This window comes from Staurois parvus, unplaced genomic scaffold (genome assembly GCF_062004578.1).
Source record: "Staurois parvus isolate SC_StPar_1 unplaced genomic scaffold, SC_StPar_1.0 ptg000439l, whole genome shotgun sequence".
Classification (NCBI taxonomy): Eukaryota; Metazoa; Chordata; class Amphibia; order Anura; family Ranidae; genus Staurois; species Staurois parvus.
In genome coordinates this window covers 5559247-5631335 of record NW_028318235.1, presented here as the reverse complement: position 1 = coordinate 5631335, position 72089 = coordinate 5559247, and the positions used below count along the sequence as shown (strand labels likewise).

Genomic DNA, 72089 nt, shown 5'->3' with positions numbered 1-72089 from the left:
AAAATCAAGGGGAGTAGTTAAATTTGCTGTTTCCACCTGAATTCTGGGTTGCACAGTGAATGGGGGAAGTACGGGTGTTGCCGAATTTGTGGGCTGCCAATCGGGATTTGTAAGCACATCCGGAAGAATACTAGAGGCTCTATGGGCCTGTGAGCGAATTCTTGGTGGCTGCAGGACATTACTTGTGCTCGCCACATCACCAGCTTGTACTGCACTTATGGGACTCGCCACATCACAAGTGATATTGCAGTGCTGGTATGTTAAAAACCCGGATGTACTAGGTCGTTGGTGCTCGCCAGTTCACCAAAAGGTACAGCTGCACTAGTACTAGCACTCTGCTGCATATGAGAGTCATCATGCGTTTGGAACATCTCAGCAGCATGGGAATGGGGTCGGGTATGCCTGATCTTAGCAGGGACCTCTTCTCCATCGTCTGAGCTATCTGTCAGGGTGCCGCTGCTGTTTACAGGTTTGTATTCTGAGGCTGAGGTTAACTGGGGGGGGGGCGATCAAGGGGTTAAATGTGTCTTAAAGTGTTCTAAACTGTAAATGTGTGCTACTTTTACTCACTGTGTGTTGATTCTTCTTGCTCTTGGACGGAATATGCCCAGAGAGAGAAGATATAATTTGCTGTACCTGTGTAACTATAAACACAGGCACCGGAAGATCCCTGATAGGACAGGGAATAATCATCTAACTTAGGTCGACCATCACTGGCCTAAATCAGATGATTGATCCCTCGGGAATCAAATCACGGCACCCGCAGGGCAGCGAGGGTGCGCACGCACCCCCCCCAGCCCGCGAAAACTGCGGGAGCGCAAAACACACACACATATAGATTTTTCGCACCCGTGCCACCCTGTAGCAGTATTTCTGCTATAGGGTGGCACGGAAGCTGTTAAAGGATAAGGCCACAAGGGATGAATACAGCTGTCTGTTAAATATAAGGATTATCATACGCAGTACCCAGGTGAAGGGACACCCACAAGAGGGGAAACGGAGATACTATCATCCTTTAATGCATGATCATAAATGCATGTGGGCTATTACATTTGTGAGGAGTCTGAAATTGTGCATGCTCTGATTAGGGATAACCACTATGTGTGTATGTCTGTAAATCCTGTATAGATATATTGTATAAAAATTGATCCATGAGGTTCCATTCACATCTGTAGACTTCCATTTTGTTAATTGTGTTGTCTATTGTGCTTCTGCCCGGTTTTGAGAACAATGGCCAGCTGTGTACATAGAATCTTATGCCCTGTATACACGATCGTACGAAAAATGCAGATTTAAAATAGATTGTACGATAATCATCATTAGTACACAGCAATCGTCCAAAAAAAAACAGAAGGGACAAGCATGAAAATTTTTTATCATATGATACCAGATCGTACCATTTTTGTTGAACCAGTACAGTGGTCGTTCGAATATACGATGCAAATACATTACATTCTTCAAAAATTTTATTCGGTCATTAAGGAATTTTCGTAACCTCTTCACTTTTGATATAGGACTAGCATGCAGAAAAAAAAGGGATGATCATTTATTCGAGATTCTGATCATGTGTATGGGGCTTTAGTGAGTAGAACCGTTATACTGTACCTTTACTCTTAAGTTTGTTTTTTCTCACTGCCCAAAACAATGCAATCACCACTGTACCAAGGTTTTGTGTACCCCTTGTAATAACTGATGGTTTCCTTGTTTGGAAAGTAATTGTCTCCATTGTTGATTGCATGTGAAACCTGTTCTTGCATAGATTTGCTTTGTACACACTTTGCAGAACAAACTGATTCAGGTTCTGTCTTTTAGTTCAAAATGAGAGAAATTATTAAATCATAATTTTAATTCATAGAGGCTCTGACAATGTTCAGATCTGGAAATTGCTCAAGAAGATTCTGCAATTTCTTCAAGGTTGATGGCCAACAGCTCACACCATGATACCAAGATTCTGGTGCTTTTGCTTCTGTCATACATACATTCTGGGATGCATGACATCATTTGGCTAGGCATGAAAACCAGGAAGTAACTGAAGAAATGTAAAAAAAAGTTGAAAACAAAAATATAGAAGAGTGACCACAGGAGTGTTAGTAAGCTGGAGAGTGATACTACTTACTGACTAAGGTTATTCGGCAAAGCCTGTCATTACTTCCTAAGGGTAATTATTCATTGTTGATTGCATGTGAAACCTGTTCTTGCATAGATTTGCTTTGTACACACTTTGCAGAACAAACTGATTCAGGTTCTGTCTTTTAGTTCAAAATGAGAGAAATTATTAAATCATAATTTTAATTCATAGAGGCTCTGACAATGTTCAGATCTGGAAATTGCTCAAGAAGATTCTGCAATTTCTTCAAGGTTGATGGCCAACAGCTCACACCATGATACCAAGATTCTGGTGCTTTTGCTTCTGTCATACATACATTCTGGGATGCATGACATCATTTGGCTAGGCATGAAAACCAGGAAGTAACTGAAGAAATGTAAAAAAAAGTTGAAAACAAAAATATAGAAGAGTGACCACAGGAGTGTTAGTAAGCTGGAGAGTGATACTACTTACTGACTAAGGTTATTCGGCAAAGCCTGTCATTACTTCCTAAGGGTAATTATTCATTTTCACTAGTTGGAGGTGATCACGATTTTTTTCACAATTTTTTCACCATTTTGAGTTGAAGTGTTCACAATTACCGATTGGTTATATTTACGTGTATTTATTCATTGTGATATATATAAATTTGTTTTCTATTATTTATTTTCACGTGTGATTAGAGTGCACACGATATGCAGTTTACATGATACACCGTTTGTTCACACTTGTGTTTATGTATTTTGGTGTATTATAAGTTAGAAGTGCGACGATCGCGGCGTCAGACCCCAGCTCTTCTCACCAAACACAACACATGACCGAAGGACTAGCCAGTCTAAAACCGTGCAGTCACGTGCGTAACAATGCCAAGCCCAGCTGCACTCTGTACAAAGATTTTCCAGCTAATGGACCACAATCTGTGTACCTGCAGCCCGATAGCAATTGTTACTGGGTCAGGTTAATTACGCAATTAACCCTTCACACTGCCTCCACCTCCTTTTTGTACAGAGAAAGAGGAAATTCGGCAATATTAGCAATACACTATGATTAGAGATGAGCGAAGTATTCAAAAATTAGATTCGACTGATTCGGCGAATTCGTGGACAATATTCGATTCGAGTCGAATATATTCGCTGTGAATTTAACTTAAAAAAGGGTGTTTCTAGGCTTCAGAGAGACTTAATATTAGTGCAGAACACTGTACCTTTAATTTAAATGCCCTTGGAGTCTGCTGGGGAAGAGAAATAATACTGTCAGTCAGTATGACATGCAGATGAGTGCCGTCGATCTTAGAATCACCGCACACTTCACTCATTTGGCCAGTCACGGGGCCAAAACCAGTGTTTGGAGCCACAGTGTGGCGGTGGAGGCAGCAGCAATGGGAGGCCATACAGCAACCTATGACAAAATGAAAACCAGCAGGAGTGTGAGGAGACCTCAAAGTGGCACATGGCAGAGTGGGAGCAATGGGAGGCGGTACAGGGACCCATGTCACACTGTGGACCCAGCAGCAGCGTGACGAGGCGGTACGGGGGCCCATGGCAGATTTGGGGCCTGGCAGCACCTATGGGAGGCCTGTAATCTGCCAGCAACCTATGACAAAATGGAAAACAGCAGGAGTGTGAGGAGACCTCAAAGTGGCACATGGCAGAGTGGGAGCAATGGGAGGCCGTACAGGGACCCATGACAGACTCTGGACTTGGCAGCAGCATGAGGAGGCGGTATAGGGGCCCATGGCAGATTAGGGGCCTGGCAGCAGCTATGGGAGGCCCGTAATCTGCCAGCACCCTATGTCAAAAAATTCAACACACCAGCAGTGTGAGGAGACCTGAATGTGGCACATGGCAGAGTGTGGCGATGGAGACAGCAGCAATGGGAGGCCGTACAGGGACCCATGAGAGACTCTGGACTTGGCAGCAGCATGAGGAGGCGGTATAGGGGCCCATGGCAGATTAGGGGCCTGGCAGCAGCTATGGGAGGCCCGTAATCTGCCAGCACCCTATGACAAAAAATGGAACACACCAGCAGTGTGAGGAGACCTGAAAGTGGCACATGTTTGGGGCATGATTCATGGCGGATTTAGTCAGTTGTGTCAGGAACTGGTGGTTTGAAATCCAGACTAATCCACGCCTGTGAGGAGACCTCAAAGTGGCACATGGCAGAGTGGGAGCAATGGGAGGCCGTACAGGGACCCATGACAGACTCTGGACTTGGCAGCAGCATGAGGAGGCGGTATAGGGGCCCATGGCAGATTAGGGGCCTGGCAGCAGCTATGGGAGGCCCGTAATCTGCCAGCACCCTATGTCAAAAAATTCAACACACCAGCAGTGTGAGGAGACCTGAATGTGGCACATGGCAGAGTGTGGCGATGGAGACAGCAGCAATGGGAGGCCGTACAGGGACCCATGAGAGACTCTGGACTTGGCAGCAGCATGAGGAGGCGGTATAGGGGCCCATGGCAGATTAGGGGCCTGGCAGCAGCTATGGGAGGCCCGTAATCTGCCAGCACCCTATGACAAAAAATGGAACACACCAGCAGTGTGAGGAGACCTGAAAGTGGCACATGTTTGGGGCATGATTCATGGCGGATTTAGTCAGTTGTGTCAGGAACTGGTGGTTTGAAATCCAGACTAATCCACGCCTGATTCATTTTCACAAACGTGAGTCTCTCCACACTTTGGGTGGACAGTCGTGTCCTCCGCGGAGTTGCAATACCTCCTGCCGCACTAAACACGCGCTCCGATACCACGCTACTGGCCGGGCATGACAGCCTTTCAAGGGCAAATTCAGCTAGTTGGGGCCAAAGGTCAAGTTTCGTTGCCCAGTAGTCAAGGGGATTGTCTACCTCGGTTGGCAGGGTGCTGTTCAAGTAGGCCTAAGCCTGTTGTTTGAGGTCCTGCTCCAGGTCCACCTGATGCTGCTGCTGCTGCTGCTGCTGCTGCTGCGGCTGGTTAGTAGTTTCCTCACTGCGCTGGTGAAGAAAGCTACTCATCATCGACTGCAGACTGAGGCAGCCGCTGCTGGTGGAGCTGCCACTGCTCCTACCACCCCACCCCTCCCCTGCTGCCATGGCAGCGGAACGCGAGCGCACAGGGCCCACAGTGTCTGAGGATGGACGTTGGCGCAGACAGGCAGAGACCAGCTGACTACATAGGTGGTTTTTATAGTACGTTATTTTGGCCTCCCTCTCAGCAGGTGTGAAAAAGGCCACCATTTTGGAACAGTAGCGAGGGTCCAACAAGGTGGACAGCCAAAAGTCATCCCTCTGTCTGATGGTTATTATTCAGCTGTCGGTACGCAAGCAAGCAAGCATGCTATGGGCCATTTGTGCCAAGGAATGCGAGGGACTCCCTGCCTCCATCTCCACAGCATACTGCCACGGTGCGTCTGGGTCCTCTGTCTCCTCTTCCTCCTCCTCTACCAGATGCTCCTGCTCCTCCACTCCTGTCCGCTGAGTGGAAAAAAAACCCATTTCACTCAATAATTCCTGAGCACCAATGTCCTCCTCTACCTCCTCCTCTTCTTCCTGTCCTGCCCCCACAGGGGTCATGTGGCGTTGAGATCTGTGCGCCACGTCTACCGCACCCTGACAAGCCATTGTTAACAGCATTTGTTCCAGGACGTGCAACAGAGGAATGACGTCGTTCATCCCATAGTCCTGCCGACTCACGAATAGCGTGGCCTCCTCAAAGGGCCTGAGCAAGCGCAGGTGTCACGCATGAGCTGCCAATGGCTGACATCTAAGTTACACAGGGAGTACCTTTATCCGCTTTTAACATCAGGAAATCTGTGATGGCCTTTTGCTGTTCGTAAAGGCGGTCTAACATATGTAGGGTTGAATTCCACCTTGTTGCAACGTCACAGCATGAGGAGTCGGTACGGGGGCCCATGGCAGATTACGGGCCTGGCAGCAGCATGAGGAGGCGGTATATAGGGGCCTATGGCAGATTAGGGGCCTGGCAGCAGCTATAGGAGGCCCGTAATCTGCCAGCACCCTATGTCAAAAAATTCAACACACCAGCAGTGTGTGAGGAGACCTGAAAGTGGCACATGGCAGAGTGTGGCGATGGAGACAGCAGCAATGGGAGGCCGTACAGGGACCCATGAGAGACTCTGGACCTGGCAGCAGCATGAGGAGGCGGTATATAGGGGCCCATGGCAGATTAGGGGCCTGGCAGCAGCTATGGGAGGCCCGTAATCTGCCAGCACCCTATGTCAAAAAATTGAACACACCAGCAGTGTGAGGAGACCTGAAAGTGGCACATGGCATAAGAGACTGTGGACCTGGCAGCAGCATGAGGAGGCGGTATAGGGGCCCATGGCAGATTAGGGGCCTGGCAGCAGCTATGGGAGGCCCGTAATCTGCCAGCACCCTATGTCAAAAAATTCAACACACCAGCAGTGTGAAGAGACCTGAATGTGGCACATGGCAGAGTGTGGCGATGGAGACAGCAGCAATGGGAGGCCGTACAGGGACCCATGAGAGACTCTGGACCTGGCAGCAGCATGAGGAGGCGGTATATAGGGGCCCATGGCAGATTAGGGGCCTGGCAGCAGCTATAGGAGGCCCGTAATCTGCCAGCACCCTATGTCAAAAAATTCAACACACCAGCAGTGTGTGAGGAGACCTGAAAGTGGCACATGGCAGAGTGTGGCGATGGAGACAGCAGCAATGGGAGGCCGTACAGGGACCCATGAGAGACTCTGGACCTGGCAGCAGCATGAGGAGGCGGTATATAGGGGCCCATGGCAGATTAGGGGCCTGGCAGCAGCTATGGGAGGCCCGTAATCTGCCAGCACCCTATGTCAAAAAATTGAACATACCAGCAGTGTGAGGAGACCTGAAAGTGGCACATGGCATAAGAGACTGTGGACCTGGCCGCAGCATGAGGAGGCGGTATAGGGGCCCATGGCAGATTAGGGGCCTGGCAGCAGCTATGGGAGGCCCGTAATCTGCCAGCACCCTATGTCAAAAAATTCAACACACCAGCAGTGTGAAGAGACCTGAATGTGGCACATGGCAGAGTGTGGCGATGGAGACAGCAGCAATGGGAGGCCGTACAGGGACCCATGAGAGACTCTGGACCTGGCAGCAGCATGAGGAGGCGGTATATAGGGGCCCATGGCAGATTAGGGGCCTGGCAGCAGCTATAGGAGGCCCGTAATCTGCCAGCACCCTATGTCAAAAAATTCAACACACCAGCAGTGTGTGAGGAGACCTGAAAGTGGCACATGGCAGAGTGTGGCGATGGAGACAGCAGCAATGGGAGGCCGTACAGGGACCCATGAGAGACTCTGGACCTGGCAGCAGCATGAGGAGGCGGTATATAGGGGCCTATGGCAGATTAGGGGCCTGGCAGCAGCTATAGGAGGCCCGTAATCTGCCAGCACCCTATGTCAAAAAATTCAACACACCAGCAGTGTGTGAGGAGACCTGAAAGTGGCACATGGCAGAGTGTGGCGATGGAGACAGGAGCAATGGGAGGCCGTACAGGGACCCATGAGAGACTCTGGACCTGGCAGCAGCATGAGGAGGCGGTATATAGGGGCCCATGGCAGATTAGGGGCCTGGCAGCAGCTATGGGTGGCCCGTAATCTGCCAGCACCCTATGTCAAAAAATTGAACACACCAGCAGTGTGAGGAGACCTGAAAGTGGCACATGGCATAAGAGACTGTGGACCTGGCAGCAGCATGAGGAGGCGGTATAGGGGCCCATGGCAGATTAGGGGCCTGGCAGCAGCTATGGGAGGCCCGTAATCTGCCAGCACCCTATGTCAAAAAATTCAACACACCAGCAGTGTGAAGAGACCTGAATGTGGCACATGGCAGAGTGTGGCGATGGAGACAGCAGCAATGGGAGGCCGTACAGGGACCCATGAGAGACTCTGGACCTGGCAGCAGCATGAGGAGGCGGTATATAGGGGCCCATGGCAGATTAGGGGCCTGGCAGCAGCTATAGGAGGCCCGTAATCTGCCAGCACCCTATGTCAAAAAATTCAACACACCAGCAGTGTGTGAGGAGACCTGAAAGTGGCACATGGCAGAGTGTGGCGATGGAGACAGCAGCAATGGGAGGCCGTACAGGGACCCATGAGAGACTCTGGACCTGGCAGCAGCATGAGGAGGCGGTATATAGGGGCCTATGGCAGATTAGGGGCCTGGCAGCAGCTATAGGAGGCCCGTAATCTGCCAGCACCCTATGTCAAAAAATTCAACACACCAGCAGTGTGAGGAGACCTGAAAGTGGCACATGGCATGAGACACTGTGGACCTGGCAGCAGCATGAGGAGGCGGTACAGGGGCCCATGGCAGATTAGGGGCCTGGCAGCAGCTATGGGAGGCCCGTAATCTGCCAGCACCCTATGTCAAAAAATTGAACACACCAGCGCAGTGTGAGGAGACCTGAAAGTGGCACATGGCATAAGAGACTGTGGACCTGGCAGCAGCATGAGGAGGCGGTATAGGGGCCCATGGCAGATTAGGTGCCTGGCAGCAGCTATGGGAGGCCCGTAATCTGCCAGCACCCTATGACAAAAAATGGAACACACCAGCAGTTTGTGAGGAGACCTGAAAGTGGCACATGTTTGAGGCATGATTCATGGCGGAATTAGTCAGTTGTGTCAGGAACTGGTGGTTTGAAATCCAGACTAATCCACGCCTGATTCATTTTCACAAACGTGAGTCTCTCCACACTTTGGGTGGACAGTCGTGTCCTCCGCGGAGTTACAATACCTCCTGCCGCACTAAACACGCGCTCCGATGCCACGCTACTGGCCGGGCATGACAGCCTTTCAAGGGCAAATTCAGCTAGTTGGGGCCAAAGGTCAAGTTTCGTTGCCCAGTAGTCAAGGGGATTGTCTACCTCGGTTGGCAGGGTGCTGTCCAAGTAGGCCCAAGCCTGTTGTTTGAGGTCCTGCTCCAGGTCCACCTGATGCTGCTGCTGCTGCTGCTGCTGCGGCTGGTTAGTAGTTTCCTCACTGCGCTGGTGAAGAAAGCTACTCATCATCGACTGCAGACTGAGGCAGCCGCTGCTGGTGGAGCTGCCACTGCTCCTACCACCCCACCCCTCCCCTGCTGCCATGGCAGCGGAATGCGAGCGCACAGGGCCCACAGTGTCTGAGGATGGACGTTGGCGCACAAAGGCAGAGACCAACTGACTACATAGGTGGTTTTTATAGTACGTTATTTTGGCCTCCCTCTCAGCAGGTGTGAAAAAGGCCACCATTTTTGAACGGTAGCGAGGGTCCAACAAGGTGGACAGCCAAAAGTCATCCCTCTGTCTGATGGTTATTATTCGGCTGTCGCTACGCAAGCAAGCGAGCATGCTATGGGCCATTTGTGCCAAGGAATGCGAGGGACTCCCTGCCTCCATCTCCACAGCATACTGCCACGGTGCGTCTGGGTCCTCTGTCTCCTCTTCCTCCTCCTCTACCAGATGCTCCTGCTCCTCCACTCCTGTCCGCTGAGTGGAAAAACCACCCATTTCACTCAATATATCCTGAGCACAAATGTCCTCCTCTACCTCCTCCTCTTCTTCCTGTCCTGCCCCCACAGGGGTCATGTGGCGTTGAGATCTGTGCGCCATGTCTACCGCACCCTGACCAGCCATTGTTAACAGCATTTGTTCCAGGACGTGCAACAGAGGAATGACGTCGTTCATCCCATAGTCCTGCCGACTCACGAATAGCGTGGCCTCCTCAAAGGGCCTGAGCAAGCGGCAGGTGTCACGCATGAGCTGCCAATGGCTGACATCGAAGTTACACAGGGGAGTACCTTTATCCGCTTGTAACATCAGGAAATCGGTGATGGCCTTTCGCTGTTCGTAAAGGCGGTCTAACATGTGTAGGGTTGAATTCCACCTTGTTGCAACGTCGCAGATCAGGCGATGCTGTGCAATTCCGTTCTGCCGCTGCAACTCAAGGAGGGTGTGCTTTGCGGTGTAGGAATGGCTGAAATGCATGCAAAGTTTACGTGACATTTTAAGGATGTCTTGCAGTGGGATGGTGGATTTTAGGAACCGCTTGACAACCAGATTGAACACGTGAGCCTTGCATGGCGCATGGCACAACCTTCCTTGACGCAGAGCAGACACCATGTTCTTTCCGTTGTCGGTCAACATGGTTCTGATTTTCAGTTTGCGCGGAGACAGCCATCTGTCGATTTCTCTGTTCATTACACTGAGAAGTTCCTCCCCTGTGTGACTACGTTCGCCAAGGCATACCAGGTGCAGCACAGCGTGACACCGTTGCGCCCTGCACATGTGATATGCCGGTCGGGTAGTGGGACTTGGCACGGGGGTGGCGGCTGAGGACACGGCGGAAGAAGAGGTGGTAGAGGCGGACATCTTTGCCGGACCAAGGACGTGCAAACGTGGAGGCAAAAGCGGCATGACCTGTCCAAGTTGCTGGTGCGGCTGTGACGGCACCACGTTCACCCAGTGGGCCGTAAATGACATGTACTGTCCCTGACCGTAGTTACAGCTCCACACGTCGGCGCTGCCGTGCACTTTGGCAGAGACCGACATGCTCAAAGACTGGCCCACCATCTCTTCTACATGTGAATGCAGGGCTGGCACTGCCTTTTTGGCGAAGAAATGACGGCTTGGCACTCTCCACCGCGGCGCGGCACAAGCCATCATTTCTCGGAAAGGTGCTGAGTCCACCACTTGGAAAGGGAGGGACTGCAGCACCAGCAACTTGGACAGGAGGACGTTCAGCTTTTGCACCGTCGGGTGCGTGCTCGCAAACTGTTGTCTCTTGGAAACGGATTCCAAGAAAGACTGCTGACGGAATCCGTGAAGAGGAGTAGCAGGAGAAGGAGCATCTGAACGAGCGGAAGATGCCAACGAGCGACAACTCCCCTCAGCAGAGGTGTTGGAGCCTTGACTGGCTGATGGAGGGCGATTGACGTCGGGTGACGGAGCAAGTAACGGAGCAGGTGATGGAGCGGGGGCTGGGGCGGGCAGAACCGCCGTATCTTTATCACGGTTTTCCCAGGCCACCAAATGGCGACGCTGCATATGCTGCCGCAACGCTGTAGTCCCAACATGGGCCCCCTGGCCACGCTTGACTTTCTGGCCACATAGTCGACATACGGCTACGTTTACTTCCTCGGGCGGCTTGACGAAAAATTGCCACACCGCCGAGTAGGAAACTTTGCCCCCGATACTCCTCACTGGCTGACTGCTGCTTCCTCCGTGCACACCGGCACCACTACTGGCCGTGGTGGTAGGCTGCAGTGGAGCTGGTGCTCTACTCCGTGGCCGTTTGGCTCCACTGACACTGCTGCGACCCTGCTGCCTCCTGGGCAACCCACCGACTGTTTCGCTCGCTGCCAAGCTGCCACCCTCTTCTCCTGATGATGCGGAAGAAATTGCCTGATGACGACGAGGCTGCCAAGTGCGATCAACCTCCTCATCATCAAGCAGGGTCTCCGCCTCACTACTAGCCCCCTCGGCTGCGTCTGGGTCAGGAGACAGACCTGTCTCTAGACCAGCTACCAAGCCACTCTCCTCGCCACTACTTCTTCGCCTGGCTGCTGAAAAGGCGGATGTCTCCCCCCGTTCCTGACCGCCCTCTGTTAGCTCTTCCTCACTGTACAGTGGGGCTGAGCCCACAGCATGCGATACTTCGCTTGGTGAGGGAACACCAAAGGACAGGGGCAGGTAGAGGACACGTGATTTCAGTGGGCTTGGTCCCGGGCCATGCCAACTAACGGTTGTGTCTGACGTACCCACAGACCGTTGGCTGTAGGTGTCAGAGGTGACCTGGGAAGAGGAAGACGACCGAGCCAACCAATCGATGACGGCAGGGTTGTCGGTGGAGACACGACCGCTGGATGACAGCGGGAGCACTGGCCTCTGGCTGCGAATAGTGCTGCCTCGACCCCTTCCTCTGCTGCCACGTCTGCTCGCTCCTAAAACATTGCCTCCTCTGCCACTCCTCTGCGTGTTGTCTGACATACTCTTTAATTCAAAGATTCTGTGTCCCTGAGTAACAATTCTGTGTCTGTCCCTGAGTAACAATTCTGTGGCCCTAAGTAACGTTTCTGTGTCCCTCAGTAACAATTCTGTGTCTGTCACTGAGTAACAATTCTGTGGCCCTAAGGAACGGTTCTGTGGCCCTCAGTAACAATTCTGTGTCCCTGATTAACGTTTATGTGGCCCTAAGTAACGGTTCTGTGGCCCTCAGTGACAATTCTGTGTCCCTGAGTAACAATTCTGTGTCTGTCCGAGTAACAATTCTGTGGCCCTAAGTAACAGTTCTGTGGCCCTAAGTAACAGTTCTGTGGCCCTCAGTAACAATTCTGTGGCCCTGAGTAACAACTCTGTGGCCCTAAGTAACGGTTCTGTGGCCCTCAGTAACAATTCTGTGTCCCTCAGTAACAATTCTGTGTCTGTCCCTGAGTAACAATTCTGTGGCCCTAAGTAACGGTTCTGTGGCCCTCAGTAACAATTCTGTGTCCCTCAGTAACAATTCTGTGTCTGTCCCTGATTAACGTTTACGTGGCCCTAAGTAACGGTTCTGTGGCCCTCAGTAACAATTCTGTGTCCCTGATTAACGTTTCTGTGGCCCTAAGTAACGGTTCTGTGGCCCTCAGTAACAATTCTGTGTCCCTCAAGAAACAATTCTGTGTCTGTCCCTGAGTAACAATTCTGTGGCCCTAAGTAACGGTTCTGTGGCCCTCAGTAACAATTCTGTGTCCCTGATTAACGTTTCTGTGGCCCTAAGTAACGGTTCTGTGGCCCTCAGTAACAATTCTGTGTCCCTGAGTAACAATTCTGTGGCCCTAAGTAACGGTTCTGTGGCCCTCAGTAACAATTCTGTGTCCCTGAGTAACAATTCTGTGGCCCTAAGTAACGGTTCTGTGGCCCTCAGTAACAATTCTGTGTCCCTGAGTAACAATTCTGTGTCCCTGAGTAACAATTCTGTGGCCCTAAGTAACGGTTCTGTGGCCCTCAGTAACAATTCTGTGTCCCTGAGTAACAATTCTGTGGCCCTAAGTAACGGTTGTGGCCCTCAGTAACAATTCTGTGTCCCTCAGTAACAATTCTGTGTCTGTCCCTGAGTAACAATTATGTGGCCCTAAGTAACGGTTATGTGGCCCTCAGTAACAATTCTGTGTCCCTGAGTAACGTTTCTGTGGCCCTAAGTAACGGTTCTGTGGCCCTCAGTAACAATTCTGTGTCCCTGAGTAACAATTCTGTGTCCCTGAGTAACAATTCTGTGTCTGTCCCTGAGTAACAATTCTGTGGCCCTAAGTAATGGTTCTGTGGCCCTCAGTAACAATTCTGTGTCCCTGAGTAACGTTTCTGTGGCCCTAAGTAACAATTCTGTGGCCCTCAGTAACAATTCTGTGTCTGTCCCTGAGTAACAATTCTGTGGCTCTAACTAACGTTTCTGTGGCCCTAAGTAACAGTTCTGTGGCCCTCAGTAACAATTCTGTGTCCCTGAGTAACGTTTCTGTGGCCCTAAGTAACAATTCTGTGGCCCTCAGTAACAATTCTGTGTCTGTCCCTGAGTAACAATTCTGTGGCCCTAACTAACGTTTCTGTGGCCCTAAGTAACAATTCTCTGGCACTCAGTAACAATTCTGTCTGTCCCTGAGTAACAATTCTGTGGCCCTAACTAGCGTTTCTTTGGCCCTAAGTAACGATTCTGTGGCCCTCATTAACAATTCTGTGTCCCTGAGTAATGCTTCTCTGTCCCCAAGTAACGTTTCTGTGGCCCTAACTCTGTCCCTAATACAGAGCGGTCTGCCTCTCTTGAATGACTGGAGGCAAATGAAGAATTCTAAAATGGCCGCTATTTATAGCTCGACCATTACACAGTGCTGGCTGGCTGGCTGCTGATTGGCTAATGCGATCACATGTCATTAAGGAATGCATTATGGGTCAGCGCGCCTTGTCTGCGCGCCTTCCCAGACATCCCCGCTCCGTCGCCGCACATGTCCGCCGCCATTTTAGGAAAAATTTCAATTCGCGCGTCCGAATTAGGCTATTTTTCGGATTCGGCGCGAATCGAAATTTTTCCAATATTCGACTCGAATTCCACTTCGCCTACTTCGATTCGCTCATCTCTAACTATGATGTTGAATAATCGTCTCTATACCACGGTCACCACAGGCAGGGATATATAGAGGTTTAAAAACACACAGTAGTGCTCTTCAGAGACAGGGGTTCTTAGTTTGCATTAAAGTGCTTTAGAACCAGTTCAACACTTTCAGAAAGTAAGATTTATTACTAAAAGGTCAAAAGGGTGCAATAAAAATATTTACAGAAAAAGATGTAGCCAATATATATATATATAAATATACAGAGAGCAATAACATAGCAAAGAGATAACAGAAAGAAGTTCAGAGAGATAAAGTACTTGCCAAAAGTCCTGGTTTAAGCAGATCAAGTTTTTTGAGCAAAAGGGCTTTATCTCCCAACGTTAGTTCCGATGTTAAAAGGGAGTTTCTTCAACTTCAGCTCAACTCAGCTTTCTGCTCCAAGCATAACAGCTTTTCTAGGAACTCAGCAGGGTGTCTCCTTGAAGCAGAGAACCAATCGCCTCATTTGGGGAGGGAGTTGTAGGCGGAGACCCCAGCTAGAACCAAAATCCCTCCCAGCTTATATCATGACCCATAACTTACCCTCGGTGCATTTAACAGCCTAGCCACTAGTAGATTAATATGCAGAAGCATCTGCTGAACGTCTAGATATGAAATATGACATACCTGCTTGGGGCGGTTAAGGAGATATTTTCTGCTCTCCTGTAGATTACAGCTAGGGGGTGTTGTAATATATCAGACGACTTGTATTAAAGTGACCGATCTGAATATATGGCTCGTCTCCTTGTAAGTCTTCTATATTCCAAGATATGAAATCTTAGGGGAAAATGGATTTTGAATGTGATGTCCGTTTTAGTTTATCTGGAATGTCTTTGAAGCTCGGTGAAGGACTTGGTTTATGGCTTTATGATCCTTTTCCAAGCAAGAGTCTCGCAGACATACGGGGGCCAGGCTAATTGGGGTTTATAACCATGACATCTCCCGCTGGGCCTTGATGCCTTTTGAACTCAGCATCCAGCGACCACATGTCACTCAACAGAGAGGGAGGGGGGAATTGGAAAGAAGCTGATTTGGGAGTAGAAATGATACAAGATGGAGGATCCTTAGCAAGATGGGTGACTGTGTCCACCTCTGTATGCACAATTGCTACATGAAGGTAATACATCATAAGTTTATCTTTTTGATTTTCTCAGAGAATGTAAAGACTTTTGGAATTACTACACTGGATCATGAAAGAGTGACAATTTTTGTGATTGAAGTTTGGAAAGACACTTTTTACTAGAGATATATTTTGGACATTAATTTTGGGACACTCATTTTTGGGACATTTATTGGATGTTTTTATTGGGTTTATTGATTTTTATATTATTTAGTATTTTGTCAATTTTTGATTATATTGGGATAGGTTTGATTTTCTGTATGGAAAGAGGAGGTTGGTTACATTTTTGCTTCCGACAGTCTGCAGAATTACTGCAGTATTGCCCACCATGGGATGTGTGGACTTCTAGGTAGAAGGGTTTAGCAGTATCCAGCAAATGTAAAGCTGGTCCAGTTATAAAGTCATATTTCAGGGCATTAAAAGCTTTCACAGCTTTATTGGTCAAGCTACAGATACGAGTAGCCATGGACGAGTAACCCCTAAAAAATTGATAATAGTTTGTGAACTCCAGGTATCCTTGAGCTACCTTCAGACTAGTGAGGCAAAACTAAGCTGGGACAACTGACAACTTGTAGAGGTCCATTTGTAGGCTATCTTTGGAGACAGATTGATGGTGCAGTCAAAGAAGGGGTGAGGTAGCTGGGTATGAGCAGCACACTCTGACATCAGAGAACTTAGCATAGGCAACAAGAACCTGAGGGCTGCTTTGGCGATGGCCAGTGGAACTAATTTTGTAAAAGGAATAATCCTTAACACAATCAGATAATCCTTGGAACCCTGAGTAATTGTAAACCAGGGGATTGTTCCTTTGGCAAAAGGGGAGAATTCCTGGTCAGGTCATCACCAGCTAAGAGGGAGGTTGTGTAGGCCACTTTGGAACAATGAGTGGAGAATTTCTGGGGCTGCAATTGAAGTGGATTCTGCACAGGTTAAGGAAGCCCCAGCAGCCCTTAGGATCCTTGTAGTAGTGATAAGGAAGCAGAGTTGAGGAGTGGAGATTCAGATGCGGGTGGAGATGCAAAGGGGTTGAAGGCATTGTTGAGGTGGTCAGGGTCCCCAAAGAACCTTTCAGTCAGTTTACTTGGGAATCTAGATCATACAAAGATTGTATGACAGTCTTACACAGCCCACTGTGCTTTCAGTTTTCTGGACAGGACTTTCAGCAGGTCAGCGAAAGGCAGAGGCACCAGGCTATGCTTGGCTTAACCATTCTGTCACCATACTGGGGCCTTTAAGCTGGCATACAGTAAGGACTGTGGACAAACCTTGGTAACTCAAGGAGACTCAATGTTCAAGTGGTGACAGCCATCCCCCTTGTAACTAGGTTTTGTGGATATGATAAATTAGACAATCACACAATATTCATAAAGGAAACCATGTAACATATACAAGTACAGGAATGAAATCAGTGTTTGGACAAATGAAGTGAATCTAGATCATTTTCTGTTTTATTACTTATGCAAGGTAAATTTTATTTTTGGAGCTAGAACATGCATCCCACATTGCAGTGGCACCACAGAGCACATCTCTGTGTTCGCACCAGCTGGGCAGAGAGGTGCTATGAACGGTTTGTACTCCTGCAGGGTATGGATGAGCCAAACATACCTGGGCTCGGTTTGAGCAGGGTTCAGTAAACTGACTTGGGGATGGGTGCCAATTCCAAACCCATCTGAAGTCAATGAGAGGCATTCTGGCAATTTTGTAAAATTCTATACAAGAGTCTTCCCTGACCTGGTGATTGTGGGGGTCTGCCAGCGAGAGTCTTATCAGAATCTGTAAGCCCCCAGACACCGCTCCCTCCCTGTAAATGGGTACCGATGTTCATTCACAAAAAAACAGTAACAAAAATAAATTACAGAAACTGTTTTGGACAAGTCCTTTAATTAAAAAATAAATAAAATAAAAAAATGTCCTAGAATATAAAGTACATCCACTGTCGAATTACAATGCCCAATGGCTCCCGCGCTGTAGCCACATGGCTGGTCCCATCATTTCACTCCTGCTGAATGGCAGCTGATATACTGTATAAAGAGGGGTGGGGGTTTCCTGGGTGACATTATTGACCATATATGGTTTACAATTCTGTACTAGTATGGTTTAAATTTTTCAAACAAGTAGGGGTTTTCTTTTTGGTGTGTGTGTATTAAACCCTACTTGTGGGTTTAGCAGTTGATATTGATATGGTTCGAGGAGGAAAGCATTGCCACTCCTTATCTTCTCTCTATGGGCAAAAACAAACGGTTGGCAAAGAACATTTTTGAATACCATGCAGGTTATCAACAACCATCTCAGATACAAGCTGAGCAGCAGTAGAACCTCATGGATGAAAAAGATCATTCCTATCACTGCATGCAGTCACTCAGTTCCCCGGGATGGCGAGGCCGGTAGCAGCCCTTTATATGTTGCATTGTGGCTCCTTCCATACTACCTCTGGAATAGTATGGAGATTAGCAATTGCGTCCAGAGGGACAGCCAAATTGATTTTTGCAAATGATATGGCCCGAAGGTCATGGGTTCCATTGACTGCACCCATGGCTTTGAGGGCACCAAGGGAGAGGAAAGTTCACATCAGAACTAGTAAGCAGTAATATTCCAATAACAAACAATATCCCACTAGTCAGTCACATTAGACAGAGAATAATAAATACACATTCAAGTTTTCCAGGGTCACATCATAACTTCCTCCTGTGCCATACTGCTCTTTTTTGGAAATTTGAAGCCTTATGACTAGCTTGTTGGAAAAATTCATATTTGAGGTTTGGGTTGAAAATATTTAAGAGGAGATTTGTATAAAAATTATGAAAGCTATCCAAATTCTTATAGTGTAACTACAAGGGTGTGGGTGTCAAGATGTGTTCTTAATATGTGCTCAGAGTCTGGAAGCTGCTCTGATGGGAAAATGAGTACAGGGTACATTAAACCCTCTTATTATTCATTTCCAGTAACAGTTTAATTTAACCACATACCACCCTGCCACTGTATAAATACGGCGGCACGGCTGGGCAAAAGCACGTTTTAAAACGTGTGTTTTGAAAACAGGTAGGGGGCGCACGCGAGGCGCGCCGCCGCCCTACCTGTTCCGCTGATCACAGCTGCGGATGTCAGTCGCCGGGTCACAGCCAGTCGTTAACGGCTATGTCCCGGCGATCGGCGGCAATCGCTGACAGAGAGCACAGCTGCAGTAGCTGTGCTTTCTGTCAGTTCCCTGACAGTTCCAGGACACGCTGATCGGGACAGAAGAGTTTCTCTCTCCCGATCAGCGGTGTTCCCTGCAGTACACACCCCCGCCCCCTAGTAAAACACTCCCCTCACACAGTTAACCCTTTCCCTGAATAAAACTTAACCCCTTCCTCCCCAGTGCCATTAGTACAGTGTCAGTGTTTTTTTTTTTTTTTTTTGCACTGATCATTGTATTGGTGTCACTGGGGATGTCAGTGACCCCAAGTCAGTACCCCCCAATGTCAGAATGTCCACCGCAGTCCAGCATAAGTCGCTGATCGCCGCCATTATTAGTATTAAAAAAAATGAAAAATCCCAGTATCTTTTCCGCCATTTGTAAACGCTATAACTTTCACGCAATCCAATTAATTTACACTTATTTTTTTTTTTTTTTTTTTAGCAAAGACATGTCGCAGAATGCATTTTGGCAGAAATTTATGACTAAATTTGATTTTTAAATTTTTTTTTCACTGGACATGTCCAAAATATTGTTTTTTTTCCTCAAAATTGTCAGCCTTTTTTTTTTTTTTTTATAGTGCACAAAATAAAAACCGCACAGGCGATCAAATACCACCGAAAGAAAGCTAAATTTATGGGGGAAAAAAAAAAAAGATGTACATTTCATTTTTGTACCATATTGCATGACCGCGCAATTGTCCGTTAACCTAGCGCAGCGCTGTATAGCAAACAAATGGCGTAAATTGCAGTATCTATACCATAGTTTGTAGACGCTATAACTTTCACACAATCAATATACACTTATTGGGATTTTTTTTACCAAAAACATGTAGCAGAATACATTTTGGCCTAAATTTATAACCAACCTTGAGTTTACTATATATTTTTTATAGCCGACAGTAAAAAATATCGTTTTTCTTCAAAATGTATGGCCTTTTTTTGTTTATAGCGTGAAAAATAAAAAGCGCACAGGTGATCAAATACCACCGAAAGAAAGCTCTATTTGTGTGAAAAAAAAGGACGTAAATTTTGTTTGGGTGCAGCATTGCATGACCGTGCAATTATCAGTTGAATTAGTGCAGCGCCGAGTAGCAAAAAGAGGCCTGGACATTAAGGGGGGTAAATCCTCTGGAGGTCAAGTGCTTAAACATACATACAGGGGTTGATTTGCTAAAACTGGAGAACACAAAACCTGGTGCAGCTCTGCATAGAAACCAATCAGCTTCAAGGTTTTTTGTCAAAGTTTAACTGAAAAACCTGAAATTAGAAGCCAATTGGCTACCATGCACAGCTGCAACAGATTTTGCACTCTCCGGTTTTAGAAAGTCAACCCCACAGATTCCTAGACAAAGTTCTTTAACTGAAAGAACACACACTTTAAAAATATTATTTCCATTACGTTTCCTGTTGTATCAGCATCAATCAGGGCGACCCAGCACCTGCCCACCTTTATGTGACACATTCTTGCCTTATCTTTGGTGATATGACATCACTGACTATATTTTGTCCAATAAATTTTAATGGGGTTCAAGCCCAGTCACTTGACCTGTTACAATAATTTGACCAACTGTTATGTTAGTGCATATGTCAAACCAGTCCCTTTGAAAAATATTCACCAACAAGGCATGCGTGAGACATCTCTATATGCCAAAATTTGAGTGCCATTACAAAGCAATCCGAGATATTCCACACACACTATTTGTACTGGTAAGACAACTGTTTGGTACATACTATTGCCCCACAGGCCAACATACTCAGGCCCGATTCACACAGGAGATGCAGTCAGGTCCACCTATCAGTTTTTCATGCGGACCTGGTCGGGAGGTCCATGCATTCCCAAAGACAGGTGGGTGTAAATGAACTTATGTCCGGTAACGCATGCCTAACTCTGGGTCTGATCTGGTCCGCCTAAAAGAAAAAAAAAAAAACTAAGGGGATCCGTCCTCTTCCGTTTAGGAGGATTGGATCAGAGGGTAGTTGGGTGTGAATGGACAGTTACTCCTGCCAACCCATACAGCAGAGCAGATTGTTGATTGATTTTATGGGGTCTTTAGATAAAAGTTCACTGGATGAATGTCAAAACAAGTTGTCACTATATTTTGTCTAATATGATTATCTCCTATAATCATCAGCTTAGTCTTGTGTCCATAATGTGGTAATGTAATGGAATACTTTAATCAGAAAAATACTGCATTATGGCCACAAGATAAGTCAACAATCATAGGAAATAAACAAGGGATACAGGGATAATTCATTACGGCTAAGAAACAATTATTGTAACATTCAACCGACTAGTTTAGTTTCTCCTTCATTTCATCAGTAAATCTTCTTGGTAGTAGTAGTACTTATATATATATATTTTCTAGTAATTGTCATTTTTGCCTTTTGTAGTATGAGTTACCGCTTGAATGTTATGTGATCCTGAAAAAAATTCATCTTTGTGAGTTTCATCTCAGTGCACAAAGCAGCAGTCTCTGACGTCACAATGCACTCAGGAGTAAACGGCGAGTATAGGAAGTGTGCAGAGCACACACAGAGGATTAATCAACTTTTAAAGAGGTTTTATCTCACCCAAAGCGTTACAACGCCTCCAAGCTGCAGGATCAAAACCTAAAAAGATCTGAGGAAAAAAAGTTTGTTTTTGTTAGACACAAATCTTGGAGCCACCAAACAGCCACAATCCTGCCAGCCAGTGCCTCACAATATCCATACATATGTAGAAGACAATTGCACAATATAAAACAACACTCAGATATCAAACACACAATTGATATCACCATTTATTAAAGACATGAACATAGGCATTTCTGATTATACAGTTTATGACAAGTATTGTGCAAAAGTAGTATACTGTCACTAGATTAGATGGTAAAGTACTGCAATCTAGAAATAATTTACAGTATGCCTTTTACAGTAAGAGGTAGAATCTCAATTATGGCTGTATACAAATGCATTGAGCCTTAAGTTATAAATTAAGGCCATTTTTTGTTCAATTCTAAAAAGGCAGTAATTATATATTCAGCCCATACATTGTCAGAAAAATCTGCAGTGTAAGGCACTGACAAAGTAGGGTAAATATAAACAAATATACAAACTGCAGAGGTAGTTGAATGATGTTTCATTATCCTTATTAGAATTACCATAGAAAAAAAAGCAGTGACAACATTACAGATTTTTTCCTGATACCATTTAAGGCTGCTAGAAAAATGATTTCTTTACATTTTGCAATAGAGTTGTAGTTCTATGCTTTCTAAATCATTGTCCTAATTAAATTAGGAGTACCATCTCTTTAATGTGGTGCACCGCACCAGCCTACCGGAATTATTTTATCCTCACCTGCTTCATCAAATTGGAACGAAGAGAGAGACAGACACAATTAGACTAAAAAACAGAGGTTCCAGCAGCATACATTTGCAAATTCATATAAAGTCACACTGCTGTGTCATTATACTTTGCAAAGTGTGGTCCATAACTCTAGTCTAACAAAGATCATCAGTATGAATGAATAAAGTCAGAGCTGGCTTACCAAGTGATAGCTCAATCCTCCTTAAAAAGGTGCAGCAACACACCAGAAGCGCAAATTCAATAAAACTAAAGAACTTGAAAAGTATTTTCTGCCATGGTTATTGAAGATTTGTTTCTTTTCTAGCAGTTTTTTCTCTTGTCACAACATTGGGGCTCATCAATGACTATACCAGGAATATCTTAACTTGTCAAAAAGAAAGAAGAGAGGAAGTGCAAGAATAAAGTTTGCAAAAAAAAAAAAGTTTACGTGTATAACCAAGATGATACTTTTATTTTTTCTTTATTCTTACTCAGCAAAATCAGAGCGGAATTAAAAAAAAAAAAAAAAAAAAAAAAAAGTCTGTGGCTTTCTTTTTTGCCTCCTTGCTATGAGTGGTAGGCAACTCCAGATATCTGCAAACCCCAGTTGTTTACTATATAGCATCTTGCATCCCCAAAATCTTCGATACAAGTACCAACCAGATTCCTAGAGCCGACCCTCCTCCTACCTCTGGAAACTTTGCTCCTTGGTTAGTGTAATGTGCCAACAGTAAGTTGCATGAAAGTCAAAGCCAGTGACTGAGAAACTGGTGAGTACTAGCACCAATTTTTGAGGGGTGCAGGTAGCACCATATGGGGATTAAATGCAGCACGCAGGCATCCGAAGGCGTCTATTATCCATACCAAATAAAGTTTGAAAGACAATTATTTTGCAAAAGTACACCTTATTTCTTAAGATGTTTTAATTATATTAGGAGTATGAAAAAAATCAAATAAGTTGGATTTCTGAAGGTTTAACACAAGATGTTTAAACACTTCCTACTCCTCAGCAATGATTTTACCAAATGTGGGGTGTTATGCAATTTAAAGCAATATTTTTGATTCTAAAATAAACCTTATACAGCAACATTAAATGAGAATATAATTAGAAGTATGTTGTATAGAGATTATGCATGGCCCATAGGCAGCAGAAAACTAACCTATTTTGGCAGTGGCTAAGTCTCACATCTCTATACCCTCCTTATCTCTGACCACTCAAACAACATTTAATTCTAATAGGAATGAGAAGCAAAATAAAGAATGGAAATCGGTCTGTAAAATCACACTAAAAAGCAAGGCTCTGATATGGAAAGGTAATACTTAAAATAAATAAAATATATAGACATGGCACTTACATTTTTATTTGGGTATTGTTTTGGCAGTGAAACATTCTGAACAATGCCAGGTTACTTGGACAACCCAAGTGGGCAGAGGAGAGAAAACATACGTTAAAACTAGTAGTTGATTGTATTAAATGTAATCAGGTCAGTGTCCATGATTTCAGTCAAGTATCTGTGTGAAAACTGCCAGCCTTAGTCTATTTGCAACCAGTTAAGATTAAGACCTTGTGGCTGTACAGGCTAGAGGGGAACATCCATACCCTCAGATTTTTTCCACAAAACCAAAAAAAAAAAAAGTGTACTGTGTCAGATATCATTATGTAGCATAACTACATAATAGTTAGTAGAGCTAGTACAGTTCTTTATGTGTAAATCATTTGTAAGTCCTCTACTGTAGTAATGAGAGAGAGGAAACGGAAGGGCCTAGGATTGACAGCAATAAATTATTCCAGAACAATATTCTTTAAAAAAACAAAAAAAAACAAAACAAAAAACTTTTAAATGCTCAAGTCATGATCCCTTTTGACTTTGTAGATTTTAACCTGCAAAGTTTTTATTGTTTTGCTCTATGCGTATAACAGTAAAATTATATCTGTACTTGCTTTAGTAGACCATGAAAAGCAAAGAAACCATTTCATTACAGTGGCAATGTCACACCAAAAAGGTAATCACCTGCCTTTAGGAGTTTTAGAACTAGGCAAATGATAACTTGTCCAGTTTCAAAATCTCAAGGCACTGAAAATTGACACAGTGTATTAATAAAGTAGTCAGATTCCCCTTACTTTTATCAATTTTGCTATGTTGCAGCCTAAAACTACAGTTTAAATTCATTTATTTTCCTCAATCTACAATCAGTACCCCAAACTAACAAAGTGAACACAGAATTTTAAAAATGTCTGAATTTATTAAAGGGAAAAAAAACTAAAATATCACATGTACTTATGTATTCAGACCCTGTACTCCGTACTTTGTTGAACCACTTTCAGCAGAAATTAAAGCCTTGCGTCTTTTTGGGTATGACGTGACAAGCTTTGGACACCTGGACTGGGGTATTTTCTGCCATCCTTCTTTGCAAATCCTCTCAAGCTTAGTCAGCTTGGATGGGGACAGTCAGTGGACAGCCATTTTCAGGTCTCTCCAGAGATGTTCAATAGGGTTTAAGTCAGGGCTCGGCCCACTCTAGGACATTCACAGATTTGTACCAAAGTCCCTCCTGTGTTGTCTTGGCTGGGTTCTTAGGATCGTTGTCATGTTGGAAGGTGAACCTTCGGCCCAGTCTGAAGTCCTGAGCGCTGTGGAAAAGGTTTTCATGAGGATATCGCAGTACTTCGCTCCATCCATTCCCCCAACCCTGACCAGTCTCCCAGTACCTGCTGTCGAAAAGCACCCCCACGGGGTGATGCTGCCACCACCATGCAGTGAAATCTGAGAGTCCTTCAGGTACTTTTTGGCACACCACAAACAGGCTTTCATTTTGCACCAAGCAGAGGCTTCCATCTAGCCACTCTGCCACAAAGCCCAGATTGGTAGAAAGCTGCAGTGATGGTTGTCCTTCTGGAACTTTGTCCCATCTCCAAACAGGATCTCTGGAGCTCAGTCAGAGCTTTATTAAGGCTCTTTTCCCGATTGCTCACTTTGGCTGGTCGACCAGCTATTGGAAGAGTCCTGGCTGTGCTAAACTTCTTCCATTTGAGAATTATGGAGGCCACTATGCTCTTGCAAACCTTCAGTGAAGCAGAATTTTTGCTCTGATACAGTATGCATTCAGTTTTGGGCCTTTCCAAATCATGTCCAATCAATTTAATTTACCACAGGTGGACTCCAGTAAAGGTGTTGAGACATCTCCGCAACGATCAAGAGAAATGGGAGGCACCTGAGCTAAAATTATTTAAAGGGTCTGAATACTTATGCCAATGTGAGATTTCATTTTTTCCTCTTTCATACATTTACAAACCTTGTAGTGTCAGGATGAAACATAAAATTTTTAAAAATGAAGGTGGTCTGAATGCTTTATGAATGTACTGTATACTAGCTCTGTATCTAGATGTGTAGTTTTTCTCCTATATCTAGGTATTAAAAAGCTGTATAAAAAGTAGTTTAATGAGAAACTAAAAACACCTGATTTAAAAATTACGCAATCATATCAATACACCAGATCTGTATTGAAAAAAATCTCTTAAAATTTCTCCTAATTGGTCTCTCCCTTTACCTTAAAGATAGTACAGTTAATTGGTACTTTTTGGCAGTGGTAGGAAATAAGGTTTTTTAATTTTTCAAAGAGGACTAAACAATCCACAGTAGAACCAAAACAGATTTTCAATGTTATAAAAGCACTTTATGATTCTCATGTTTTTCCCTCTTTACTAAGTCTGCTGAACTTTCCATACAAAGACTTTTCTTGTCAGTGTTTTTGATGGCAAGTGATATGGTCTTCTGATTGCTCCAGCATGTCCAAGATAATATTTAAAATGGTCTGTAAAGCACGGCCCAGTTGTGAAGCTGTATACGGCTTTCCTAGAGGAGGCACATGGATGAACACAGATTTGCCCTGGCTCTCGTACAAAGAGGTATAATAGGTGAAGTCACACAGGTATCTACAAGAAAGAAACAACCAATTACAAATACAGCACAACTATCTTGCTGGCTAGATCTTTACCAACCATATCTGGACCTTTTGCACACAGTATTTTATGGCACGGAGTAATGAGATTATCTTAAAATACAGCAGTGTCTTTTGAAAAAGACAACCAAGGCTTTTCGGTGTCTTTAAGTCTATTTCTACTTTTGCAGCCTAATTGGGGTAATACCTACTTCGTATGTGTTACATGTTCCCATTCACATAACATAACCGAAAAAAAAAATTAAATTAAAAATGTCTGCTTATCTTTTTACAAATTTGAAAATCCTATCTAGCTTTCCCCTTTTATGTAATATTAAGGAGAGGGCTGAGTAGATAGGTTTATCATTATTAAGTCTGTACTGTGCTGGCAGGTCTCATTACCTGTTAAAAACTAGATTTGTCCTAAGAATTAACAACCCCAAGGCTTGAGTAGTACATTGCATATAAATGCTTTTGTCCCTCATTCTGTCGCCTAATTACACATTGCAAGTTACTATAAACTCAAGAAGATGCCTAGAGAGTCTTATGTATAAAACATCAAGGAATGTGTGAAAAGATATAGTCCGCACTTACAAAGATATTTTAAAATAGCAAGGACACATATTGTATGTTTGTACCCTTAGAAAAGTTTATCAATTGGATCATAGGGATTTTCTGCAAGTAGCATCACACGTCTCCAATCTTGTAATCGATCAGCCTATTTAAATGGTGAAAAGTAGCCACTCTGCTGTCTGGTATTATTATGTGCAAAATACTGAACAGAGATCAAAGAAAGCATAGGAGAGAGTTTTGGGAAGAAATTAGAATGAAAATTTTAACCTTGTCAAAGGTAATGGCTATAAGACCATCTCCAAGCAGCTTTATGTTCCTGTGTCTACAGTTGCAAATATTAATAAGTTTATAGTCCATGGGAGTGTAGGTAACCACCCTGGATATGGTTGCAGGAAGAAAAATCAACCCCAAAGAAAAATAGTTTGAATGGTAGGCAAAGAGCCAAGAAATCTTCCAAAGAGATACAAGTTGAAGTCCAAGGTAAATTAGTGTTCACACCATATACAATATTCCCATCTCACACATTCCTGGAAAAGCCAAGGTGTAAGTGGGTGCTGTAGCAACTGCCAGCTGCAGATTGGTACCATAGGCCAAAGTATACATCACTGAAATAAAGTCCAAGTGCTTACTCAGTGATCACATCACAGTGGGAAAAAAGTGCAAAGTTTCAGGGCCACTCAGGGCCCCCTTGTCAGACATGTGCCCCTAAAACAGTGCATTTTCCACTGTGATGCGATTTCTGAATAAACACTAAGACTTTATTCCAGTAATCCTTGGTGTACTAGATATATGTACTTTGACTTTTGATGACACCATCTGTCCCTTTTTTAGTGGGCTCAAAGGAAGAACAACAAGAAGGACTTCAATGTTAAAAGAAAAACAGAGCTCGGTTGAAAATGTTTAAAATGTACATTGACGTGCCTCAGTACTTCCGGGAGTATGACCTTTCAATAGATGGAACAAAGCTGGAGCTTTTTGGCAAGTCAAATCACAATGAAAAAAAAAAGGAAGGTTTCAAAGAATATTCCACTGCACCTACAGGGTAGTTAAAATTTAGCAAAACCTGTAAAAAAGAAAAAAAACATTTTGCATGTCTTGATGTATTAACCAGACTGTATGCACAATAATTTCAGTATTTTAATTCTTTTTTTTTTTTTAAACACATTTTAGTTTTAGATGCTACAGCAGATTGTTTCACATTGCACTTTACGTCACATTTAAAAACGTTTTAGCACTGCATCAATTTTTGTTCTCTTTTTATATAGGAGTTATTCATATATGGTGTTGGCAAAAAGCACAAAAGGCATAGGAATAGGCAAAGATTAAAAGATAAAAAAGCTGCATACTAAGTGATTACATCACCTACTGAGTTTATTAAAAAAAAAAAAAGGAGAGTTTAATATCACTTTACCTGCAGCAGAGAAAAGCCAGGTCACCAGACTGGTCATGTGGTGTTAAGAATGTATGCATATCTTAAGGCTGGATGGACAGAAATACAAATCCTCTGGCCAACAAGACAGCTCCCATATATTCCTGTCAATTGTGTATTTAGCAGTCTATATAACAGTATTGCTGCGTCTCCTTTGTCCCAATGTTCATTTAGAGAAAATTTTAAAATAAAAGGTCAGACTTTACTGGTATGAGGGAACACACCATTTGTAGCGATAAAATATTTGTTTTTTATTACATTTGTAAAAGATCAAAACGAACAAAAATTAATTAAAGAACAATCTGAGGTCATCATTTAAATTTATAGATAATTTATTCAATTCATATACAATTCTTCCATTGCAGTAATCCAAAGAGGTCAGCGCGTTTTGCACACGTGCTTCCTCAGGACCTTCGATTAGGATTTACAGGCGTATGACCCAACTATAAAAACATACATTGAGATGTATCCTTATATACAATATAATCTTACACAAAGTGAAAAAACAAACAGCTGAGAAAAATGGATAAAATGGTGCACTCACACGCTATCACAAGGTATCCCTAAACCTGGGAAACCAAGGGACAGAGCTGGCAGCAGATAGGCAAGCTACTGTCACATCCAGAAATAGATTTTACCAATATACCATCCTCAATTTTTGGGCTTCTCTAAAAATAATAAAAAAAATAAAAATTATATATATATATATATATATATATATATATATATATATTTAATTTGTTTTTGTTTTTTTTTAATTCGCTCTGCAGGACTTTTCGGACCAAAAAATTTGTAAACTGAAACGCCATTTCCCATAGGAATGCATTGAAAACAAATTAATGTGTTGCAGAGGTCAGAAAAAAAGTAAAAGCTACTAAAATACCGCATGAGTTATTTTATCAAGTCATGCGGTATTTTAGTAGCGAAAACCATGTGTTAATGTTTCAGCTGTTAGCAGGGTTCCCCACTGACAGCTGAATGTAAAAAAATTGCCGGCAATTAAAAAAAACATTTTAAAAAATGGCGTGGGGTCCCCCCTCCCATCCATACCAAGCCCTCGGGTCCGGTATGGATTTTGAGAGGGAACTCCCACGCCAACATTTTAAAAAAATGGCGTGGGAGTTCCCTCTCCAAAACGTTGCTTCTTCACTTCTGATGACGCGGTTATGCCGTACGCTGAGCTCCACCTGAATCCACCACAGTACACAGCAGTTTTTCGGTCCCATCTTCTGACAGCCGGCCTCTGGACCTAGGAACTGGACGCCAATCATCTGCAGCACATACAGATACCTTTCCAATGGACTACAGATGTATCTTAATCGATCTTTTAAAATGTGAGTGTTCATTTACACCATTATTTAAAATTCAATATTAACGGTCTGCACTCAGTGGCACCTTCTTTCATTCCTTTTTTACATAAGAAATGATCTATAAATTTGAGTGATGACCTCAGATTGTTCTTAATTTTTGTTTGGTTTGATCTTTTAGAAATATAATAAAAACAAATGTTTAATTGATACAAATGGTGTGCTCCCTGGTACCAGTAAAGTCCAACATTTATTTTGTACTTTTCTTTATATGTGTATTTAGCAGATTGCCTGAAAACAGCTTTAAACAACTAAACCCATGAGTACTAAAAACAAAAAAGTGTTTTAAATGTTGTAGTTAACTGGACCCCATACCTGCCCGCATCTGAAGACACTGTAAAGTGGACATCCATTCCAGCTTCTGTTGCTTTCTTGCAAACAGTATCTATGTCTATAACAGAGTGTAAGCATTCTGGTCCTCCGTCCACACAACACTCTGTATCTGGACAAAACTGGCGAACATCCAGGCCATGGTATCCATTGTTGTGTCCACATTTCTCTAATGTCACCATTGTAGCCATACCAGAAACTCCAACATGAACAATGAGCTGGAGGCACATAAAATAGAGAAAAAGGTTGTTAGCTGGATTCTGCATCGTAGTCATGCATTACTATGGACAAACTGATAACACTGTATAAAACCCCAATAAAAAGTTAGAGCTGTTCTAAGTAGTTTCATATTTGGAGCCATAGGGATGCCTTTGACCTTTACCATCAGGTAGGCTACAGGTCATGGACCTCCTTTAGAACTGGACCAGGTTTAGGCTGAAAATTTTAATTCTGTAATCATCTGATCAGAAAGCAAAGATAAAAAAATGAATCTTTGAAATATGTGTGAATGTTTTATTATGCACCATATCAGAAGGTTTAATCCATTCCTGACCACAATTGTTGGATACATGTTTTCCTGTATGATGTCCCATGCAGAGTCTACCTCTGCCCTATGACAGGTAGCAGCCAATTATGTGCTTGTCCACAGCTTGTCCGAGTCAGTATAGTGATCACATGCAGGCTTGAGGCTTTATTCATAAAACAAGCCATATGCCTGCAGAGTTTTATTAAAGCATCGTACCAAAAAGCAAAATATATAAAATTATTTAGTTATGTAAATTAACATGGCTATAGCCAAGTTAATGGGCACTGCTACATTTAGCCTGGACATCCAGGATTCAATGATCTTTGGTAAAAAAAATTGTCCGTTTGAATCTGTATTATTTGTTTCAGGGCTCATTCACATCTCTCAGTTGGGGTACACTGCAGTACTGTGCACACTAAATGTGTTAGAACGTTACAGTTTCATTCATTTTCAGGGCAAAGCACGTCTGACTTACATTCAATACACCACAGCACATGGTAAAGCTCTATTATACGCTGTGATGCACTGCATGTACACATGGGAGGGCGGGTGTAGGGTGATAGTTCATCTTTTAATTTTTTTCTGAAAAGATAAATTTACACTTTAAACATCAATAAATCGATTACATGCATCATATCACCTCTCGCTCTCCATGGGCACCTTTCCCTGCCCACTCACACATGCACTGAACATGCACCCCCATCCTCAAAAAACCCTCGCTGGAACCCACCTGTTTGAATAACTTAAGACCCATCTCCCTGCTCCCGTTTGCCTCCAAGCTTCTCGAGCGCCTTGTTCACAACTGTATGATCTGCTACCTCACCGACAACAACCTTCTTGATCCCCGACAGTCTGGCTTCCGCCCACAACATTCCACAGAAATTGCCCTACTAAAACTCACTAATGACCTACTAACTGCTAAAACCAACGGCCATTACTCCATACTCCTTGACCTTTCCGCTGCCTTTGACACAGTCGACCACCTGCTCCTCCTCAGTAAACTCCACTCCATCGGCCTCCGTGACTCTGCTCTCTCCTGATTCTCCTCTTACCTTTCTCAGCGCACTTTCAGTGTCAAATACAACTCCTCCTCCTCCGCTCCGCCTCCTCTTTCTGTTGGGGTACCCCAAGGTTCTGTTCTTGGACCCCTCCTTTTCTCACTCTATACCTCCTCCCTGGGCCAGCTGATAACCTCCCATGGCTTCCAATACCACCTCTATGCTGATGACACTCAGATCTATCTCTCCATTCCCCAGCTCACCCTCTCAATCTTTCAAAAACTGAGCTTGTAATATTTCCTCCTCCCTGGTCCCCCACTCACGACTTTACCATTAAGATCAACAGCACAACCATTGGTCCTTCCCCTCATGCCAGGGTGCTAGGGGTAATCCTAGACTCTGACCTCTCTTTTGGGTCCCACATCCACTCACTGGCTAAATCCTGCCGCCTCAACCTCCAGAACATTTCCAAAATCCGCCCCTTCCTGACCAATGACACCACAAAACAACTTTTCCACGCCTTGGTTATATCCCGCCGTGATTACTGCAACTACCTCCTCACTGGTCTACCGTTACACAGGATATCCCCCTTCAGTCTATTATGAATGCTGCTGCTAGACTCATACACCTTACCAACCGATCAGCGACTGCTGCCCCTCTCTGCCAATCCCTCCACTGGCTTCCACTAACCCAACGTATAAAATTCAAAAATACTAACCACAGCTTACAAAGCCATCCACAACACTGCCCCTAGCTACATCACCAACCTCATCTATAGATACCACCCAAAATCGCCCACTCCACTCCTCCCATGATATCCTCCTCTCTAGCTCCCTCATCACCTCCTGCCACGCTCGCCTCCAGGACTTCTCCAGAGCCACTCCCTACCACAGCATGTCCGGTCAGCCCCAACCCTGTCTGCCTTTAGGCGATCTTTGAAAACTAATAAAAAAGGAAATATCCTCCTGCGCTTAATATGGATGTGTCCCTATCTTACAGCTGCTATCACTCTGCCTCAACCAATAGGTCATAAATACCACATACTAAATAGTGAAGCGCTAAAAAATACCTAAAACAATTCCCTATATGTACATCATAAGTACCATCTGAACCTATAATAATAAATACCATAAAGTGATAAAAAATATATATAATAGGTCTATTGGTGAGAAACTAAAATACATAAATATCTCATACATAAACTAACCATTAACACCTCATAATTAATCCGTGATGGAAAATAACAAATGATATATTCTTAATTAATCCTCAAATAAATCAGTGATATGAAATCAATAATCATAATTATGCTAATTCATAATAAATAAAAAGTGTAACTATCCGTGATGAATTGTGACAAGCCTATGGATTTAAATAAACTGATTCTTCATCAAATAAATACGCGATTCATAAATTCTGTGGTAAAACTATATATCAGAGAAAAAATAAAATCCACTTAATTATGTGATAAATACATAAACACTGGGTCCAATCTTATACCCCCGAGTATCAATGTATTCGTTAATGACAAAATGGCAGTCTAGCAGTTTCTTAGTATATTTTTTTAAAGTAAACAGTGGGCTCATTTTTTTACCCCTTTATACACTGATGAACAAGGGCATTATTTTTTAAACTGCTGCAAGTAGCTGCTTGGGCACATCAGGAGTTGCAGTTGAAGTCATGGGTTAGCTATCATGGAATCCTACACCCCACAAAAATGTGAAATGTTGCTGGCCCTGGACACTGTCTTTACCTCTACGGATCAGTGTTTTGGGACTTTTCCACTATCTTCCCAGCAGGCAGGTTAGTATTAGGCAGCTGCAACAGAACATATTGGGCTACTTACAGTTCTGGCATGCCAATACATAGTTAAAAATAAACTGCTAATGAGTGATATGTATGGACAATCCAATCGTAAACGCCTACGTATGCCTACGCATATACGATATCTCAGTCCCCATAGCTGAATGCTGGTAAGGCAGCCATGTAAGCTCTCTATATACCTAAACACCCCATACACCAGTATATAAATGCACTAATAAACAGAAATGGGGTAAATAATAAATATAACTATTTTACAAACTGGTACTGGTGTGAAGTAAGTTGTGTAGATCACTACTGTAGATCTCTACATCAAAAGACAGCCTGCAGTTCTGTTGCGAAGGTCGAATAAAAGATATATATTGATTTTTTTAACAGTACCATAACAAGTATCAGGTTCAGAGTGATAGTGAGCACGAATAGAATATCTACAGGCTGAAATAACAGCCCATAACATGTGGTGCAAGGCAAGTATCACGTGAATGACCTGACTGCCTCTGCAGCAACCTTGCCTAGTTTATACAGTTGTATGGAACATAAACACTGCTAAATAGTATAATATAATGAACACATTCAAAAGGACTCATATATTGCGAGTCTCATGTATTGTGCTATAGCATAAAGAACAACCCCCCTGTATGAAGGACTACATAAATAAATTACTTACTGTATAATGATGAAAAACGCTACATGAGTTATATGCTTTAAAGAGCAAGGTGAAATAATTTCTCCAATGGTAGATGACTGGAAAAATTGTCCTATAAACCTGCCAGTTTCAGGACCAGGGGGTGCATCTGGTAATGCCTGAATGTAAGAGATTTGATTTTCTGCTGGATGAAGCCTCAGGAGCTACACCTCCTGGGCCATCCATGTACATATAAAAAGGACAAATACAGACTGAATATAATCAAAGCGATACATGTATAAAAAACTGACTTCAATGTAATTCATATTAAAATAAGTGAAGATACAGTATTCTGTATAAAGCACAAATCATGCAGAACCTTCTGCAACAAAGCCTATTACAAATGTCACATTCTAGAGTAACAGGTTGTGATTATTATTACAATGATGTGATTACTATATTATAAAGTAATAATTTGTGAATTACATATATATATATAGTTGTGCTCTGCACAGAAACTATATATATATATATATATATATATATATATATATATATATAGATATATATATAGTTGTGTTTGCATACCCTGGCAGAAATTGTGAAATTTTGGCATTGATATTGAAAATATGACTGATCATGCCAAAAAACAAACACTCTTTTATTGGAGGATGATGATCATATGAAGCCATTTATTATCAAATAGTTGTTTGGCTCCTTTTTTAAATCATAATGATAACAGAAATCACCCAAATGGCAAAGCACACAGTGATGAATAGACTATTAAGAAGATGGTTTGTAAAAGCATTTGTACTGCAGACTGCTGTGTAGTCCTGGGCACAACCTGTTTTTTTCCCACCACCTGTGCCATACGAATCACAAAAAGTACTTGTGTCACATTCAAGTTAGTAATATCATAAACTTGCACCTTTAAAGGGTTACCTTAGGCTATTTTTTACTAAAATAATCCTGTTATACTTAGATGCTCTGTGCAATAGTACCGCCTCCTCTTCAGTGTCTGCCCAAATAACAAGCAAATGCTCTGGGGCCGGACATACAGGCTCACTCCCAAGCCGGGCTCTGTGCATCTATAGACAAACGGTGCAGCTTGGCCCTACCTCAGGCTCCTTCCTTACTGAATTTGACAACAGGAGCCAATGGCTACCACTGCTGCTCTATGTCCAATGATGCTCTTGGGCACAGAGCTGGATCGAGATTGGGCTTAGGTAACTCTTCCAGGAGTCTGGGAGCTGGCAAAGCATGGCAGTGGATTTCTGTGTATGTGCACAAATGCCACCAGCTTCTAGTGGATGGGCCCAGGAGGCAGCAGGACCCAGCCTAGGCCAGAGATCGGAAAGAAAAAAAAAAGGTAAAAAAAATGCAATAAACATTTTTAACATTTGTGAAGAAGGGGAAGGACGACAGATTAAGACATTGCAAGTTTAGTTCTTCTAAACGTTCTTTATGTGGTGACACTCTTACCACCTCTCTGTAACTGATATTAGGTGCCTAAGTCCATAACCATATAAGAATGGTACCACTGCAGAACAAACATGCGTAATCTTAACCTGTTTCTCCACTCTAGGCCACTTCATTGAGAGGGTATTCCACAGTCGCCAAAATTTAAGAAATCAAAAATCTGCATCCGCTCTTAAATTTATCTCTGCATTATCCCCAGAGAAACTGAGATTAAAAAGGAGCAATCTAAAAGTTGTTAGTAAATGAGATACTCATTGGGGTATATTTACTAAAGGCAAATAGGTTGCTGCAATGGAATTTTCCCCAGAGCTTAGTGAGAGAGGTGAAGTCCTGCTGACTTCAATAATCCAGTCATGCAAAAACGTGTTTTTTTTTTTCTCTTGTATGTGATTGGGCATTCTTTGCAAAGTGGCATTTCACCAAGCTCCAGGGAAAATCCACTTTTAAAGTTAACAGCTTATTTGCCTTTGGTAAATCAGCCCCACTGTGTTGAGTTAATATCTTCCCCAACTTACCTCAGGATTGTATTTCACCCATAGATCTGGGATTAACCTTTGTACAGTCTGATATTCAACTGGAACTTCATGCACATGCAAATCAACAGCATCTCCTAACCCAATCTTCTCAAGTTCCTGAAAGAAATTACAAATGATAAAGAAACATGCAGTGTGCTTTAACCAATGAGTAATACGTATAAAGCGGCAGAGTTTGGATGGCTGCATCATCAAAACTTAAAGCAGAACTGTGGGCAAAAACTTCTTGACATGTCCTTGTTACCGATTTCCTACCTTCACTGAATATGTCATCCATCTTTTGGTTCACTCAGTAATTGCTCAGAAATAGCCTATTCATTTTCAAATCAAACAATTAATTCTCTTTGGTTTCCTGTTTATAAGAGCAGTTGCTGCTATGCCTCCTATTCCCCTAGCTCAGTGGTTCTCAACCTTCCTAATGCCGTGACCCTTTAATACAGTTCCTCATGTTGTGGTGACCCCCAACCATAAAATTATTTACCCAGTAATTATAATTCATGAGTGTCGTTTTACCTCCAATACTGCTGCTTTCAACACAGTAGCTGCTTTTAACAGAGTAGCTGCTTTCAACACAGCAGCTGCTTTCTACACAGTAGCTGCTCTTTACACATCAGAAATATGTGTTTTCTGATGGTCTTAGGGGACCCCTATGAAAGGGTCGTTCGACCCCCATGGGGGTCGCGACCCACAGGTTGAGAACCACTGCCCTAGCCACTGGTCTTGGCACATCCTCTGTATTTCTTCCTCTAGGAAGCAGTGATGTAATTCAGCCCCACTTGCAGTGGTGGGCAGACTGAAACTCTCAGACACATTCCTACAATTCCCTGTGGATGATGGGAACTGTAGTTTCCTTTTACTGCAGAGAGAGAGGAGAGGATATGATGTAATCCTTGCTGTTACACCTCCTTCTTTGCAGAGTAGATGCTGTTATATTTTTTAATTACAGAGATGAGGTCATGAAAATTCAGTTAGACTTTTCTCCTAAATGGTAAGGATTTTCAAAATTGTATTAACAGTTCAGTGTTTTGTATAGGGGGCTGTACTAATAGGAGATTTATTTTGCCTATCCCGTATTTTTTCTTTAATGTGGAACTAAACCCATTAATTCTACTGTTTCTTGAAAGAGTTACATTCAAGGCATGCCATGAATGATAACAAGACTTGCTTGTGCTCTCAGATGAACTATCAAGCCATGAAATGTCGTGTTGCAGCTGATCACATGTGCAACACCATGGCAACTGCAGAACCAATTACCTTCAGAAGTCACCTAATTAGTAAATAGAGTCCACCTGTGTGTAATTTAATCTAAGTTTAAATACAGCTGTTCTGTGAAGCCCTCAGGGGTTTGTTAGAGAACATTAGTGAACAAACAGCATCATGAAGTTCACTGCACACACCAGACAGGTCAGGGATAAAGTTGTGGAGAGGTTTAAAGCAGGGCAAGGTTATATAAAAAACATCCCAAGCTTTGAACATCTCACAGAGCACTGTTCAATCCATCATCCGAAAATGGAAAGCGTATGGCACAACTGCAAACCTACCAAGACATGGCCATCCATCTAAACTGACAGGTCAGGCAAGGAGTCCATTAATCATAGAAGCAGCCAAGAGACCCATGGTAACTCTGGAGGAGCAGCAGAGATCCACTGCTCAGGTGGGAGAATCTGTCCATAGGACAACTATTAGTCATGCACTCCACAAATCTGGCCTTTATGGAACAGTGACAAGAAAAAAGCCATTGTTAAAAGAAAGTCATAAGAAGTCCCATTTGCAGTTTGAGAGAAGCCATGTGGGGGACACAGCAAACATGTGGAAGAAGGTGCTCTGGTCAGATGAAACCAAAATTGAACTTTTTCGCGTAAAATTACCACTGCACATCACCCTGAACACACCATCCCCATCAAACGCGGTGGTGGCAGCATCATGTTGTGGGGATGCTTTTCTTCAGCAGTGACAGGGAAGCTGGTCAGTGGTGATGAGAAGATGGATGAAGCCAAATACAAGGCAATCTTAGAAGAAAAACTTTTAAGAGTTTGCAAAAGACTTGTGACTGGGGCGGAGGTTCACCTTTCAGCAGGACAATGATCCTAAACATACTGCCAGAGCTACAATGGAATGGTTTAGATCAAAGCATATTCATATATTAGAATGGCCCAGTCAAAGTTCAAACCTAAATCCAATTAAGAATCTGTGGAAAGACTTGAAAATTGCTGTTCACATATGCTATCCATCCAATCTGACAAGAGCTTGAGCTATTTTGAGAAGAATGGACAAAAATTTCACTCTCTAGATGTGCAAAGCTGGTATAGACATCCCCAAAAAGACTTGCAGCTGTAATTGCAGCGAAAGGTGGTTCTACAAAGTACTGACTCAGGGGGGCTGAATACAAATGCATGCCACACATTTCACATATTTGTAAAAAATTGTGAATATCATTTTCCTTTCACTTCACAATGATGTGCCACTTTGTGTTAGTCTGTCACATTGGTCTCCAAAATGCGGCCCTTTGGTAGACTTTATGATGCACTATTCCTCCCACTGACACCAACAGTGAGGCATAATTCCTACTGCTGACTAATGATGGGGCAATTCCTCCTCCTTCCCCTAATATAAATGATGGGGCATCATTGCTTCCACTGACACCAACAATGGGGCACTATTCCTCCCATTGACACCAACAATGGGGCCCAATAATGCCAATGATTGCTGCCACTAATACCAATGATGGGGCACTATTTCTCCCACTAATTCAAATGATGGGACACCATTTCTCCCACTAATTCAAATGATGGGACACCATTTCTCCCACTAAAGCCAATGATGTGGCACTATTTCTCCCACTAATACCAATATTGGGGCACTACTCCTCCTGCTGATACAAACAATGGGCACTATTCCTACCACTGACACAAACAATTAAGCACAGTTTCTTCCACTGATAACAACGGGGCACTGTTTCTTCCACTAATACCAATGATGAGGCACTATTTCTCCCACTGACACAAACAATGGGGCATTGTTTCTTCCACTGATGCCAAGAATGGGGCACCGTTTCTTCCACTGATACCAATGATGGGGTACTATTCCTCCCACTAATACCAATGATAAAGCACTACTCCCACTTCTTCTTATCACCAAGCCTGAAGCCAGGTTTATTCTCACTGATGCTGGGTTTGAGACATTTTCAACCCTCACCGGCCACAATCCGGCCCTCCCTAAATTCTGAAAGACAGTAAACTGGCCCTTAGTTTGAAAAGTTTGGAGACCCCTGGTCCATCACATAAAATCCCAATAAAGTACATTTACGTTTTTGGTTGCAACATGACAAAATGTGGAAAATTTCAAGGGGTATTAATACGTTTTTAAGGCACTCTACCATGGCTAGTTCTGCACCATGTTTCTGTGTTGAGGTAGCCATTCTGGTAGGGGCAGGGATTTGCATCCTAAGAGTCCACATAGCCTCCAGGAAGAACAACAGTTATTAGCACAGTAGTGACATCACCAAATCTCATGAGACTAGCAGTCCGAGGCACAGTGACCCCTTTGAGACGGGGAGGACTTGTCAGCGGATCTGCCTCCTCAGCAGGGGATCTCTCCAAAAGATACCTGCTGAGCAAGCAGATGACAGGTCTGTGTTTGCTCCGCTGCTGCAGAGCTGACACAGACACTATCTGCTGCCTTCCATGGTACGGTTGGATGGAAACGGACCACCTGTCCGTTTTCATCCTACTGCCATCCTATCCACCAGACGGATGGGGAACAGATCTCCATCCGTCTGTTTTTGGTGTGCAGAATCAGATCGGATGCCAGCGGGTGTCCGCTGACACCCACCGGTCCACAGAGGTGTATAGATGGTCCGATCGGGTCCGCCTGAAAAACTGACAGGCAGACCTGATCAGACAGTCAGTGTGAAAGGGGCCATAATCGCATACTGTTTATATTCAGCTAAAAGGCTGTAGGATACATACTAGGAAGCACTCTGCTATTTTTCAGAAATAATTTTTCAACCAAAAAAAAAAAAAAAAGCTAAAGTCTTCAAGGTATTGCTTAGACACAAGTCACATTTCTAAATGTTCTATATGACATAGCAAACTTTTAATTTTTCAGGTTGCTAGTCACTCCGAGATCTGTTCTCAGCACTCCGCTCACAAGGTATCTGAGTTGAAATACAATTGTGGGAATAGGAGCCACTGCGTGAGATACTACTACAGAAAGGCTACATAGACCCTATGGTTCAAATGTGTGTTACAGTGCAACTGAACAAGGTGAGGGCTTCACTGCTACTTTTCAAGTAACAGTGAACAAGTCAATTCTTGACTGGGCCAAGTGCTGCCCATCCCTCTGTCAGTTTAAGTCCCCATTCACACCTTAGCCATGCTGTGTCGTCTTTTTTTTTGCATACTTTTGTGGTGAGCTTTTGGAGCGGCACCATTCATTTTGAATAGGCCTCCCTCCACTCCAAACACGTGCCAAAGAAGCTCAAGTACCAAATTTTGGCACTAAGCTAGGTTGGTGTTGCACGTTTTGCCACAATTTTTGTTGCGTGACAATTGCAAATAATGGCAGAGCAAGTGAGTCACACATTTTGATGAAATTCTGGAATCGCAGGCAAAATATCTCAAATCTGTCCACGATTCCAAAACACTCACGTCTGAATGAAGCTTAAGGCTGCCGTCTCACTGAATACGAATTTGAAATTGTGCGACTTCAATTGAAGTCAATGATTTCAAAGTCGGATGTCAGTGCGACTTAGAAGACATTTGTGCGACTTCATGCACAGCTAACTATGCAAGTCGCACCTGAATTTGCAAAAAGTAGTGCATGAACTGCTTTCAAAATCAGTGTGACTCCTATGGAGTTGGAGTTGCACCGATTTGACTGCTTCCATTGCGTACAATAGGACGTGGCTTGTCATGCGATTTGAGACAATCAAATTGCATGATAAGTCGCACTGGCGTGACCGGGGACTTAATGCTGCTATACATGGGATTCAAAGAGGAAGAAGATAAAGTGGTTTTAAATTCAAAACATTTTACCCTAATGCATTCCTTGCAATAAGGTAAAGAACTCCTCACCGTCTGTCCTACCCACCCTGATCCCTAAACACTTAAATGACTCCTCTCACTGGAGTTGACAGTGCAGGTGCGGGACTACCAAAAGAGAGATAGGGAGCAGCTCTGTGCAATATCACTGCACAGAGCAAGTAGTTATAACATCTTTTTTATTTTAAGCCAAAAAAGTTATCCTTTATATCACTTTAACTTCAGTTTATTTTAAGTTCAGTTTCTAAAAATTATATATATACATATTCATCTACCGGTCTTATATCGCCTCCCTGTTTGCGGTTGTGCTAACTATTCTCACAAAGCCCCTGTTCCTGCTCACTGTTGGTTCTGCACTGAAGGTTCTTAACCTCTTTAGTAAATCAGCCTCCATATCTTAGAGTACACGGTCTGAATTATCAAGATATCAACTTAAATTGTTGCATGGGTCTGCTCCCTGCTAGACAGACATTCCTAAATTAATTTACCACAAATAAATCACTAACCTGTACGGCCACCCAGCTTGCATTAACAGCATGTTCACCGAAAGGACCAAATCCTGTAGAAACAATAAGATTACAAACATAATTCATCATTGTGACTTCTAAGGCCCTATTCAAACTTGTGAATGGGACCGTTTATAATTACCTGCGAGAGCCTTAGCTGGGTTCCCTGCAATTAGCTGTGGGCAGGAAGCTCTATGCAAAGCAATGGGAGGCTGATTAAACCCTCAAGTATTCACAGGCGTTCATATTTTGTCGGTCATGAAGCGATTACCTGTGGGAACCCAGCTGAGTCTCCAGAGTACTTGCAGCTGGCCCTATTTGTAAGTGCAAACAGGGCCTAAAAGTCTGTAAGCTCTGTGTGTAATACACATAGAGTGAAACACAGATAAAAATAAATGTAAATATCAGACAATATTTACTTTTACTGCCACTGCCCTACAAGTCAATGGAAGGCTAAAATCAAGTGTATTTGGATACATTTCCAAACCCACATGTCTGAGCCCATCAAGATATTGTCATCCTGCATAGCTCCCAACTGTCCCCGATTTGGAACAAAGTCCATCTGTCCCTGTTTTCTCATCATTTGTCCCTCATTTTGGTCTGATGCATATAGCTGTATATAAAATGTATCTATCAAAAAGTGTCTTACAGTGCTAAACCTTTTTTGTAGAAGTATCCTTTGGGGGAGGATGGGTATGGCAGGGTCTTCTGCCTACATACTTTTGCTAAAAGGGGTCCCTCAAACCCATCTCAGAAAGTTGGGACGTTTGCACCTGTAATAAACCAATCACCTGTGGTGGGGGGATACATACAGGTTTTGAAACTTTACAGTCTACATTTTTCTCTGTGGACCCACTCGCACTACATGCATGCTAAAACGCTCCATTTTAGGATGCGTGCTGGTGTAAATCTTGCTGGGCCGTATAATGCACTGTGTCAGCAGATCACAAGGTTTACATTTTTTTTTACTTTGAGACTCTTTTCTCCACAAAGAAACATGATGAAATGCTTAGTGGTACCACTGATGATACATGTGGATACATGCAGCATGTCTGCATTTTTCCACACTCCACATTATTGCAGTAATATGAACAGGGCGCATACGTAACAATAGTTTTCTATGTGCCCTAGACGTTTCCTGCGTTGTTCTGTGCAGAAAAAAAACATAGGTCACTGCATAGTGTGAACAATCCCTGTAGAAACAACAACCTGGGCTGCTAAAAAGCTACTTGATCATATCTATATGTCAAGTGATGGAAAATCTAGTATTTTGCAGTTGACACCAGAACAGATAGAACAATAAGAACATCTGTTCCAGTGACAACTAAGAGGGGACTTCCCCTAACTTTGCAGAGAAATTCTCTCAGTTCAAGTTCAGTAATTGAAAGAAAAAAAAAAAACACTAGACAGCTTCTAACCAGTCCCTACAATATTAGCAAAACAAACACGGTTTGACTTTAAATTAATTTACACTTTAAATTAACTACTTCCCCTCTGCCCTATAGCTGAAATACTGCTACAGGGCGGTAGGCGCCATTCGCAGCCTCAGCTGTCAATCACTGGGTCCTGGTCAGCAATTACTTGCCAGCACCCGGTGATCGCTAAGTATCTCTGACAGGGGAGAGAGCTGTATGTTAACAATACAGATCTCTCCCCTGTCAGCTCCTGCACACTGCATAACAGAGCCATACAAAGCAGTGTGCTTACAGTGAAACACAGACACAGCCCACGTAGTAAAAAAAAAGCACACAGTTAACCCTTTGATCTCCCCACATGTTAACCCCTTCCTGCCCAATGCCATTAGTATAGTGTCAGTGCTTTTTATTAGCACTGATCACTGTATTGGTGTAACTGGGGATGTCAGTGACACCAAATCAGTTCCCCCCACCCCCCCAGTGTCAGAATGCTGCCAAAGTCCCAATATAAGTAGCTGATTGCCGCCATTACTAGTAAAAAAAAAAAGAAAAAAAAATTCCAGGATCTATACCATCATTTTTCAATGCCATAACTTTCACGTAAACCAATTAATTTACACGTATTGGGATTTTTTTTTGGCAAAGACGTAGCAGAATACATTTTGGCCTAAATTTATGACGAAATTAGATTTTTTACTGGACATGTTTATTAGCAAAAAGTCAAAAATATTGTTTTTTTTCTAAACATTGTTGGTTTTTTTGTTTAGAGTGCACAAGCACAGGCGATCAAATACCAATGAAAGAAAGCTCTATTTGTAGGAAAAAAGAGGACATATATTTAATTTGGGTGCTGCGTTGCATGACCACGCAATTGTCAAAGTAACGCAGCACCGTATAATAAAAAATGGCCTGGCCAGGAAGGAGGGTAAATCCTCTGGAGGGCAAGTGGTTAAAACTTTGGCTCAGTAGGGGCTTTTCAACACGTTAATAATTAGGTATGACACATTCTTGTGACCTCGTCCATACTGTCCTCAGCAAATTATTCTGAACAGCCTGTACCAAATGCACTTTGGATTACCAATTAAAGTTCCAATGCTAGTTAACTCTTTCTTGATATTCCTCTCTCCTGCAAAGAGAGTTAAAGGATAAGTTCACCATTCATAACATGTTATACCTATAGTCATTTTGTAACATGTAACGATTGCACCGGCCCCCCACTCCTCCACTTTGACAGCTAGTGAGGGATCTTCACCCCCCTTGCTAGCTGTCAAATTATTTAACAATGGCCATGAATGAGCCTTAGCAACTGACGGCTTGTAGTTTTCAATGAACTACCACGGTGCTATGGAGCACCATGGTATCTGCTTGTATAGGCAAGCAGATACACTGAGAGGAAGAATCCATGAACTACCATGGTGCTCCACAGGAATTGCTAATCACTGGTGCAATGCTTTACAGGCTCCTGCAACAAAAAAATATATGCACATTTTTTTACCTGCAAAAAAAATCTGCTTTTTCTTGTGTATAAAGGTAAACTTATCCTTTAAAGGAGAACTGTGCTGTGAGAAATACAGGGGCTGTACTCCTGGAAGTTCAGAAACACAAAACAACTGAGGCTGAGGGGCTTTTTAATCTTTTCGGTTTGTGTTTCCTGTTGAAGTTGGAGCCAATTGTCTCTAGCGGTCTTGGACGGTGATTTGGGAAACCGTATTAACCCTTTCACTGGCAGACCACAGTTTTCCTTTTTTTGCACACATTTAAAAAAAACATTTTAAGCCTGAAGATTAGTTAAAACCCCCCAAACATATTTTTGAAAGCAGATCCTTAGAGCACTGCCGCCAGGAGGCCGGATGTGGCCCTTTGCTTGCCTTTATCAGGTCTTTGGGACACTACTCCTCTCATTGATACAATGCACTATTCCATCTACACAAACAATGGGGCATAATCTCTGTCACTAATACCAACAAAGGAGCACTATTCCTCCCACTGACACTAATGATGGGGCACCGTTCCTCCCACTGACAATTGGTGGGGAACTTGTCCTCCCACTGACACAATTGGAGGGGAGCTATTCCTCCCACTGACGCCAATGACGGGGAGCTATTCCTCCCACTGACGCCAATGACGGGGAGCTATTCCTCCCACTGACGCCAATGACGGGGAGCTATTCCTCCCACTGACGCCAATGACGGGGAGCTATTCCTCCCACTGACGCCAATGACGGGGAGCTATTCCTCCCACTGACGCCAATGACGGGGAGCTATTCCTCCCACTGACTCCAATGACGGGGAGCTATTCCTCCCACTGACGCCAATGACGGGGAGCTATTCCTCCCACTGACGCCAATGACGGGGAGCTATTCCTCCCACTGACGCCAATGACGGGGAGCTATTCCTCCCACTGACGCCAATGACGGGGAGCTATTCCTCCCACTGACGCCAATGACGGGGAGCTATTCCTCCCACTGACGCCAATGACGGGGAGCTATTCCTCCCACTGACGCCAATGACGGGGAGCTATTCCTCCCACTGACGCCAATGACGGGGAGCTATTCCTCCCACTGACGCCAATGACGGGGAGCTATTCCTCCCACTGACGCCAATGACGGGGAGCTATTCCTCCCACTGACGCCAATGACGGGGAGCTATTCCTCCCACTGACGCCAATGACGGGGCGTTATTCCTCCCACTGACGCCAATGACGGGGCGCTATTCCTCCCACTGACGCCAATGACGGGGCGCTATTCCTCCCACTGACGCCAATGACGGGGCGCTATTCCTCCCACTGACGCCAATGACGGGGCGCTATTCCTCCCACTGACGCCAATGACGGGGCGCTATTCCTCCCACTGACGCCAATGACGGGGCGCTATTCCTCCCACTGACGCCAATGACGGGGCGCTATTCCTCCCACTGACGCCAATGACGGGGCGCTATTCCTCCCACTGACGCCAATGACGGGGCGCTATTCCTCCCACTGACGCCAATGACGGGGCGCTATTCCTCCCACTGACGCCAATGACGGGGCGCTATTCCTCCCACTGACGCCAATGACGGGGCGCTATTCCTCCCACTGACGCCAATGACGGGGCGCTATTCCTCCCACTGACGCCAATGACGGGGCGCTATTCCTCCCACTGACGCCAATGACGGCGCGCTATTCCTCCCACTGACGCCAATGACGGCGCGCTATTCCTCCCACTGACGCCAATGACGGGGCGCTATTCCTCCCACTGACGCCAATGACGGGGAGCTATTCCTCCCACTGACGCCAATGACGGGGCGCTATTCCTCCCACTGACGCCAATGACGGGGCGCTATTCCTCCCACTGACGCCAATGACGGGGCGCTATTCCTCCCACTGACGCCAATGACGGGGCGCTATTCCTCCCACTGACGCCAATGACGGGGCGCTATTCCTCCCACTGACGCCAATGACGGGGCGCTATTCCTCCCACTGACGCCAATGACGGGGCGCTATTCCTCCCACTGACGCCAATGACGGGGCGCTATTCCTCCCACTGACGCCAATGACGGGGCGCTATTCCTCCCACTGACGCCAATGACGGGGCGCTATTCCTCCCACTGACGCCAATGACGGGGCGCTATTCCTCCCACTGACGCCAATGACGGGGCGCTATTCCTCCCACTGACGCCAATGACGGGGCGCTATTCCTCCCACTGACACGGCGCTATTTCTCCCACTGACACCATTGACAGGGCGCTATTTCTCCCACTGACACCAATGATGGGGCACTATTCCTCCCACTGACACCAATGATGGGGAACTATCCCTTCCACTGACGGTGTTCATTGATGGGGCACTATTCCTCCCATTGATACCAATAATGGGACCCTATTTCTTCCCCCCATACCAACAATGGGGCACTATTCCTCCCACTAATACCAATGATGGGGCATTCTTAAATCCCACTGACGCTAGGTCATTTTCTACTCACACTTGCCACAGCCAGGCCCACTCAAAGTCTGATGAGCAGTAAACTGGCCCTTTATTCAGAAAGTTTGGAAACCCGTCTTGGAGAAAAAAATAGTACCTCCAATTTTTATATGCAACAGTTCTGTAAAAATAAATCGCTTTTCGGCCTTTTGGCTAAGATCAAGTGTAGTATCTGTTCTTATCAGTGTCCAGTGGGGGTGCTCCCAGCCATTCTAGCTTTGCAGGGATGGCTGTTGTATAGTACCCTCACTGGTATGATGGGGTCCGGAAGGCTAGTACCGGAGGGACAGAAACCAGGGAGCGCCATGATTCATTCTGGGGCCTTGGGAGTAATTCCTCTGAGAAAACTGGAAAGACCCAGTACCTCCTAATTTGGACGGATCTACCTTGGTCTGGCCAGAGGCTGGGAAGGCAGAAAGTCCGCAAACTCAGTGCCCCCTGAGGAAGACGCTCTCAGGGGTGCCACTAGTAACACCTGGGTGTGGGACCCCACAGTGTGAAGATGGCACATGGTCACTGTTTTTCACTCTTTTTGCACAGCGCCCTAAGGACCAAGCCTTTTGGCTAAGTCCAGGGCAATTTTTGCTACGGGCCTCAGGGCCTGGTCTGTGCACAATTTGGCACGGTACCACTTTTTTAATTTTTATTTATTTAAATTTATTCACCTCCCACGTTTGTCACTTTTCTGTTACTTATGTGTGTGTTTTCACGGATGGAGGGTGTGGGTCCTCGGGCCTACCCTGAAGTCTAGGGGGAGGATGTGTGGCCTTTTGGTTCCTTCCTCCCCTGATCCCTAGGGGGTTTTCTCTTCGGGAGAACCCCCTGACCTAGTACTGGATGTCCGGCTTCGGCTGGGCATAAGGAACGGTGGTCCACCAGGCCTTTTGGCCAGGAGGACCAAATGGGAACCTTGTCCCTGTCAGGAGCTTCGTGCCCCGGGGGATCAGGGTAACGGTTCAACCCCTTCGGGGGTAGGACAAACACACCCCTAAGTGCACTTTTTCGTGTGGTGTTCGCACTTGCACTTTTTTTGTGAACACTTACGGGTTTTTCGTTGTAGTTTGCACGTTTGCGGACTTAAAAAAAAAAAAAAAAAAAAAAAAGATCTGTAAAAATAAATTAGTTATTTTAGGGCACACAAAAAGCAATATATTAACCAATTTGGCAACGTATAAAAGATGAGGTTGCCCCTAGTAAATAGATACCCAGCGTGTCAAGTTTTAAATTTGCATGTGTCCACAAAACGACCCTGAACTTTGGTACCCTATATTTTCCACAGGTGATGCTTTAAAAGCATCAGTCGAACAATGGCATTAGAATTATTGTTCTCACTCTGGTGTGCAAGAAACGTTCTCGTATGTAGGAGCCCCAGATGGAGCATTTACATTTGTGTGCGCAGGAACACATGGGTGGGGTGGCCTCAATTTTGTTTTTTTTTTGGGGGGGGGGGTGTTCTATGAATGGCCAGGAGCAGAGGAGGAAGAGATATAACCATAGAGCAGGGGTATAAGAGCAGTGGTAATCTTCCAGTGTTGCAGGGGGTTAATACGAGTCATTTGACCTGTCATATGCACTCGTCAAGAGTGCCCGCTATGCCCACTCCTTTTGCCCCCTGCTCATAAAAGCTATACTTTTGCTTACTACAATGAAAGATCCCAATGACACAAACAATGGGGCACTATTCCTTCCACTGACATCAAAGATGGGGCTTTTTTTTTTCCCAACACTAGCATTGTGACCTTTTCTATTCCCAATGTCCCCAGTCCAGTCCCCCTAGAAACTGAGGACAGTAAACTGGCCCTTTGTTTAGAAAGTTTGGAGACCCCTGGTGTATAGTATTATTCCTGATCACTGCATTAGTGTCACTGGTGATGTCAGTGTGAGTTCGTGTCGGATGGCCTGTCCCACTATAAGTCGCCAATCACCACCATTACTAGTGTAAAAACAAAAAATATTCCAGTATATATACCATTGTTTGTAGATGCTATAACCTTCACACATTGATATACACTTTTTTTTTACCAAATACATGCAGCAGAATACATTTTGGCATAAAGCTATGAAATTTTTTTTTTTTTTTAACTGGATGTGTTTTATAACAGACAATTGAGAATATCCTTTTTTCAAAATTTGTGATCTTTATTTACATAATTAAAAAAAACTATTTTGATCAAATTCCACCTAAAGAAAATCGCTATTTGTTTGAATTAAATGATATAAATTTCATTTGGGTACAACGTTGCACAACCACGCAATTGCCAGTAAAAGTAGCACAGTGCCAAATAGCAAAAAATGGTCTAAAAGTAAAACCTTCCGGTGCTCAAGCGGTTAAACAACTCATTATGTAACAAAATAAAGAAGGTAAGTGTATTTTCTCTATACAAAGCACTGGCTGCCTGGAGATGATGAGCAAATAAATCCAAAGGCAATGCTTGCACAGGACTAAGCAGTCTAAAGACGAATGAATTGGGCTTCCTGACAAAGAACACCAAAGTAATTCATTACTATACTGAATTCATTCCAGTCACATGCAAACCTCTATATACCATGGTACTAGAGTGTTCATTCACGTTGTTTGTCGCCATCCCCCTTTTACTTACCTGTAACAACAACACACTTCCTCGACTTCTCCATGCCGCCGAAAGGACTTCCGGCCCGAGCACCGGGCACCTGACCAGCACACCTGGCACCTGAGGCTGTCAGTAGGAAGAAGCAAGCATTTCCCCGTCACGTGACCCGCCTACTCTGCGTTCCGGGCTGTCAGCTGAGAGCCGAAAGCATTTCCCCGTCACCTGACCCGCCCTCCCTGCGTTCCGAGCCTCCCTCTGGTGTGCTTTATGAACATTCTAACCAATTGCAAAGTAGGCTGATCTGACGCTGTGCAAGGCTTTCTTTGTCTAGTGATTACAAATTAGGGATGCTGTAGGGAACAGAAGGCGAAGTTTAGGGTGGCATGGTGAGGTTCCTATGCTAATGAAACGTGTTCTTTTTAAAAATATTTTAGAGGTTTTTTTATTTTTCAAAGGATTTTTTTTTTTTTGCAAACTAGTTTTTCGTATATACACTGCTCAAAAAAAAATTGAACACTTTTTATTCGGAGTATAGCATCAAGTCAATTAAACTCCTGGGATATTGATCTGGTCATTTAAGTAGCGGAGGGGGTTGTTAATGAGTTTCATCTGATTTGGTGTTATTGAACTTACCAAAAGATGGACTAGATGGGCAATAGTGAGACGACCCCCAAAATAGAAATGGTTTTACAGGTAAAGGCCAGTGACAATTTTTTTCCTATTCGTCTTTGCTGACTGTTTTTCACTAGTTTTGCATTTGGCTAGGGTCAGTTTCACTACTGGTAGCATGAGGGGATACCTGGACCCTACAGAGGTTGCACAGGCAGTCCAACTCCTCCAGGATGGCACATCAATACGTTGCCATTGCCAGGAGGTTTGCTGTGTCTCCCAGCACAGTCTCAAGATCATGGAGGAGATTCCAGGAGACTGGAAGTTACTCTAGGAGAGCTGGGCAGGGCAGTAGAAGGTCCTTAACCCATCAGCAAAATCGGTATCTGCTCCTTTGTGCAAGGAGGAACAGGATGAGCACTGCCAAAATGACCTCCTGGAGGATGAAGGACTTGATACCATTGAATGGCCCCCATGCTCGTCTGACCTAAATCCAATAGAACTCCTCTGGGATATCATGTTTCAGTTCATCTGATGCCACCAGGTTGCACCTCAGACTGTCCAGGAGCTCAGTGATGCCCTGGTCCAGATCTGGGAGGAAATACCCCAGGACACCATCCGTTGTCTCATTAGGAGCAAGCCCCAACATAGTCAGGCATGCATACAAGCATGTAGGGACCATACAAACTACTGAGTACCATTTTGAGTTGCTGCAATGAAATTTAAACAAAATGGACTAGCCTGCTGCATAATTTTGTTCGCTTAATTCAGTCCTCTGTAGGTTGATCATTTTAATTTCCATCAAATGATGGGGCATCCTAACGTTCCTAACACATTACTCAGTCCATATCAGTACAGATATCCAGCATGATATTTTTCCCCATTGAGATCTAATCAAAGTGTTCTGTTAATTTTTTGAGCAGTGTAGGTCTATGCATATGATCAAAAAGGGCAACTAAGGAGGAAAGTCAAGAAGGATTTGGCTCCTGATAAGAGACTGACCCTTCAAGTAATGGACAGTTGTAAGATATGAAAATAATGTATTAATGAAAAGGAGCTTCATTACAAGTGGAGGTAAACCCTTATATTCCCAATGATTTGACTGGCCTAAGGTGATACAGAGATAAATTCAAATCCTCCTACATAAGTTGCACCTGTTTACCTGCAGTCTTCTCCACATCCATTCAAAGTGCTGATTTTTTTAAGGCTAGGTTCACATCTATGCAGGTTGTGGTTGATGCATTTTTCCAGAACATTTTGCAGTGTATTTTGGTTTTTGAACATGCATTTTTGATGCATTTTGCATTTTTTGTACTAATAGAAAAGTATGACAGTTCAATCGGCGCATGCGGAGGCAGCCCAGGATAGTCGACTCTTAGGCTAGCTTCATGCACTCCAAGCACAAATTTGCTTCCTGCTGCAGCAATCAGCCTCGGATCAATCCCTACCTTCCACAAACTACCTCCGAAACACGCCAGGAACCGACCCACAACCATGGGTCCACCTGAGAGGTCGAAAACCTGACAGTATTACAACCCGAAGCCACAACGTAATCTCAGGTAAAGATGGTGCAGGCCCCGCCAATAGGTGAGACTACGCAGCTTTCACTTGGTGGTTCAGAGGGATCAGCAGATAGCCCCCTTCATTTCCCCTCTGTTCTACAACCAGCCCATTCTGACCCTGATGCCCAACTCTTGAATAAAATCCAGGGCATAGTCTGAGAAGAGCTGTAGGAGGCCTCACACAAAATCACCAGTGAGCTCCTGAAGGAAGTCAAGGATGTAGGCTAGCGGGCAACTCTCCTGGAGCATAGAATGGATGATACCACAACAGTATTGGATAGGCACGAAAACAACATCTAGCACATCCAAGCTCAGGAATCAGCTGAAGGACATAGAAAATTGGGCCTGCCTCCCTGAGTACATAACTGCTCTTGAAGGCTTGGTGCTATCCCTACTCTAAGAACTGATACTGGAGATCCCCATCGACCGCTTGGAGATTGATAGAGTCCATAGAGCTCTCACCAGCAAACACACCGATGGGCCCCCAGCAAGACATAGTTCTTAAGTTCCACTACTACCGCACGAAAGATCGGGTAATGCAGGGTGCTCATGAATCTACTGGGCTCTCTTTCCAGGGTCATCCATATCAAGTCTATATGGACCTCTCCCAAACCACCATCTTGAATAGATGCGCTATGAAACCCCTTCTACAGGTGTTACAGGAGCGAGCCATCTGCTATCGCTGGGGGGTTCCCCTTTAAGCTGTCTTTTTCTTTTCGGGGAACTCAATATGATGCTGCAAACTCTGAGAAATTGAGAAAAAGCCTCACATGTCTGGGTTTTCTTTCTGCATCAATGCAGGCCTCGCAATCCTCCCTGATCTCTGCTATCACTCGTCAGCTCCATCTGTCTCAAGATGCAGGACCCAAGGCAGAGCAAGCCATCATTAGAAGATCCCAGGCCATGGCTTGTCTTCATTCCCAATCTTTCCAACCGGTGTGAACTGGATGACCACTCTGCAACACACATTTGCTCATCACATTTGTCTCTGCAAGCCAGTTCTTCTGGTTGACTAACTTTTATCTTTTTTTCCACAGGTAGTTGTCGGGGGGTGATGCCCTCTAATCTTTTTTGAGGTCACCTGTAACAAGACAGGCTACTTAAGAGGGTCTGGCGCCCCAAATTCCCACCCCCAGTGGAGAATTGGAGGGGAATGCACCCCGACGTTTCCACTAGCATCTGACACCTGGATCGCTCTGACAGCCACTGAAAGGGTTGTACCCTCATGTGATGGATATTAATTTGGTTAAGCTGCCTGCCGGAAATACACATTTCTGTGACCAGAGGCTACATATTACTTTCCTGGACATTTAAATCCCCTTGTAGCCTTACTCATTATATGGAACACAGTTACCTGTAAAATAGTTTGCACTTTTCTACCAGCCTGCTGGCCACTTCTCTCCCTATTTTTGTTAGTGTGGCCTGTTGTACTTCAACTTTATTGAGAAACCATACACCTCCCCAGCAGAAGAGTGTAATTTCTGGTTTGTTGTCTTGAAGCCAGCTACCTTCACCTTGTTGGCACATGCACAGTAGCACTCGCCTCACATTCCCATAGATCCCTTGATCCTTTGCCCCTTATACCACCTTTCTATCCCATCCCGTCCCCTAGATTTTTCAGACATTAGCGAGGCGAGGGTAAGTACAACCCTAACTAATCATGTGCTCTGTCCTTTGTGTTAAAGGGGCTCACTGTGTTGTACTTACACCTAGGAGAACCGATCTATGTCTTTGCAATCGTATGTTTTATTTTGTTTTAGAAGCATTTATTTGTTTTAGGTTATTTTTTGTGACCCTAGACCAGTGGTTCTTAACCTGAGTTCGATCGAACCCCAGGGGTTCGGTGAGTCAGTCTCGCGGGTTCGACGGAGGTGAAGACCCACACCCGACTCATATGATTCGTGCAGTAAATATTCATTATTATGTTTTTGTTTTTGTGTGAAAATCATGTTTTAATGGTTTTGTTCTTAACGGTTTTGTTCATTTTGTGCAACTATGTATAAATATATACCTAAATATATACCTATGATTTGAATTTTAAAAATCATATTTTATTTTTCCAATTAAGAAGGGTTCGGTGAATGCGCATATGAAACTGGTGGGGGTCAGTACCTCCAACAAGGTTAAGAACCACTGCCCTAGACCCTCACAGATGCCACTAGCCACAATCACTGGATTGAAGCCCAAAGATGAGTCCACCCACTAGGGCAGTGATGGCAAACCTTTTAGAGACTGAGTGCCCAAACTGCAACCCAAAACCCACTTATTATTGTGAAGTGTCAACACTGCAATTAAACCTGAATACTGAGGTTTTAGTTTAGAAAAAACTACTCATACATTAACATCTTTTGTTTTAAAAGAAAACCACAATAACAGAGCTTTCAATGATACAAACAGCTTTTTATTGAAAGGTAAAAGTTTGCATTTGGGGTTCTTTTACATAATTAATGTTCACCTAATCACCAATATGGAGTGTATTGCGGTAGATGGTATGTACAGGAGAGAAGTGTGGACTGTACGGTGGTGGGTGGTATGTGTAGGAAAGGGGTATGGAGTGTATGGCAGTGGGCAGTATGTACAGGAGAAGGGTAAGGAGTTTATGGCAGTGGGTAGTATGTGCAGGAGAGGGATATGGAGTGTATGGTGGTGGGTAGTATGTGCAATAGAGAGGGATGGAGTGTATGGCGGTGGATGGTATGTACAGGAGAGTGTATGGTGGTGGACAGTATGTACAGGAGAGGGGTTCATAGTGTACGGCGGTAGGTAGTATGTGCAGGAGAGGGGTACAGAGTGTATGATGATGGACAGTATGTACTGTACAGGGGAGGAGTGTGGAGTGTATGGTGGTGGGAGGTATGTACAAGAGAGGGGTACACAGTGTATGGCGGTATATAGTAGTAGTATATGCAGGAGAGGAGTGTGGAGTGTATGGTGGTGGGTGGTATGTACAGAAGAGGGGTTTGGTTGGCGGTAGTACCAGTTGTGAGAAATTAGGAAAGCAACATATATTATTACTATTACATGACATGCTGCAATGGAAGGTGATGATGGAAATGTGGTGCAGAGAGGAGAAGCAGCAGGGGGAGAAGAGAGTGAGATGAGCAGGTGAATGGTAGTGTGAGATTGGACACTGGCAGTGGAGGAAAAAAGAGTTGTGGCAGGATGAAGGAGCAATGAGGTAGGACTAGAATGCTGGCAGTTCTCTGAGGCTGGGACAGTTGCAGATCAGAGATGGGCACTGGTGTAAGGATTCCCTAGCATACAGAGGAATAACACTAGTAGGTGACTGTGGACCAGGAAAGGCCAAGGATGAATTGCTGGCTCAACAAAGGGGAGGGGTGGGGAATGGGCTGCTGCGGGTGTAGTGAGAGCTGGACAAGCAGTGGGAGAGAAGAGACTGTGACAGTGAGCAGTGAGAGACTGGATAGGTGGATCTGGGTGTGGGGGTTTGTTATCAAGGGTGCAGTGATAGGGGCAGAGATTCTGTCATTTACCATCTACAAAACAGATACAGAGGCAGTGCAGTTCACAGAGGCAGGAGAGGATGATGGCAGTGAAAGAAGACAGGAGCAGGAGTGGGGGTCAGCTGTCATACAGGCTGCATGCAGGGACTTCTTCCACCCCCTAATAACCATACACAGTGCCCAAGGACTAAGCTGGCCCTGTGGGGCCCGATGTAATCATCCTTGGGTGCACTGTTGGTCAGAGCACAGCCCCTCCCCGGGGCCCCCTTGCTAGGTGACAGGGCCCGGGCCCGCTACAGGAGGCCCGGTGGTACCCCCTTATTGGCGGCCCTGCCGGGTGGGGAGGACTTACCAGACTGTCAACGATCACCAGACCCTCACCCCCAGATCAGATGATAGTTCCTCTGGTCCAAGCTCTCCACTCTCCGCTCCCTGCTCTCTCTGTTGTAACTGATCGCCCCTCCCTGCATTCATGCATGGTCCTATAGGGGCCCTACTTCTTTCCGAGCATACGTATTGATGCCGTTATCAGATTCTCGGCTGCTGGGGTGACTTGGCACTGGTGTGCCGACAGAGAGAGCTCTTCGTGCCAGCTGTGGCACGCGTGCCATAGGTTCACCACCACTGCACTAGGGGGACACCTGTTTTCTTACAATTCATACACACTGAGCTTTAATATGTTGCCTAGTGGCTTCCGTGATCTGGCATCTTGAACAAAGTTTTGAACTGACCAGGGGGTTTTGGTTTTCAAAACTCTATGCATATTAGACTGCTCTATTTCATGCTTAGGGTTGGTTTGACTTTTAAATTGAACCATATGTGGCTACTTTATTTTTCAGGCAGCTGACCCTCCTCATTCCATCAATCTCCCCTCCATCATCCTTCCCTTTTTACTCTACAAAGGGCCCCCATCCCAGCCCTCCACAACCCCAAAGGATTTTGGAGTGAGCATTGACCCAATATTGAAGAACCTTTCATATTCACACAGGAAAGGGGTGGGGTTGTGTCAGGTCGGCCATATGGTTCTGTTAACGACCGTCTGGTGGTACCTCTAGCAGTCCTCAGGACAGGATTCCCCAGGGCGCGGAGTCTAATTCCCGTCTGCTTATTCACCAGGGCCCCTGATGGTGGGGATGGACTTGGAGCAGACAGGAACCAGGTCGCGGCCCCTGAGTACACCTGCTCGTGGTAGAGGGATCCACCAGAGGTATATACTGATGTGAAGAGGCAGAAGGTGTGAGCAGGGATGGCTGGATCCGTGCAGGATGGATGGATGGATCGTCTGGGTAGCGTAAGGCGTAGTCCGGCAGGCCAGGTCAGCAATGTGCAGGCAGTGAGGTACCAAAGGAGCAGGCAGAGAATTGTCAGGGTCAAAAGCCGAGTTCAGTAACTCACGGGCAGTGCGGTACAGAGGATCAGGCAGAGAATGGTCAGGGTCACAAGCCGGGTTCAGTAACTCACGGGCAGCACGGTACAGAGGGTCAGGCAGAAGGATGGTCAGGCAAGCCAGGGGTTAAACAGGAGACGGTCAGCAACAATGCAGAGGTCGGCAACAGAAGACAGGCAGAGGAATAGGAACACAGGATACCAGGTACAGGGGCTCATGGGAAACAACACCAAGGCACTGACTGCAGGCCTGGCCATTCCTGAAATACACCTCCTGCAATCAGCCTCAGGTGATGGTTTGATTGCAGGAGTGAGCTTCTGGCTGCTGAAAGCACCCGCTGGCCAGCCCTGGTACTGCAGCCCACATGGCAGGTGAGTCGCACCACCAGTGGTGAATCCATTCCTGACGCTCACATTCAGGTTCAATTTCCTTTTCTATAGACCCGCACAATACTGTATTTGGCGGTAGTCGTAACTCCCATGATACGCTTTAGCAAACTAATATCCCACTCCATCAGCTTCGGACATTGCTTTCCTTTTGAATTACCATGTCCCTATACTGATTTGGACAGGCTCATGCAATCAAAATGTCCCACCAAAATTACTTTATCCTTTCCGCGTCCTTCCAATTTATATACCTACCCATATTCTATGCATACTGCAGAGACAAATACTGAATTTCATTTGGGCATCGGGTCGTCTCCCCATCTACTCTTTCGCTCTAGAATTCGAGGTGGTTTGGGGATCTCATATATTCAGCACTACTATGTGGCTGCTAAAATCACACCTTTTGATACAATACTTCTCAGGACCCAACCTTCCACTATGGACTATGTTGAAAGTCTCAGAGGTTCATCCAACCCAATTGTCCTCTATCATTTGGCCCCTTCCGTCATCAAGACCTAAACCTCTCAATCCTATCCTGACCCATACACTAAAAATATGGGACTCTTGTAAGAACTCGATGGGCCTCATATCTCCCCATCTACCAGTATTACAGATATTTGACTGTCCTAAGTTTCCTCCAAGGCTGTCGGGCAAGAACGCTTTTAGGTGGTGGATTGCCCACGATTTTACCAACATATACTCATATACTCAATGCTGACAGTGAAAGACGTGCGTTCTTTCACACAATTTTAAAAACACTATTTCAAATGCCTAATGGCATCTCATAAACATTCATGGAAATACGCCCTCTAGTGACTTACATGCCAAATGGCGTCTCATAGACATTCATGCAAAAATGCCCTCTAGTGACTTAAATGCCAAATGGCTTCTCAAAGACATTTATGCAAATATGCCCTCTAGTGATTTCAATGCCAAATGGCATCTCATAAACATTCATGGAAATACGCCCTGTAGTGAATTAAATGCAAAATGGCGTCTCATAGACATTCATGCAAAAATGCCCTCAATGACTTAAATGCTAAATGGCTTCTCAAAGACATTCATGCAAATACGCCCTCTAGTGACTTAAATGCCAAAAGGCGTCTCATAGACATTCATGCAAAAACGCCTTTAGTGAATTTTAAAGCAAAATGGCATCTCATAGACATTCATGCAAATACGCCCTCTGGTGACTTAATGTCAGGGATCCGGGTATGACCAGAGGTGTGTGGACTGACACAGGGAAACGCAGGCTTCAGATATGGTATAAACAATATGATTTATTAAGACTAACAATACAAAACGCAGTGCAAAACTATACATAAACACAGCGCAAACAAACCAAACCACCCACCGATAACAATACATACAATGCAAGAGTCGTCAGGCAGGCCGGGTCAGTAGCAAACAGGCAAACAGAGTACGAGGAACAGGCGGGAGAGTGGTCGGGGTCACAAGCTGGGTTCAGTAACTCACGGGCAGCGCGGTGCAGAGGGTCAGGCAGAGAATGGTCAGGGTCACAAGCCAGGGATCAAACAGGAGAAGTCAGCAGAGGTTAGGATCAGGCAGGGTCGGCAACAAGTCAGGCAGAAACAGGAACACAGGATACAGGGGCCCATGGAAAAACACACACCAAGGCCCTGACTGTGAGTCTGGCCATTCCTTAAATACAACCCTTGAAATCAGCTTCAGGTGTCTGGCTGACTGCAGAGGTGAGTCTCTGATTGCTGAGAGCACCCGCTGGCCAACCCTGGTACTGCAGCCCACAAGGCTAGTGAGTCCCACCATTATTGGCAAGTCCATTCCTGACAGTACCCCCCCCCCCTCAAGGAGCGGCCTCAGGACGCTCCAAATAGTCCTAGCTGGGCAAAATGTTCCACCGCCCGGGTCCGGTAACTGGCGAGATATCAAAGACTGGCACATCGGGCTGGGCACCGAATAGAGGCACATCGGGCTGGGCACCGGACAGAGGCACATCGGGCTGGGCACCAGACAGAGGCACATCGGGCTGGACACCGGATCACCAGGAGGAGCAGCAGGCACCGGGCCACCAGGCGGAGCAGCAGGCACCGGGCCACCAGGCAGGGCAGCAGGCACCGGGCCACCAGGCAGGGCGGCAGGGACCGGGCCACCAGGCAGAGCGGCAGGCACCGGGCCACCAGGCAGGGCGGCAGGCACCGGGCCACCAGGCGGAGCGGCAGGCACCGGGCCACCAGGCAGGGCGGCAGGCACCGGGCCACCAGGCAGGGCGGCAGGCACCGGGTCACCAGGCAGGGCGGCGGGCACCGGGCCACCAGGCAGGGCGGCAGGCACCGGGCCACCAGGCAGGGCATCGGGCCCCCAGGCGGAGCGGCAGGCACCGGGCTCATCAGGCATCGGGTCATCTGGCTCGACAGTGGGCATCGGGTCACCAGGCATGACAGCGGGCACTGGGTCATCAGGCATTGGATCGTCTGGCTCGACAGCGGGCATCGGGTCACCAGGTATGACAGCGGGCACTGGGTCATCAGGCATTGGATCGTCTGGCTCGACAGCGGGCATCGGGTTATCAGGCACAACAGCGGGCATCGGGTCACCAGGCATGACAGCGGGCACTGGGTCATCAGGCATTGGATCGTCTGGCTCGACAGCGGGTATCGGGTCACCAGGCATCGGGTCATCTGGCTCGACATCGGGCATCGGGTCACCAGGCATCAGGTCATTTGGCTCGACAGCGGGCATCGGGTCACCAGGCATCAGGTCATCTGGCTCGACAGCGGACACCGAGTCATCTGGCAAGGCAGTGGGCACCAAGTCACCAGGCACGACAGTGGTCAACTGGCATGACAGCGGGCATCGGGTCACCAGGTATGACAGCGGGCACTGGGTCATCAGGCATTGGATCGTCTGGCTCGACAGCGGGCATCGGGTCACCAGGCATGACAGCGGGCACTGGGTCATCAGGCATTGGATCGTCTGGCTCGACAGCGGGCATCGGGTCACCAGGCATCAGGTCATCTGGCTCGACAGCAGGCACCGAGTCATCTGGCAAGACAGTGGGCATCGGGTCACCAGGCATGACAGCGGGCACTGGGTCATCAGGCATTGGATCGTTTGGCTTGACAGCGGGCAACGGGTCACCAGGCATGACAGCGGGCACTGGGTCATCAGGCATTGGATCGTCTGGCTCGACAGCGGGCATCGGGTCACCAGGCATGACAGCGGGCACCGAGTCACCTGGCATGATAGGATCATTACGCTGGATCAGTTCATCAGGCTGAATTGCGGGTGCCGAGGCACCAGGCTGAACCACGGAAGGCGGGTTCTCAGACGGCAGGCTGACTGGTTTGGATACTGGCAGGATGGTACTGGTTGGAAAGAATTTTCGCTTTTTTCTGGTTTTAGTTACTGGAGCACAGTAAGTAAGCGCAGGTTTGTAAACGGATGGAGCAGCTGAAGATAGAGAAGAGCTGGAGGATGGAACAGAGGAGGGAGCAGTTGCTATAGAGGACTTCTTTACAGGGTTAAAGGCAGGATAGGTGCAGCGAGTGGGAGCAGAGGACTGATATGTGGTAGTTAGCGGAGTATACTGGGCCGTCACTGGGGGTGCTGTCGGGGATGCAGGAATAGAGCTTTGAAGAAATAGATTAGAAGCAGGACTGGGTTCTTGCAAGCTGACTGAGGCTGGGTGCAACAAATCTGTCCATGTCTGCAGTACTGGTTGAACAAAACTCAGCTTACACATAGCCTGTCTGATCAAAGACTGCACTGCGTTTATGCAATCCATAAGCACATGTGATGGACAAGCTGCATAATGCTCATGGAAGCAATCTGGATCATCCTCCAACAACCATACTAGTGATTCCACTTGATCCACACTAAATGGGGGAAAAAAGTCATTCCTGCTTTCAGGGGTACAGGACCAAGCCAACTCAGCACAAACCTGGATCAATGGCTGCACCTCAGAAAACTCTGTGCCCTGATCTACTAGGCAATAAGCGATCCTTATACACTCTAGTAGTTGATCCCTGGGATACTCCTTCAGAGTCTCATAAGCATAGTCTTTGTCATCAAACACTAGCAGAGATAAATACACCACCTCATCAAGATCCATCCTTCCCAGCAACAATAAGCCAAGATGGCTTCCCTGTGCAGCCACTTCTGGTCAGGATTGGCCTTGGTGTAATGTCAGGGCTCCGGGTATGACCAGAGGTGTGTGGACTGACACAGGGAAACGCAGGCTTCAGATATGGTATAAACAATATGATTTATTAAGACTAACAATACAAAACGCAGTGCAAAACTAAACAAACACAGCGCAAACAAACCAAACCAAACCACCCACCGATAACAATACATACAATGCAGGAGTCAGGCAGGCCGGGTCAGTAGCAAACGGAGTACCAGGAACAGGCAGGAGAGTGGTCGGGGTCACAAGCTGGGTTCAGTAACTCATGGGCAGCACGGTGCAGAGGGTCAGGCAGAGAATGGTCAGGGTCACAAGCCAGGGATCAAACAGGAGAAGTCAGCAGAGGTCAGGATCAGGCAGGGTCGGCAACAAGTCAGGCAGAAACAGGAACACAGGATACAAGATACAGGGGCCCATGGAAAAACACACACCAAGGCCCTGACTGTGAGTCTGGCCATTCCTTAACCTCCTTAGCGGTAATCCCGAGTGTAGCGCGGGGTAAACTTTCTATACCAAAAGCGGTAACCCCGAGCTACACTTGGACTTACCATGCGGCGCTGTTCTGGGGGTCCCTGCAGCACTTACCTTGTCCTTCGCTCCCGCGATGTGTCCCCTCCAGCGTCCCCAACCATCTCCTCCGGCCGATGCCGGCATCCGGCTCCTGTGTTCCGGTCCCTGTGACGTCGGGACGTACGGGTGCTGGAACTTTGAATTTTTAAAAAAATGTCATTTTTGCTGTCATTGCTATTTCAATGCATTTCACATACATTTTGTCCCTACTGCTTTGTCCTGTGCCCTGCCTGCATTTTTACTGTTCTTTCTGCCTGGAAACTTAGAAAAGTCCATGGCATCCAAAAAGCGTCCCTTTACGTTAAAAGCGGTTTTAGAACAGCGATAGTAAATCAGAACCACTTGCAGAATTGAGTGATGATTTGTGGGGAAATTCGTCATCAGACACTGAAAACGATTTTGCGACTTTGCTCAGCGATGTGCGAATTTGCCTCTGTATTTCAAATTTCAGTGTTTTTGGTTTGATTATATTATTGAATTAAATTTATTATTATATTATTTTTTATGATTATTAAATTATAATTTATGATTTCGTGTTTCAAATTTTATCATATCCGGAATGTTTAATAGACTCTTGTTCGGACAGATTTCAGTGAGTTATTCCTAAAAATTACAGCCTACAATAAAAAACTACATATTTCCATGCAAAAAAATGGTACCGCTTTCAGCACAAAAAATCGGAAAGAATCATACCGCCAAGGAGGTTAAATACAACCCCTGAAATCAGCTTCAGGTGTTTGGCTGACTGCAGGGGTGAGTCTCTGATAGCTGAGAGCACCCGCTAGCCAACCCTGGTACTGCAGCCCACAAGGCAGGTGAGTCCCACCATTATTGGCAAGTCCATTCCTGACACTTAAATGCCAAATGGCATCTCATAGACATTCATACAAAAACACCTTCTAGTGAATTCAAAGCAAAATGGCATCTCATAAACATTCATGCAAATACGCCCTCTACTGATATCAATGCCAAATGGCATCTCATAAACATTCATGGAAATACGCCCTCTAGTGACTTAAAAGCCAAATGGCGTCTCATAGACATTCATGCAAAAACGCTCTCTAGTGACTTCAATGCCAAATGGCTTCTCTAAGACATTCATGCAAATACGCCCTCTAGTGATTTCAAAGCCAAATGGCATCTCATAAACATTCATGGAAATACACCCTCTAGTGATTTAAATGCCAAGTGGCTTCTCAAAGACTTTCATGCATATACGCCCTCTAGTGATTTCAATGCCAAATGGCATCTCATAAACATTCATGGAAATACGCCCTCTAGTGAATTAAATGCCAAATTGCGTCTCATAGACATTCATGAAAAAATGCACTCTAGTGACTTTAATGCCAAATGGCTTCTCAAGGACATTCATGCAAATACGCCCTCTAGTGACTTAAATGCCAAATGGCGTCTTATAGACATTCATGCAAAAATGCCTTCTAGTGAATTCAAAGAAAAATGGCATCTCTAAAACATTCATGCAAATACGTCCTCTAGTGATTTCAATGCCAAATAGCATCTAATAAACATTCATGCAAATACGCCCTCTAGTGACTTAAATACCAAATTGCGTCTCATAGACATTCATGCAAAAACGCCTTCTAGTGAAATCAAAGCAAAATGGCATCTCATAAACATTCATGGAAATACGCCCTCTAGTGATTGCAATGCCAAATTGCATCTCATAAACATTCATAGAATACGCCCTCTAGTGACTTAAATGCAAAATGGCATCTCATAAACATTCATGAAAAAACGCACTCTAGTGACTTCAATGCCAAATGGCTTCTCAAAGACATTCATGCAAATACGCCCTCTAGTGATTTCAATGCCAAATGGCATCTCATAAACATTCATGGAAATATGCCCTCTAGTGACTTCAATGCCAAATGACGTCTCAGAGACATTCATGCAAAAACGCCCTTTAGTGATTTCAATGCCAAACCCCATCTCATGAACATTTATGCAAATACGCCCTCTAGTGACTTGAATGCCAAATGGCGTCTCATAGACATTCATGCAAAAACACTCTCTAGTGACTTCAATGCCAAATGGCTTCTCAAAGACATTCATGCAAAAACGCCTTCTAGTGAATTCAAAGCAAAATGGCATCTAATAAACATTCATGCAAATGCACCCTCTATTGATTGCAGTGCCAAATGGCGTCTCATAGACATTCATGAAAAAACGCTGTCTAGTGACTTCAATGCCCAATGGCTTCTCAAAACCATTCCTGCAAATACGCCCTCTAGTGATTTCAATGCCAAATGGCATCTCATAAACATTCATGGAAATGCGCCCTCTAATGAATTAAATGCCAAATGGCGTCTCATAGACATTCATGCAAAAACGCCCTCTAGTGACTTAAATGCCAAATGGTTTCTCAAAGACATTCATGCAAATACGCCCACTAGTGATTTCAATGCCAAATGGCATCTCATAAACATTCATGGAAATACGCCCTCTAGTGACTTAAATGCAACATGGCGTCTCATGGACATTCATGCAAATACGCCCTCTAGTGACTTAAATGCCAAATGGCTTCTCAAACACATTCATGCAAATACGCCATCTAGTGATTTCAATACCAAATGGCATCTCATAAACATTCATGGAAATACACCCTCTGGTGACTTAAATTCCAAATGGCGTCTCAAAGACATTCATGCAAAAATGCTCTCAATGACATTAATGCCAAATGGCTTCTCAAAGACATTCATGCAAATAGGCCCTCTAGTGATTTCAACGCCAAATGGCATCTTATAAACATTCATGCAAACACACTCTCTAGTGACTTAAATGCCAAATGGCGTCTCATAGACATTCATGCAAAAACGTCTTCTTTAATTTAAGTCCGCAAACGTGGAACTGTAACGAAAAAACCCGTAAGTGTCCGCAAAAAAGTGCAAGTGCAGAAACACACACACGAAAAACGTGCACTTAGGGGTGTGTTTGTCCTACCCCCGAAAGGGTTGGACCGTTCACCCGATCCCCCGGGGCACGAAGCTCCTGACAGGGACAAGGTTCCCATTTGGTCCTCCTGGCCAAAAGGCCTGGTGGACCACCGTTCCTTATGCCCAGCCGAAGCCGGACATCCAGTACTAGGCAAGGGGGTTCTCCCGAAGAGAAAACCCCCTAGGGATCAGGGGAGGAAGGAACCGTATGGCCACACATCCTCCCCCTAGACTTCAGGTAAGGCCCGAGGACCCACACCCTCCATCCGTGAAAAACACACACATAAGAAAGCAAAAAGTGACAAAACGTGGGAGTGGTTTAAATAAATAGAATAAAATAAAAAAGTGGTACCGTGCCTAATAGTGCACAGACCAGGCCCTGAGGCCTGTAGCAAAAATTGCCCTGGACTTAGCCAAAAGACCTGGTCCTTAGGGCGCTGTGCAAAAAGATGTGAAAAACAGTGGCCATGTGTCATCTTCACACCGTGGGGTCCCACACCCAAGTGTTACTAGTGACACCCCTGAGAGCGTCTTCCCCAGGGGGCACTGAGTTTGCGGACTTTTTGCGTCCCCGACCCCAGGCCAGACCAAGGTAGCCTGCTCAAACCAGGAGGAACTGGGTCTTTCCGGTCTCCCCAGAGGAATTACTCCCAAGGCCCCAGAACGAATCATGGCGCTCCCTGGTTTCTGTCCCTCCGGTACTAGCCTTCCGGACCCCCATCATACCAGTGAGGGTACTGTACAACAGCCATCCCCGTAAACTAGAATGGTCGGTAGCACCCCCACTGGACACTGATAAGAACAGATTTTTTTTTTTTTTTTTTTTAAGTCCGCAAACGTGGAACTGTAACGAAAAAACCCGTAAGTGTCCGCAAAAAAGTGCAAGTGCAGAAACACACACACGAAAAACGTGCACTTAGGGGTGTGTTTGTCCTACCCCCGAAAGGGTTGGACCGTTCACCCGATCCCCCGGGGCACGAAGCTCCTGACAGGGACAAGGTTCCCATTTGGTCCTCCTGGCCAAAAGGCCTGGTGGACCACCGTTCCTTATGCCCAGCCGAAGCCGGACATCCAGTACTAGGCAAGGGGGTTCTCCCGAAGAGAAAACCCCCTAGGGATCAGGGGAGGAAGGAACCGTATGGCCACACATCCTCCCCCTAGACTTCAGGTAAGGCCCGAGGACCCACACCCTCCATCCGTGAAAAACACACACATAAGAAAGCAAAAAGTGACAAAACGTGGGAGTGATATAAATAAATAGAATAAAATAAAAAAGTGGTACCGTGCCTAATAGTGCACAGACCAGGCCCTGAGGCCTGTAGCAAAAATTGCCCCGGACTTAGCCAAAAGACCTGGTCCTTAGGGCGCTGTGCAAAAAGAGGTGAAAAACAGTGGCCATGTGTCATCTTCACACCGTGGGGTCCCACACCCAAGTGTTACTAGTGACACCCCTGAGAGCGTCTTCCCCAGGGGGCACTGAGTTTGCGGACTTTTTGCGTCCCCGACCCCAGGCCAGACCAAGGTAGCCTGCTCAAACCAGGAGGAACTGGGTCTTTCCGGTCTCCCCAGAGGAATTACTCCCAAGGCCCCAGAACGAATCATGGCGCTCCCTGGTTTCTGTCCCTCCGGTACTAGCCTTCCGGACCCCCATCATACCAGTGAGGGTACTGTACAACAACCATCCCCGTAAACTAGAATGGTCGGTAGCACCCCCACTGGACACTGATAAGAACAGATACTACACTTGATCTTAGCCAAAAGATGGAGAATGCAAAATAACCAAATTCACAGAATATTCATGCGAATACGCCCTCTAGTGATTTAAATGCCAAAAGGCATCACATAAACACTCATGGTAGTTCACACTCTAGTGACTTCAATGCCAAATGGCATCTCAAAGACCTTCATGCAAATACGCCCTCTAGTGCTTTCATTGCCAAATGGATTCTCATAAACATTCATGGAAATACACCCTCTATTGACTTAAATGCCAAATGGCGTCTCAGACATTCATGCAAAAAAGGCCTCTAGTGAATTAAATGTCAATTGGCTTCTCAAAGACATTCATGCAAATACGCCCTCTAGTGATTTCAATGCCAAATGGCATCTCATAAACATTCATGGAAATACGCACTCTAGTGACTTAAATACCATATGGCGTCTCATAGACATTCATGGAAAAACGCTCTCGTGATTTCAATGCCAAATGGCATATCATAAACATTCATGCAAATACACCCTCTAGTGACTTAAATGCCAAATGGCGTCTCATAGCTTTTTGTGCAAAAAAGCCCTCTAGTGACTTTAATGCCAAATGGCTTCTCAAGGACATTCATGCAAATACGCCCTCTAATGACTTAAATTCCAAATGGCGTCTTATAGACATTCATGCAAAAATGCCTTCTAGTGAATTCAAAGAAAAATGGCATCTCTAAAACATTCATGCAAATACGCCCTCTAGTGCTTTCATTGCCAAATGGATTCTCATAAACATTCATGGAAATACACCCTCTATTGACTTAAATGCCAAATGGCGTCTCAGACATTCATGCAAAAAAGGCCTCTAGTGAATTAAATGTCAATTGGCTTCTCAAAGACATTCATGCAAATACGCCCTCTAGTGATTTCAATGCCAAATGGCATCTCATAAACATTCATGGAAATACGCACTCTAGTGACTTAAATACCATATGGCGTCTCATAGACATTCATGGAAAAACGCTCTCGTGATTTCAATGCCAAATGGCATATCATAAACATTCATGCAAATACACCCTCTAGTGACTTAAATGCCAAATGGCGTCTCATAGCTTTTTGTGCAAAAAAGCCCTCTAGTGACTTTAATGCCAAATGGCTTCTCAAGGACATTCATGCAAATACGCCCTCTAATGACTTAAATTCCAAATGGCGTCTTATAGACATTCATGCAAAAATGCCTTCTAGTGAATTCAAAGAAAAATGGCATCTCTAAAACATTCATGCAAATACGTCCTCTAGTGATTTCAATGCCAAATGGCATCTAATAAACATTCATGCAAATACGCCCTCTAGTGACTTAAATACCAAATGGCGTCTCATAGCTTTTTGTGCAAAAAAGCCCTCTAGTGACTTTAATGCCAAATGGCTTATCAAAGACATTCATGCAAACACGCCATCTAGTGATTTCAATACCAAATGGCATCTCATAAACATTCATGGAAATACACCCTCTGGTGACTTAAATTCCAAATGGTGTCTCAAAGACATTCATGCAAAAATGCTCTCAATGACATAAATGCCAAATGGCTTCTCAAAGACATTCATGCAAATAGGCCCTCTAGTGATCTCCACTGGAAAGCCTATAGGCTAGGAAGGGGAAGACACTGGGCACGACTTCAAGACACAGCGGCCGCCCAGCACAGCACCGCACCACCCAAGCAGGGGGAGGGCACCAGCCGCATGGGCAGAGGGAAGGGAAAGGGAAGGGAAAGTGCCCTAAATCAAAATGATGAGCACAGCTATCCACCCCAGTAGGCCGCAGACTATGGCCTAAATTTGCGTGCTGATCGACTGCGAGGAATGTACACTGGCAGACACCCCCTGCCCACAGAATTAAAAGTAGCAAGATGACCTCACTGGGTAGGGAACCTGCACTTTGCACCCCCACAAACTCAGTGCCCACAAACAACCCAGGAAGGGGGAGGAAGGCTAGCTGACCAGATGCTTCACAGTACCACAGGGAAAAGCGACAATCGTTCAAGTGGAAGGATTTTTATTCAGTTTTTTTTGCCTAGTGCCCTATTCCTCTAGTCAAGAATTAAAAGATAATCTTTCTCCATCTATGAATGAAAGAGAAAATTGATTTTATTGGGATGAATATACTGCTGTAAAAATACTACGTTTATTTGGGACCTCTATTGACTGCGTAATCTGCAAGACCAGAACATACATGGATATAATAAATAGCAGTTACTTGTATTACAAACTTTTGGTATAGCCTAGGATATAACTTAAAGTGTTACTAAACCCACAACAGTAAAATCAGTCCGTATATGCATGTGATCAGCATAGGGCCAAACAGTGCTGTCCAGACAGAGGGTGAGGGGTTATGCAGCCTCACTGGACAAATCAGGGAAGAATGAAAACTCCTCCTACAAGCATTAACCAGTGCTCTGCTGGACACAGAGAAGTCACAAGACTCCTCTAACTGCTGATGAGAAAAGGAATTAGTAGTTTAAATTTACGAAAATAATTGTATTTCTATGTTCTGTATACTGATAGACCAGATATAGTGAATGCAGGGTCCTGGGTTTACTAACACTTTTACCTTAGAAATAAAAAGATGAGCACATCACAGTAAGGATCTCAAACAAATTTAATTTTCTGTATGCCAGCAATACAGAATCAAGGCTTCCGATAGCAATCCCAAAGCAAGTCGGAATCTAATATGAGACAACCTGACACACCTGTAAGCAGACAATACCAAATAAATGAATATATCGGATCACATTGATCAAAATAGTTTTCTAATTCTTGATCATTTCCTTCATTGAAAATCACAGAATGCATAGGGGGTAAAAGACATCATCATTAAAAGTAAAATCAAGAATGTGACATTTATGTTCAGCACAAATAAGTATACATGTTTACCAGTTGTGGACCTTGGGAGTATGAGGTACATATACCTTCCAACTATCGTGGTTTCTGGCTGTGTTGGAATTTGCTCTATCTTTTCTACAGAGCTATTGCTTTTTGTTTAAACATGTGAAAAACTAGCATATTCTCTACAATGCTCATATACTCAAATAAAAATTAAACATGATCCAAAAAAGTGTCCTTTGTGCTTCAATAAAGTCTCTCTGTGCATATAAAGTGTCCAGGTGCTTTTAGTTATTCACAGTATAATGCACAATACCTTCAAACTTATTGAAGTGTCCGTGCTCAAAAAAGTGCTCCATTTCCAACAATCAGTGCTATAGTGTTCCCAAAATCCTCCACCATAAACATAGAACACTCACCAGATTTATATGGCTCCCACCTATCACAGATGAGTCATACAGTGCTTAGTATCATGAATAACCACCATCATCCTTCTCCTTCTTGGGCCTGCACTCTTTCCTTTTAAATGTCTCACACAACATGTAGGGAGAAATGGAGGGAGACTACCATAGTGTGAAATCTTTAAAACCCTTTATTAAAAACCATTTCCACAATGCCCACTCACATAGGTGTATACCCTTGCACCAGGATAAAAACACGTTACATCGAAAGCATAGGGATAACACAGATCTGGGTCTAGGAGTAGCAGGAAGTGACGTCATCCCACAGCCACACTGGAAGTGGTTAATACAGAAGGTGGCGGTGAGAAAGCCTAGAGCCAGATCTGTGTTATCCCTATGCTTATGATGTAACGTGTTTTTATCCAAGAAGGCTGATGGTGGTTATCCATGATACTAAGCGCTGTATGACTCACCTGTGATAGGTAGTCATATAAATCTGGTGAGTGTTCTGCGTTTATGGTAGAGGATTTTGAGAACACTATGGCACTGATTGTTGAAAATGGAGCTCTTTTTTGAGCATGGACACTTTAATAGGTTGGAAGGCATTGTGCATTATACTGTGAATAACTGAAAGCATTTGGACACTTTATTTGCACAGAGAGACTTTATTGAAGCACAAAGTACACTTTATTGAATCATGTTTAATGTTTACTTGAGTAGATGAGCTTTGTAGAGAATATGCTTGTTTATTGCACAATTAAACAAAAACCAATAGAGCTGTATAAAAGAGAGTATATGTAAGGGCTGATACGATTAGCATAGCACTTTGTACAGCAGCTGTGGTGAATTAAGGGATCACCTTCAAAAGCGCTGGAACAGAAAACTCCCAACCCTTCTGTATGGGAGCAGTACTCGCCAGAGGCCTGAAAGGGGTCAAGTGCATCATGTGTGTTTATTTATTTTCCCCACTTGGGGCTCCCTTTAACTCACTAACCATGGTCAATGGGACATCCCAGGGGCACTTCTCCTCCCACTGATGCAAGTATAATATCCTTTCTTACTGATATCTTGGTGTTTTTCTGTCCCACTGACCCCGGGGGGGGGGGGGGGGGTTATTGGGGGGTCCATTTCATGTCCTTTTACACATGGCTACTTAACCTCCGGCAGAGACAGGCATCAAGTAAAAAAGTTTGTGTTAAACTGAATTAGCCATACTGCATTCCTCCCTCAATTCTCCCTTTAGGTTTTGTTTTCTACCATTTGTGTTTAATATTTTTTTTCCATTTTTTAAAGTATTTGTTTTGTTCAAATTGCATCACACTCAAAAAAATAAGATTTTTGTACTTAACGTAAAAAAATCTTTTTTTTGGAGTTTAAGTACAGGGGAATGCGGTAAGTTATTAGTATGTGTTATATGGTCACCTTCAGAAGTTTGGAATTATGGGAAACAAAAGAGATATTAAGCCAGGCCCTGAATAACCCCGCCTCCAACCATCGTGCCTCAATTTTGTGAATAAACTCCTTATTACCAACGAGTTGGGGGAGAGGAGCACCAAGGGAATATCAGCATCAATATCAATACAGGAGGGATATGGAAAAAGAACAGATGCAAAAAGGGGAAGAGCAAATGGGATCCAATCAAGAAGGTCCAGAAGCACAAGGAAAGGATTTGGGGAAAAACAACAAAAGAAAAAGAAAAGAGACATAGGGGAGGGCATATATAATTTGAGTTCGATTCCTTTAACAGAGAATGAAATAAAAGTGTTGGATAGAGGCCTCAAATTTGCACCCAAATCCAACTTAAACAGATTTGACACATATAGATATTAATAAATGTGTTAGAAAACTAAATATCAAAAAATATTTTGCCATCCTACCTGGCCCCACTAACACTGCGAATAAAATTGGTAGATCAAATATGTATTTACATAGTTGATTAAAAATAGATCTATGTTCAACCCTGTTATAACGGCGAATCAAAATGTTGAGGTGTTCAAACAGATGGTGATTGGAGATCTGAAAGAACTCCATATTAGAAAATTTAAGGAATAGTGCTTCCACCAAGGTCAGTCATCTTTGAAACATAAGAATTACGTTGTGATTAGACCTGCTGATAAAGGTGGAGGAGTAGTGGTTTTAGATAGGATAGCTTATGAAGAAAAAATTAGGAATATTTTGAGTGATGCTAAAACATATATTAAAATTAAAAGAAATCCCACATTAATTTATAAGAAACAGCTTCAAAATCTGATTGTATCAGCTAAAAAAGAAAAGATTGTGAATGATAAGGAGGCAAATTATCTTATTCCTCTACACAGTAAAATACCCATTATTTATTACTTACCTAAAAAACATAAAAGTTTGACTAAACCTCCTGTTAGACCTATCATTAATGGGATAGGGTCCATACATTCCAGGATAGTAGAGTACATAGATTTTTTCCTACAGCTGGTGGTTAAATTAATTCCATCCTATCTTAAAGATGGACAGTATTTGATTGATGTAATAGAGAACATGGTGGTGTCACAAGGGACCTTACTGGTAACTATAGACGTTAATTCGCTATATACCAGCATAAAAACATGATGATGGTGTCAGGGCAATAAAATGGGCACTTAAAAACTACACGGGATTACACATCAGAGAAAATTTATAATTCAATTATTGGAGTTTAGTATGGATAGAAATTATTTTTGGTATTATGGAGAATATTACGAACAGAAAAAAGGTGTAGCCATGGGCACGAAATTTGCGCCAAGTTTGGCAAATATTTTCCTATCAAAATGGGAAGAGACAGAAATTTTTGGGAGAGATTGGATAGGGCTAAATCTCTGGAGAATGTATATTGATGACATTATAATGATTTGGGAGGGCCCTTTAGATTCTTTACAAGTATTCTTACAACATATCGAGAAGAATAACTACGAGCTGGGATTCACCTATAATACAGACACAGTGTCAGTTAATTTTTTGGATTTGAATATTTTGAAAGATGAAAATAAGTTGGGGGGAGTGTCCAAGATGGCGTCCGGAGCAGACGTGTCATTCTGAGCTCCAGCGCCTTGAATTTAAATCTGCTGCCATCCAGGTGACAGCGGG

General features: G+C 44.5%; 1 protein-coding gene and 1 pseudogene across 1 annotated transcript; one reads left to right on the top strand and one right to left on the bottom strand.

The window, feature by feature from the left end:
- Positions 1 to 21239: 21239 nt before the first annotated feature.
- Positions 21240 to 49078, bottom strand: PGPEP1 (pyroglutamyl-peptidase I). Its single transcript, XM_089687903.1, has 5 exons — positions 48942 to 49078; positions 40970 to 41022; positions 35404 to 35520; positions 29425 to 29657; positions 21240 to 25735 (listed from the first exon to the last, which is right to left on the bottom strand). Exons 1-5 carry the CDS (start codon positions 48973 to 48975, stop codon positions 25543 to 25545), a joined length of 630 nt encoding a protein of 209 aa, XP_089544029.1. The 5' UTR covers positions 48976 to 49078; the 3' UTR covers positions 21240 to 25542.
- Positions 46475 to 46590, top strand: LOC149454057 (U2 spliceosomal RNA; annotated as a pseudogene).
- Positions 49079 to 72089: the final 23011 nt, after the last annotated feature.

Bases quoted from the DNA above. Each gene is read 5' to 3' on its own strand.
- PGPEP1 (XM_089687903.1), bottom strand. From the start codon at position 48,975: ATGGAGAAGTCGAGGAAGTGTGTTGTTGTTACAG. The intron at 29,658-35,403 runs GTAAGTTGGGGA...ATGTGCCTCCAG, and splicing joins GGGTGAAATACAATCCTGAG to CTCATTGTTCATGTTGGAGT. The intron at 25,736-29,424 runs GTATGGGGTCCA...TCTTTCTTGTAG, and splicing joins GTGTCTTCAGATGCGGGCAG to ATACCTGTGTGACTTCACCT.